Here is a 70,779-nt window from a genome sequence, read left to right on the forward strand (position 1 = left end):
GCGAAAGGGGATGTAAATGACCTAAAGAAAGCCCGACACCAGATCAAACAGGCGCACTCTGCAGATAACAGCCCAAAAACACGGGGTATAAATATTTATCACAAATGAATTCTCCAAACACTCCCTGCTCACCATCCCATTAACAATAGACGGGATTGAGGATAATAAAGGCTTTCCACGAGCTTTTTTCCCCCTTTCTTTTCCGGGGGCTTTTGTCCACGTGCAGCTGTGGGCGTGTGTGTGAGAGATAGGGATGTGCCCGAGGGCTCCAGGGGTCCCATGTCCCCTCTCTGCCGTGTCCCAGGAGCTCAGGCTGGGCTCCCTCCTCACCTCTGGGACTCTGGGGAAGAAAGAACTCACCCTGCTCTCGCTCAGAGGTCCCTGGTTGGCAACGAGAGGATGGTGGTTGGAGCAGGGTACAGGCTATAGCCCAAAATTCTGGATAATTCATGCTGCTTCATCCCAGGGAAGAGGAAAACCCACCCCACTGCTGCCCTGGGTCATTGGGCAGCAAAGAGGGGATGATGGATGTTCCAGGGAAGGGCTGGAGCCCCAAAACCTGGGCAATTCTGGCTGCTTCTCTCTCCTGAGCAGGCAGTGGGAAATCAATGGGCAGTGGGGCATGATCTGATGGAGGCACTGGGGAGCCTCTGCCCCTTTCGTGCCTGCAAAGCCCAGCGAGGATGTCGGGTGCCAGGTGTGGCTGTGACCTCAGCCCCAACAGGGAGTGATCCCCCTCCCCAAACAGGGACAGGGGTCCCCCCTGCACAGCCACCACCCCTCTCCTCCCCTCAGCCACCCTTCCCAGCTCACGCTGCTCCTCTTCCCGATTCATCCTGCTTGTTGTTATTTATTTCCCCAGAAGGAACACAAAACCTCCCGAACCTGGGCTGGCAAATTACCGAAGCCCAGGAAATGAAAACTCCAGGGCAGCATTAATTGGAAGGCTTTTTAATTAAAATCAGCTTGTTTCACAATCAAAGATAAAAGGAGGGAAGAAAGCTGAAAGGAAAAATAATAATAAAGCAATTCCCTGCCTGCCCCTCTGTGGCATTCACGAGGTGTGGGCTGAACATCCTGTGTCACCCGCTCTGCTCTCAGCCCTCTTGATTTCCTTTTTTCCTCAAAAAAAGGCATTTTTGGTCTCTTCTTTCTCCCTGACTTCATCCTCATCTGTTCCTCCTCTGCCTCCATTTGGCATTGGCCTCCCCCTTGTCCCCTGTCCCCATCCCCTCAAGTACCCATCACCCTGAGCAGAGGGTTTCTCCCAGGGAAGAAATTTTCCTCTGAATTCTTTTATTTTTGGGAATTAAATTCTGGCAGAGATGTAGCATTGCCTAAAGATTTAACTGCTGTGCTGAAGCAGCACTTGATGAGGCTAAATGAGGTTTCTTGCTAACGAAGGGGAATCTTTGTTGCTGGGGAAAGGCTGATGGCCCCGAGGCTGCTGTGGAAGAACCAGGTGGAGGATTGAGAATGAAACCAGGAAATTCTTCAATCAAAATTTATGAATCAGCCAAAAAAGCTGCTCTTTCTTAAGGCAACAGTTTTGGTCAAAATATACATATTTTTAATGATGGTCAGAGCTGAACACAAACCCCGAGCAAGAGGAAACAGCTGGCAGGATAAGTGGGGGATTGATGGTAATGGGGACAGATGGGGAGCTTTGAAGTTTGGAAAACTGGCGAGGGAAGGTGAGGGATTTCCAGGAGAAATCAGTGCCTGGCCAGGCTGGGGACGCCGAGTGGCAGAGATGAAAAAGCCACCAGCTCCCCTTCCCTCAGCCACCCAGGCATGGGGCACATCCCTGCCTTCTCCAGCAGGGAAAACCTTGGATGGGCATGGCTGGAAGTCAGGAGAGAGGGACATCCCCCAGTGAGACTGTCCTGGGAGACTTGGGGCTCTCAGACCTCGAAACAACAGAGTGGGGGTGTGGGAACCCAGAACATCCCTCTGGCTGTCCAGGATGGCCAGGATCCCTGCCAGGGGGCTCAGAGACCCTGGCACAGAGCCCAGCACACCTGTGGGTTTGATTATGACCCATGGGGCAAATTACCAACCTTATATGGAGACTAGCAAGCCACAACAGTTTAAGTAGAATATTAGTGAAGTTATCACGGGGTGGAAAAGTAGATTTTGGAGTTTCTGGAATGGGGGTTCAGGAGGCAAGATGGAGGGAATTGGGTGTGTCCAGCCTTTCTCCTTCTTCTTCTTGGCCTCCATCTTCTGCGGTGATGTTGGCACTTACAGACTGGTTTAGGGTAGAAGCTCACTGTCTACCATAGGTGATAGGTACTGGAAAGTAATTGTAAACATTGCACAGGTCGTTTTTAGTATAAAGACTGGGGGCAGGCAGAGTGCCTGGAACTGTCCTGCTGGATGGACCTCGGCAGGGCAGGAGAAAATTTTTTATAGATAAGATACAAGAAACAACCTTGAGACCGAGAACTGAAGAGCCCTGACTCCTTCTTCGAGTGCCAGGCTGGGGAAAGAGACTTTCTAACGTATCTCGGGGTCACTCTGAGCAGCGAGCGATCCTGACATGGGGGTTCATGGAATGCTGGTGTTCATGGAATAATGGTGTTCGTGGAACACTGGTGTTCATGGAATACAGAGCTCAGGGAACCCAAGTGGCCCAGAGCTCCTCTCTGGATGCCACCAGGGCAGTTCCAGGTCTCCCTGGGGGCCCTGCAGAGCCGACGTGGGCGGCAGGGAGCGGCAAAGGGAGGTGGGGAGCTGGGATTCCTTATGAACTCCTGGGAAGTGCGGCTCTTCTCCACATCGGGAACGTTATTTATGTGCAGGGGATGGCGGCTGCTGATGAGAAACACATTGATTGAGGTTTCACAGCTACTGAGCACAGGAGATCCCTATCAGTCCCAAACCTTATCAATGTGTTCCTCATCATCAGCCGGCGTCTCATTAACATAACGAGCTGTCTGCTCCCATTTGGGAGAGCGGCTCCTCCGTGCCTGCTGCCTGCACATCATCCACACGCTGTTCCTCACTGGAACAGCCTCTCTGCAGGTCTCAGTCCCGGGAAGGAGGGAGTAGTAAGACATCACTTGTTCCACCGTTGTTAGACCTCAGTAAATATGTTTCTAATCAGCAATTAGGACTTAATTAATGTGCTGAAAATATAATTTTCCATCTAAATGAAGCTTTTAAAGGAAATCTGAAAGGGGAGGTGGGAAGATGCCACAGGTGATGTTTGGGTGACAGCTGAAATCCCACTGGTGGGTTTGGGAGAATCCTCAGCCTGTGCTCAGGATGAGTTCTGGATCTGCTATCCATGAGCTCCAGGAGGATGGGGCTGCCTGGTAAATGTTCAAACCCAGCCAGGCAGCCCCTGCACCCCCATCGAGTTTGGGGAATGGAGCTGAGACAGTCCTGGGAGCTCAGCCCTGCAGGATCCCTGGGATGTCCTTGTCCATCCCAAATCCCACTGGGCTCCATGTTCAATGCAGGGGACAGAGGTCAGCCACATGCCTGAGAAAGTGCATTTATAGATTCATGGAATCACTCATGCTGGAAAAGACCTTTAAGATCCTTAAGTTCAACCATGACCCCAGCCCCACATGGTCATCACTAACCCGTGTCCTCCAGTGCTACATCCACAGGGTTTTTGGACACTTCCAGGGCTGCTGATCCCTCCACTGCCCTGGGCAGCCTGGTCCAAAGCTTCGCAGCATTTTATGTGGGGAAAAGATCCCAAATCCAGTCTAAACATCCCCTGGCTCAGCTTGAGGCCATTCAAGGTGCTCCTCAGATGCTCCACATTAAAATGACCCCTGGGAGGTGTTCCTGTCCTCCAGAGGAATGTCAGAATTCCCGCTCCCATCACTGCCTGCCCTCCAGCAGAACAGTTTTGTTAGGCCTTGTTCCCACTTTTCCTTCCCGTGCCCAAGTCCCCTTTTCTCTCTGTTCCCTGTTTTCCTGCTGGCAGATGGATCTCAGCCACAGCACCACAGGCCAGCCTGGCACTGCTGCCTCCCCACAGGTGCTGGGATTCCAGCAGGTGTCGGGATTCCAGCTCTAATCCCGGCACTGAGTGTTTGTCCTTTCATTCCTGAAGTGGCTCAAGGGAATCTTGGCTCAGCAGCCAGGTTGTTAATCCAGAGCAAACAAGGGGCTCTGTAGGTCCTTTCCAGCTAATCACCACTGATCCAGCTGACCTTTCCAGCAATCCCAAATCTGGACATGGCACTGCACTGAAGCCAACCCTGAGGGAAGGTGCCACAGGAGGGAAACTTTCACAGCTTCCCTGGAATGGGGGTGCTGGGCTGCCAGCTGTGCCATGGGGCTGCTCATCCCAGCTCCCTCGTCCCAGGAATGCTGAGCTGGGAGCAGAGATGTTGCCACCAGCCTGAGATTCCAGCCAGAGTCCTCCTCCCCCTGCAGAGGTGATGTGCGCCCACCCAGCCAATCCCAGAGGAATTTTGGGTTTGGAGAGTGTCAGATCAAGATGACAAGTTTTATTTCCCCAATACCAAATTTACCCAGAAACACGCAAGGAGAGAAATAAACCCATTTGTGAGTATGAGTTAAATTCCAGCAGTTCCTTCCCTGCTGGAAGTGACAGAAATGTTCAAATAACCCAAATGTTTTGAAACTTGATGCAACAGGGGTTGGGATTTTGTTCCCATGTTAAATCACTGCGTTTATTTGAAATAAATGGCCCAGATTTTAGAGAGAAAAAAGAAAGAAGTAATCTGAGCATAAAGAAACCCAGGTTGTCATGTAGGAACTGGGCAGTGCAGGGAGAGTTGAGGTGCTGGGCCTGGTTTTCCTGGGATAAATGGATAAAAGAACCACATGGATGAGCTGCAGGGACTGGGATGAGCATGGAGCATCCCTTCCCAGAGCTTTGGGAAGGGTTCTTCGCCAGAGCTCCCCGTTCTGAGCTGCTTGGGACACTGCTGGAACCAGGGATGTTCTCCAGCACCCACGGAAAATGGAGGACCCATGAGGGACAGGGTCCTCCAACATTCCCCAAGTGGGCCTTATGAGGAAATGACAAAATGAGCTTAATTAAAGGACCTAATTAAATTCCCAGCTGGTAGAAGCTTGATCTCAGTGGTGCTCATGGTGGTGGTGCTGTGGTGGATGTGACCAACACAGACATGGTCTTGGCCACGGTCATGGTTGTGGCCATGGTTTTCTCTGTGCTGCTCACATGGATAGAGCTCAGTTCCTGCCTTGTCCTGCTGCTGCCCCACTGGGACCTGGTCCCTCTGTGCAGGCACAAGGGGAGGTGTTACAGCAGCCCGAACCTGGGCTGCCAAAGCTCTGGCTGCTGCTGGGAGCCTCTGCCCAGGCATCCATCAGCCCTGCCAGAGCCTCTGCTCTGCACCCCCTGCTCCCCATCCTGCCTGTGCCCCTGCACACGCTGGCACCCAGAGCCCATCCACGCCCAGCCCACCCAGAGCCCACCCGCAGGCCCTGACTGAGAAAATAGCTTTTTTTTTTTTTTTTTTTTTTTGGTTTACACGGCATTTTTTGATGGCTTTTTCTTTTCCAACCTGCTCCCCACATGGCTGCCCCCCCGTTCAGCTCCGAGCTAGTGACAGCAATCTGTTCCACAGCCTTGTCAGTGGGAAAGGCTGGAATGAGTGACTGGAGCAGGCGGGATGTGCCAGCGAGTGGAGCTGGTGCTTGGCTTCCCCGGAGCGCAGGGACAGCTGCTCCCTCCACAGTATGGCTGCAGAATGAGTTTTCCTTCTCTTTTTTTCCAAACCTGGTCCCTGATGGACTCATCCCTCATTTCGCCACTTCCCGAGCTCGGCTCGGATGCTGCTTTAGCCATCAGGAGCTGAGGTTTATCCCATGGAGTTATTGTTGGCTCGGCTGTGGAGCAGGCAGTGTCAGGGTGGTGTCAGGTGAGCTGCCTTGGGGAAAGGGCTTTTCCCATCTCCGAGCCTTGGCTCTGCTGGAGCACTCTTTGCTTTTCCTATCACCAGCAGGGTTTGCTTGAATTCCTCCAGGGTGGGAATATTACAGAATGTTACAGAATCATTTAGGCTAAAAAAGACCTCGAAGCTCATTGAGTCCATCCTTTGAACAGATTCAGGGATTTCCAGGCTGGACTGGATGGGACCGTGCAGAATCACAGAATCCTGGAATCACATAAAGAGCTCTGAAATCATCAAGTGCAACCATGGATCCAGCACCACCACCCAGTTCCCCAAGGTCATTTCCTCAAGGGCCAACAAGATCAGAGGTGCAGGACTGAGTTTTGCTGATTTTGGTGGCATGGCCTGAGCCCCATCCACCTCCTTCGCAGGTCTGTGCTCCTAAAGGGACAAGAAACCTCCCTCGGAAGGAGAAATTCCTGAAACGATTAAAGCATCAGGAGAAACGTTAATTGAATGGATCAGACGGCTCCTTTGGAGCGGGAGCACTCGGGGTGTGACCCAGCTATCGACACCCAATCCACGATAAACAAACAGCAATTACTCAACTCCACAAAAGCAGCCTGGCAGAGCTAAATAAAGCTCGGGGAAACTCCAGCAGAGCGGCTCTGAAACTGCGTGGGAAGGAGCTGAGTGTGGCTGGCTCTGTGCATCCCTCTGGGATGTGTGGCCGTGGGGATGGGGGTGGCTGGGTACAGGAGAGCAAGAGAGTGGTGGCATCTGGGGACAGGCTGGGCTGGGAAACCGACCTGGCTGTGGTGAAGTGTTTTGTGTTCTCCCAAGCATAAATTCCATCGGGACCACACAAGGAACAAACTGGTCCCTGGAGGAAGCCTGAACCTGGTGAGAGCTGTGTGTCACTGGGATGCTCCCCACTCCCTGCTCTGCATCCCAAGCCACCTCTTTCCCCCAAAAGCTTCTCCTCCCCTGGCATACCCCAATTTCCATCATTGTGCAGCCAAGGCCCACGCTGGTAGTAAATAAATAAACAAGCAGGGCCAGCTCCATGCATCGATACGGAGCTTTCTGCCAGCAGCATTAACGAGAGGGATTTTTATCCGATTTTAATAACTGCTGAGAACTGCCTGGTGTGTCCCCTGCAAGAGGCTGCTGTGAGCCCAGCTGGAGCCAAACCATCCACGGCAGATGTGTCTTTCCCTTTCCAGACCCATCCTCTTGGGTCTTGCTTCCTTCCCCTTCTCTGGGAAAGGAGAGGCTTCAGGCTGCCTCCTTCCCACCCCCATTGCTGGCTGAGCAGCAGGGATGTGTCCCAGGGTGAGTGTGCTCGGTCTCCTGCAGTTACTGGGCAGCTCTCCCGTGGTTTGGCAAAGCTGTTGGCATTTGGGGTTGGATTTTGTTGGTCCTCCTTCTTTTTTTTTTGGTGGTTCAGTGGCCTCCCACACCTGGGCCAGAGGTGTCTCCTCCGCAGCATCAGGGACGGGGTGTGCCCAGGCACCCACCTCCCCTGTGAACCCTTCCAGCCTCTGGCAGCTGCCAGATCCAGGGATTTCCCAAGCCAGGGTGTTTATCAGGATCACTGTTTGCAGGAGCCCTTCTCCTGCTGTTGTTCTGGGGCCTTGTCCTCGGCATCTGGGCCCTGCGATAAAAGACTTCCTCTGATCTGATTGAAATCCGCTGCTGCGTCACTTTATGGGATGTCCTGCAGGGGGGTTGTGTTCCAAGACAATGGGAATATTTTCTCCTAATTCACCTCGTCCCGATTGTGCACGGTTTTATTGAACTCTCTCAGATTTCCTCCTCTCCCCTCCGCAGCCATGGTGCTCCTCCTGGAATAAACTGCTCCGTTCTCCAGGTCATTCTTCTCTCCTTTCATTACTTCCAGCATTTTTATAAGCCTCCTTCACAAACCCCTGGCACTTGAGTGTCTCCCACCCCTTCACCTGGGCTCCCCTCATGCTCAGGGTTGGACATTCCCTGCAATCCTCATCCAAGTGCTGAAACCTCCTCCTCTCCCAGCAGGGACCTTGCTGCCCTCCTCTGTTTCCTGCTGCTCAAGCCTGGAAGGTTCCCTGCTGATCCCACTAAATTGCTTCTTACTCCACAGGTGACTGAAAATCCGTGAGACAGTGAAACTCCTTGGAAAGAAACCTGCTTTTTTTTTTTTTTTTTTTTTCTCTCAGTGAAAACAGTAACAAATGGAAGAGGAAGAAACTCCTCTCCTATGGTGGGGGATGCCCTCCCTGAGCCTGTCTCTCCCCATGGCCATTCCCTGCCTCCAGAGCCTTGGAATGTCCCAGGTGTTGATGGGTGATGTGCAGGACATCAATCCAGCACCCCTCCCAATGTCACCACCATTTTCCTGTTGCCATGGCAACTCCCAGGCTCAAAGATGCCCATTCTGCCAAGACAAGGGAGTGAAACAGAGCAGGGAAGAGGCAGAGAACATGTGGAGGTGACAAAGAGAAGGATGTCACGCCAGAGGAAGGAAAACAGGGACAAAAAGAGAGGAGTGGGGACAAGGAGGGGACAGGGAGGATTTATCCCACCTTCACATGGCCTGGGCATCGCTGGGCTGAGCTCTGCACTGCAAGAGCTGAAACAAAGGGTGGGAGGAAGAGGAACTCGTGTCTTGATAAACACGAGGTTGAAGAGGTGACAGGGCGAGGGATTTGGGCTCCAAGCACTTTCTCAACCCATAAATTTTCAAGAGCAGCGCTGAAGCCAGGAAACCTGAGCCGGCTTTGGGAGATAAATGATCCCAGGAGCAGACAGGGTCAGTCCTTGGCCTCCTCCCCAGCCTCACCTTGGCTCTGTCACGGCCACAGCCTCAGTTTGTGCCTGTGGGACCCCGGGTGGGCTCCAGCAGAACCATGGGATGGTCTGGGCTGGTGGGGGACCCTGGAGCTCCCTTGGTTCCAGCCCCAGTTCTGTGACTCCTGGTGCCCAAAGGGAGGGATGTGCTTTGATCCATGGCCTGCAGTGATGGGGCTGGGAGATGCTGGGAGGTGCTGGGCAGGGTGACCACATGGGCTGGGCACTGCCTCAGCATGGAGCAGCTCAGCCTGATGCCTCCCCCTGTGTTTGAGGCAGTTGCTTCCCTGAGTTTCCCATCCCTGTTTGCATTCCCTTTCTGTGGCTGCTCAGCCATGAGTTCCCTGCCAGGAGCAGGCCCGGAAACAGCTCCTAGAAAATGGAATCTGGCCCCAGAGCTGGCTATTGAAATGATTTGATGAATAATTTAGGATAACAATTAAAGTCAAAAACTTCACAAATAGCTCATGAGCAATTCCTGGGCCGGAAGAGAGGACAAAGTTGAGCTGATAAAGGCTCTGCTGCCCATCACTCACAAACCCCTGGCCCTGGGCCCAGCGGGAGAGGAGGGAGGGCTGGGGCTGCTCCCACCCAGGCCCCCAGCACCCACCCAGCACCCACTGGGACCCACCCAGCCCCCAGACCACCAGGGCTGCAGGACCACCCTGCTCAGAGGGCACAGAGATGTGGGGACACGGGAGAGCACTGAGCTCACTGGGAGCTGTGGCTCTGGCGTCCTTCCTGACCTATCCCTGGGTTTGCCAAGCACAGCTCCAGCCTGGCAGGAGAGCCCAGGGGCACAGGGAGGGGCACTGCAGGTGAAGTCACCTGATCCAACACTGGAGGAGCCTGGCTGGGTCCTTCCTACCTAAGGACAAATCCTACCGAGCCCAGAAAACCCTCAAAGCTGGGCACAGGGTGCAGCTGGAACCGAGCTGTGCATCCTTCCCAGAGCAGAGCGACTCCTCACCCCATCCTGGGGTGCTCCAGGTGGGCATCCCCCCTCTCTGACTGTCCCACTGCCTCCCAACCCTGGCAGAAACCCCAGGGACAGCACTGAGTTGATTGGAGCTGCCAGGACCTGTTTGCTGGCTGCTGGAGTGACCCCTTCTCCGTCTGCCCAAGCCCATGATCCTTCAGATCAAACAAACGCTTTGCTCAAAATGAAACAAAATGTTTCAATTCCCTCTTGGGTCATTTCCAGCTGAAAAGCGGAGGAGCAGCGAGGAAGGAGCCTGATTAAAAGGTTTGGAGTTCTGCTGGCAGCTTTTTCCAGGGGTTGTGTCTCTCAGCCAGGAGGGAGGCGGGAATTGGGGTTCAGGGTCTTGGAAGGGCCAAGCTCTGCCCAGCCCAGCCCCAGCCTGGGTCCCCCGGGGCATCTCCAGTCTCTGTGGGGTGTCCAGGGAATGCTGGTGAAGATGCCACCGTGGGGACATCTGTGACATTGGAGGGTGCCTGTCTGGCGGCAGTTTTGCTGTAAAATCCCTTAATTGAAGTTCCAGAGCAGATCCCTGCCAGATGTCCTGATTAAGGAGGGACAGGGAGAGGAAGAGAATTAATGGGAGCCCAGGAGGGAGAGCAGGGAGTGAGTGTCACCCCCAGCCCCGGGGAATGTCCCACCTCAAGGCCATTCCTTCTCCTCCAGCACAGATCCCAGTATCCCTGCCCAGATCCCAGTATCCTTGGGATGGGTTCTGGCACCCCAGAAGGAGCTGATGGTGCCGTGCCTCAGTTTCCCAGCAGTGAACTGATGGTGAGGACAGGTAACATCAGCAACAGAGTTGGCAGAAAGCTGCATATGGGAATGTTCTCTGGGAATGGGAATGTTTCCCATCCCCATTCCCTGCTTTCCCATCCCCATTCCCATCCTGATACCCGGTGTTTTAACAGGACGATTCCAGAGCTATTTAAGTTGGAAACTGAAGCCTTGGGTTCAGCTGCCCCAGTGTTCTCTGCTGGTGTCTCACCCTTTTCAAGGCAAGAAACAGAAACCATTGCTGAGCATTTTATTTTCCAAACTATTTCAAGGGGGTTTCTGGTCCTGATGTGGGATTGAAAATGAAACTGAAACCAAGAGAAATGGGAAATGTTGGAATTTCCCAGCAAAGAGAAGCTCAGTTTCCAGCCCAGTATCCCTCTCTGGCATTCAGGGAGCACCATTCCATGCAGGGAAGGTGCTGAGCCTGGCAAGGAGGAGGATGCCCAGCTGGAAATGCCCTGGGACTCTTTTCCATGGTCATTCCTTCCTCTAGGCCACCACATTTTGCACTGTGGAAAAATTCTGGGATTCAGATGACGACAGCCAAGAATCACCTGCTTGTGGTGCCTCTTTTGGGGCTGAGATGCGGTTTGGGAGGCTCCCCCCATTCCCACCCCCTCCATGGGACTGTGGAGCCTGGTGGGACCTGTGGAGCATCACCCCCATCCCCAGCACCTGCTCAGAGGCAGCAGAGGCTCCGGAGCCGCCGGCACGTTCGGCACTGCCGAGGTTTTATGGAGATTTATGGTAAATTATTCCTGCGTCCTCACTCCACGTTTATTTTTATTGATTTGCAAATGCAAAGCTTTGTTCTGCACGGGGCCTGCGCCTGCCGGGGTGGCAGGAGCTGAGCAGGGAACAGTTTAATGGCTGCTTCCTCTTGGCCCCCACCCCCAACACAAACCCTCCACTCCCTTCCCCCAGGCTGCTCAGCCTGATTCCAGAGGAATGGGAGACAGTCCCCAGCTTCCCTATCCTCATTCCCTGCATCCCCATCTCCTACATTCCCACCCCCATTCCCTGCATTCCCTGAAGCTCCATCCCCATTCCCGCCTTTCCCACCCCCATTCCCAGCTCTCCCATCCCCAGCCTTCCCATTCTTTGCCCCCTTGCCTCCAGCCCCTGCATTCCCAGCCCCATTCCCTGCATCCCTCCCCAGTGCTGCCCCCCAAGCACTGTCCCTGCCCAGCCTCTCCCAGCCCAGGTCCCCTCTGTCTCCTCCTGCAGGGGGTTGAGGGTTGAGGACAGATGGAAAGGAGAGAGCAGAATTCCATCCCTTCCCCTTCCCTTGCTCCCGGCTCAGCCTCATTCCTCTGTCACTGTCCTGGATGGATTCAAAGGAAGTGCAGGAATTGCCATTCAGCACAAGGCCTGGAATAAATCTGATAAAAATGATCTAAATCCATAGGTATTCCCATGGCTCTGTCTGGGGGATGTGGGGACAGTCACAGGAAACACCAAGCACTGACGTGCTCCTGATAGAAGATAGCTGTGTCCTGCTCCAGGGTTTTCTAAAGGGCATGGAGCTGCAGGGACCTGTGGCACTGCTCTGCTGGGTGCTTAGAGATTTAAAACTAAAAAATATCAATTCAGAATGAGAAATTCTTACTCTTTGGTTTTTTATCCACCCAGTAGCTCTGTTGTTCCCAGTGAAGACTTACAGTGGTTGGAGCTGGTTGCACTTCCACACATTCTATGGAGAGGGGATTGAGGGATGTCTGCCAAGGAGGAGCAGGGAAGCAGAGCCTTTCTGAGCCTGTGATGTCCATTCACTGTCACATTTTTGAGCCTTTCACGGGGTGCTGGAGTCTCCTGCTCAGCACAGGTGACAGGAGAGTCCCAGTTCCTCCCATGGGATGGAGCCTCTGCAGCCCCACTGGGCTGGAACAGGCAGACCCAGCTGGGCCAGGACTGCCAGGGGCTTCTTCTTGTGTATCCCAAATCCAGCTTGATCCTCCTGCTGCTCCCTGGGGCTCAACTCTCTCTGCAGCCCTCGTGATGGAGACCTGATCCTTTGGAGTGTCCAGACACAAGGGGCTGTGGGAGCAGCCTCGTGGAGAGCCCAGAGACAACCAGTAACAGGATATTTTGAGGAACCAGAGCAGTTTATGACCATTAATAACATTTGCAGCTCCTGAACATTGTCCAGTTCCACAAGAACGGCCAGACCCAGCTCTGCAGGGCTGAGCTGGGCTGGGCTGGCTGGGGAGACCCCCTGGCTCCATTCCTGGGAAATGGGAGCGGCCGGGGATGCCCTGCAGGGACAAAAGTTCAGCCTCAGCTCTTCCTCACATGTCCCAGGGGAAGGGACAGGGGTGGCCTTGCAGTCACAGGTCCCTGCTCAGACCCTGACTCCTCCTCACATGCCCCAGGGGAGGCCACAGGGGTGGCTTTGCAGTCCCAGTCGTTGTGGTGCTCTCAGAGCCCTCTCCATCTGCACACCCCCAGCCATCACCCCGGCATCCCCGTGCCCTGGAGCAGCCCCGTGCAAACACTGCAGATCCTGTGTAAACACAGGCTCCAGATATTTCCCTCATTTATCCCTCGCCGACAGAAGAGCAGCCCCTTTCCCCAGGAAAAATAAACGGACACAATGGCGACGGCGGGTTCAGCAAGTGTTCCCTCAGATTTCCAGCATGTCCACGGAGGTGGCTGTAAACAGACTGACAGCACAACGCCAACCTTGGAAATTCCTCACAGCCAGCTTCCTGTCTCAAATTCACACCAGCGCTTTTCCACCGGGGCCTTAAATTAATGCCCGGCTGGGGTGCGTAATTACCAGCTCCCTAATGGGCCAAAACATCCTGAAGGGCTGAAGTTTCCTTTTTGATTTGTGGCTCCGAGTCAGAGTTGTAATTACCAAATTGATTTTAAATGCAGGCTCCGCTGACAGACTATTGGCAAACGGCATCTCCGAGTCCTCAGCCATTCATAAAAAAAAGAGGAAGCCCTTGATGGATATACCTTGATCTGCAGCTGCTGTTTATTTAATACAATTTATGGGCAATGGTTTTAGGTTTTATCAGGAGCTGCAGCTCTGGAATCGCTGCCTTGGCAGGAGAGGTTGAGCTGAAAAGTTGGGTCAGAGCCGTGAGCTGCCGGAATCACTTTTTCACATGACGCCCCCTCTGCCTGGCCCAGCCTGGCTCGGGTCCCCCCTCGCCTGCTCCCCTCCACAGCTGGGACACTCCCTGTGCTGGGAGGGGGCTCTGGGGCTGCCCCACATCACAGGAGCAGCTTCCAAACCCACAAGGCCCCAGAGGCTGCAGTTTTTGGGTGCTGATGCGGCGCTGGCTGGCAGCCCAAACATCCCTCACCACTCCAGCCCCGGGAGCTGCTGAGCAATCCCACCCCTGTGCCTGGCACCCACAGCTTCCCACTGGGAGAGGGGCCAGCCTGTGCCTGCCCACAGCTTGGCTGCACAGAGCCTCCCCTTGCCCAGGTGGGGTAGGGAAGCCCTGGTCCTTCCCTCCCCATCCCACTCCTGCGTGTAGGGTCCCCCTGGATCTCCAGTGCCCCAACCTCCCGAGGATGTTTCCTGGGATGATCTTTCCCCTCTAATGGGATTTGCTGCTCCAGCGCCCTCTCCAACTGTGTGGTCGTAATCCACAGGCAGGAGGAACCAGAACTTTCCAGGTTCAGAAGGAGAACCCTCAGGGACAGGAGGGAGAGGTAGGGCCAGCACAGCCCGTGGGGGTGTTCAGGGGAGGCAAACAGGACTGATGTCCCCAAAGCATCACTGTCACCTGTTCTGCAGCCAGGGAGGTGTCCAGCAGTGTGGGAGCTGCAGGATTCCATGGAAGAACCAGGAGGATAGTCCCAGCACTGGGAGCTTCCCAGCCTGTGCTATTGAATGGGGGCTGGCATGGCCCTCCCTTCCCTTCCAATATAAAAACTTCATCCATCCATCCATCCATCCATCCATCCATCCATCCATCCATCCCTCCATCCATCCAGTCCCCAGCCCTTTGGAACAGCTCTTCAGCACCAAGGGCATTTGGATGGAGCCCATGAGAAGCATTTTCTCCCTCCATTTAGCACCACTGTCCAAGGAAATGGTATTTCCCGGGATCCTGACACATTTCTGCCCTGGCTCCATTTCTTACTCCGAGACTCCCCTTTCCCACCTGCAGAAGGGCTGACAGAGTTTATCTCACTCTCAGTCAGCGCTGGGAGCTGCTGATTAAAGCAGAAAATATGATGGGTCTTAAACCTTCAGGTGCATCCCAGCTCTGGTCTGCTACTCCCTCTCTTGATGGATGGCTCTGACTGATCCCGCCGGCCAGAGACATTCCGGATCCCAGGGTCATTCCTGGGGCACAGCTGAGTCCTGGAACCCCAGGAAGGAGATGTTCAGGGGGGGATGAGCTGCCCCCAGAACTGAGAGAGACCAGTGGGAAGGAATGAAGGGATAACAGGACAGGGATGGCACTTTGGGAACAGGGGGTGGAAGGGCGATGTCAGGAGTGTGCAGTGCTCCCTGGGCAGGAGGAGCTCAGGGACAGGGAATGGCCAAGAGTCCCAGAGGAAGAAGAGGCAAGGTAGTCAGGGAATGGGCAGCTAAGGCAAAATGAGGGGATACCCAGGTGACATCTTGGAAGTCTGGGTTGTGTCCTGACTTTTCCATGCCCTGGGATGTCTCTGCAGGTGTCCCCAGGAGGACATCCCTGCTGAAATCCCTCCAGCAGGCAGGGCAGAGGTGTCCCTGGAGTCAGAAAGGCCCTGAGGAAGGTGTGGGAGAGGCTGGCTGAGAGGAGAGCAGAGTTTGGCTGCCTCCATGGAAAAATACCTGGTCTGTTTTGTTTCCTAGATATGTGATGAAAGATAAGGATTTAGGAAAGAGGGAGGGAGAGCTGCAGTTAATCCACTGATTAACCTGTGGAGAGATAGGCCAGGGCTCAGCCAAGGCAGCAGGGCAGAAGAGGGAAGTCAGAATCCCAGCCCAAGAGCAGCGGGACATGGGGACAGCTCAGCCCTGGCCAGGTGTGGATGCAGAGCTGGAGAACATGGAGCAGCCAAAGGGAAAGGTCAGGAATGCCACAGGAACGTGAAGGAGCTGGAGAAACAGGAGAGAGACAAGATGAAAAGGCCTGCAGTGCTGGGATGGTTGGATGATCCCTGGCCATGGGGATCCAAGCCTTCCCATGAGGATTCCGGGCTGGGTGACAATGACACCTGTGGGATTGCTGGGCTCAGAGCAATAGGGGCACCCCAGCTCCACAACTCCATCTGCTTTGGGATGGATTTGGAACAAGATCTGAACTTCCAGGACTGGGCGTGAGGAGGGAGGGGTGAGAGGCTGAACTTGCTGAGTGTCCCAGGAGCATCCTACCAAAATCCACCTTTTCCTTCCTTGTCTGTGTTTGGACAACAAAAAACACGCAAAGAATCCTCCTAAATCAACTCTTCCTCCCCGTGATTAAAGCTCTCGTTCCCCTCCTGTCGCTGTGAGCACCTTGGTGGCCCCAGATGTGCCCATGGAGCTCCTCAGTATGGGGATTTTCCAGGGATCCATCCTTGTGCTTCCATGTGGGAGCTGGTGGTGTCCCCTGTGTGCTCCCCCACACATGGTTCTGCTTTGGGAAGGATCATTCCCGTGGGTTTCCCACCGGGCAGAGCAGGATCATGCTTTGCATTAGCCCAGCCCAATTAGGACTTCAAAGTTCTCAGGTTCGGCCCCTCCCTGGCTCGGGGCTGAAAGGGTCCTCAGTGTTTTTTGGGTCGCTGGGAAGGCGAGGAACCACTTCCCATCTGGAACCGTGTGGGATTTTTTTTTTTTTTTTTTTTTGCATTCGAGAGATTTAGCCTGACTTTAATTTGAGGCGAAACGTCTGATATTTCTGATAGTAATACCATGGCGAAGGGAGGGCGGGGACCGAGGGCTCCCGCTCGCTCCAGCCGGTCCCTGTTAGCGATTCCTGGCATGCGGGAGCGGGCAGACAATCCTGGGAAGCCTAATCAGATCGGGAGCTGCGGGGACTGGGTGTCTGCGAGAAACCCAATCGCTCCCAACTCATTTTCCTCCTGGCCCCCATCCATGCCGGGCCTCCCCCGAGCGGGATCGGGATCGGGGTGGGCTCTGCTCCAGCCTCACAAAGCTCCCAACGCCTGCTTTGCCCTTTTTTTCCAAATGCCAGGGAAGTGCCTTCCCGACCCGCTGTGTAAATCAGGAGCAAACGAGGCATTTGCCATTTATACCTCACTGAGTTCATTAAAAGGCGGCGGGGTTTGTGCTGTGTGCGTGATTTACCTCAGCGCTCTCGGAAAAATGTTGGGTCTGGACCTGAGATATGTCCTTGGTCTTCCCAGGTGGGTTTTTTAAAATCCAACATCAAAAAGAGCTGGGAACTGTCTTTGGAGCCCCCCTGGCTCATCCCAGCCCTACAGTCCACGGAGGAGCTGGGCTTCAGTCTCCCAAGGGTTAAACAACAGTAGCTGGGAAAATAATTGCAAAATGTGGAATTAAAGCTTCCCTGCTGCCCGGCCCCTACTTTAAACTTCACCGATGTCTTTTAGGCAAATGTTACTTAAAGGAACATTCTATTATCGCAAATCAGATTTCCTGGTTGGGGCAGACATGGCCAATGAGGCAAGGATTGTGGGGCAGATCCCAAGATAAGGAGTGACCTTCCTCCCCCACCTATGCTCTGCAGCAGGGCTTGGATGTCACAGGGATTTAAGGAAATCTCCTTCTTTTTCCCAGAGGGAATGGCTGGGATAGGGATGTTTGGCCAGGGCACCGGATATGGATGGAGAAAGGCCAGAAGTGACACAGTGACCACTGATGGAGGAGGTGGGGACCAGACACAGGGACCAAAGGCTGGGATGGAGTTCCAGGGCTTGGGAAAAGCGTCCAGCCCATGAAGCAGGAATTCATGGAGCTGCTGCCTGGCTTGGGCATTAAACGGAGCTGGGTTGCCATAATCTGCATTAGATTTAAACGGTGCAATAAATGTTTCAGTTTATTGATGCCAGACTGCAGCCAGCTCCAGCTGAAGTCACCAATGGATTCGTGCACGAGGAGAGAGCAAAGGGCTCGGGGAGGCACCTGGGGGATGGGGACAGGGTCAGAGCCTGCGCCAGAGTCCTGCTCCTGGGTTGGAAACCTTTCCTAAGGAGAAGTCTGGTCCAGAAAAACAACCCTGGAGAGGAGTTTCAGTCCCATCTCAGCAGAAGGGTGGCCACATCCCAGGAGGAAAGTGGCATGGAGGAACCCATGTCACTGGAAAAGGCAGCCATGTGCTGGGATTAGGATGCTGGTGTCTCAGTAGAAGGGTGCCCAGACGTGCCCCTCTCCCTCGAGCACATCCTGAGGGTGCCAGAGGGTAGGAATGGGGTGGGAGAGGAGTGCTGGGGACATCCCCCTGGCTCTGCACCCCTGATTCCTTCCTGGCTGTGAAGGACCCCCTCAGCCCTTTGGCTTTGCAGGATGAACTCCAGAGCACAGGGGGGGTTTCCTGTCCCTTCCTGTCCCTTCTCTCCCCTTTCCAGCCATGCTCTGGGCTGTCCCATCCCTCCTTGCCGTGCTCTGAGCTGCATTCCTGGTGGCACTGTCCCCCTGCAGCTGCCAGGACCCGGCTGCTCTGGCCAGCAGATGTTCCTGGCAGGTGGGAGGTCCAGGGCTGGGCTGCTGCTGAGTGCAGACCACCCATCCAGGGCCGGGCAGGCTCTGCCATGAGCTGCTCCATGCCTGCCAAGGACAGGCTGTGGTGGCCGCAGGCCCAAGGAGCCACCACAGGATCGTGGCCACCCTCAGCCCCAGCGAGCTCCATGCTCAGATTGTTCCAAAATCCCTCACCCAAATCCTTGTGTGTCTGCAAGGCAAGGATGCAGCAGAGAGGGAAAGCTTCAAGGTCCAACCCCTCGTTTGAAGCTGCAGGGACATGTCCTGGTGGCATGCTCAGGGTGTGATCCCAGAATGCCAGCAGGGAGAAGCATCCAGCCAAAGCCACATCCCTGCCTGGCTCTGGGGCACTCCAGAGGGGGTCTGGGAGGCTGCACAGCCCTCAGGGATTAGTGGGAGCCCAGAAGCTCCAGCCTGTGGGCAAACTCCTCTCTGGCTGGGACAAGTGCCAGGCTCATCGCATCCCTGGGGAGTTTTCCCACTTCCCACAGTGCTGAGCTGGACCTCGGATGCCCAGGACACTGCTGAGCCTGGCAGGATGTCAGCTGGAAAATTAATTCGGTCTTAAAGCCAGAAGGATGCCAAAACACCCCCCAAAAAGTGCATTTTCAGGGCTCCTGCCATGGGAGGATTAGAGAAAAACCCACAGATTTCTCAATATTTTCCTGACCCAAAGTGCTGAGTTTGTTTTGCCTTGATTTATATGGATCCTGTTCCTCGCTCTTTGTGAAGAGCCAGACAATCCCTGGGGATTTATTAAAGCAGTCACAGGTCCCCAAACTCGGTCAGATTCTTGCATGAGTAATAATTTGCCTGAAAATTTGGAGGGAAAGGCAAGGGGCTTGTTGGTCCCTGTGTATTCCCAAGGAGGCAGGGATGCTCCAGGAGGGCACACACTCCCTGTGCCAGGAGCAGGAGCCAAAGCCAACACCCCACAAGAGCTCTTCCTCCTAGATATTCCCCACCTGTGGATAACTGTGAGGAAACCAAGCTCAGGTAATTCACCTTTTCCATCTCCTGAGGATCCATCATCCCCAGCAGATGCCTAGCTCCATCCACAGCTGATTTTCCACCACCTCCAGCTCCAAATAAACACCAAACAGCCCCACATTAAAACAACATTAAGAAACAATCCAAACCATCAGGGGAAGGAAATTCCTGGTGGTTTTTTTTTTTTTTTTTCCTTTTAATTCAGACAGAGCTTTTTTTGGTCAGAGTCCTGGCAAACAAACAGCTGAGATCAGTTCCCAATGAGGTGCTTTTGGCCTCTCCGAGGCTGAGGAATGACCGAGCTGATTGCTCCGAGCTCATTTCCTCCAGTCCTTTGCACAAAACCTCTGGCAAACCCAGAGTCTGGGGCTGGAGCTGACGTGCTGGATTTCTTTGTGCTGCCACAGCTGTCTGCCCGAGCCCCCCGAGCCCCACAGCCCTTCCCAAACTCTGGCAGCACGCCAAGGCTGGGTCCCCCGTCCCCACCAGCTGGGACCAGTGGGGCCTGAGTGGGACCAGTCTGAGCATCAAGGAATTGCCTGAGCTGCTGGGGATCCCTCTCATTAACACCAAACCAGGCTCCTCGTGCAGAGCTGGTGGTGGCAAATTGCCACTTATAGGGTTTAAAGGGACTTAAACATTTTCATCCTCCAGGAAAACGATGCTTGGAGTGTCCTCATTAAATCCTACCTGGGGTAAAAATAGCAGCCCCCAGAGAAGCCCAACTCTGCAGTTTGTGTTCTTCCTCCAATCCTGCTCCAAGATGCTTTTAAATATCTCTCATATCAGTGACTGCCTTCCTGGGATTGCTGGATCGACCCCCAGGAGGAGCTTTGGAATGGAACCAGAGGGAAGGTGTCTGGGAGATGGGGTGGAGAGGCTGTGCCCCTCCCTGGCAGGGTGGGAGCTCCTCTGCAGGGCTGCAGATCATCCCACCGTGCCAGGGAATGGTGTAAGAATCTCCCAAATTCCTATCAGGAGAACAGGCCAAGGCAAGGCTATAAAATCAATAATCCCTCTGGTCCGAGCAGCAGCAGCAGCCGCAGTAAAATCAAATGAACGCCCCCAGCCAGGCTGCTGATTCCAACAGGAATCCTGCCCCAGCTCCCAGCTCCTGCTTTCATGTTTCCCTGACTTCAGCACTACTGCGGGCAGATGCCTTGGAATATGATTTATTTGTTTGTCTTGGCACCCCAGCAAGGCATCCTGAGCCCAGCAGAGCTGATCAAGAGCCACTTCCGAGGTCTTGGGCCCTTCCAGCCGGCGCACACTGCCCTGGGTGCTTCCAGGGGGTTTTGTTCTCCAGTCAGTGGGGGAGATGCATCCAAGAGCTGCATCCAACAGCCAATCCTAAAACAATGCTCTTGGCTGGCCGGGGGCTGAGGCTTGGACTCTGCTCCTCTGACTGTCAGGGAAACGGGGCTGGATTCAGGCGAGGGAAGCGCCTGTGCCCAGATCCATCCATCCAGAACCACAGGAGGAGGGCTTGAGGAATTCCCCTCGGATCCCAGATCCCTGGGGTGAAGTCCCTGCTTGTAGGGAGCCAGGCTGGGATCAAACCTCACTGAGAGCAGGCGGGCTGGGGGCTGGTGATGTTATCACAAACCACTCCAACAGCTTCTTGGGGACTTTCCAAAAGCCTTTGTTTTTCCCAGCTCTTTGCTGTTGGATTGCAGAGGATGACTTGGAGCCAGAGCCAAGTATCTCCTAGAATGGAACAGTTTCACAAATTGCAAGGCCGAAGGGACCATTGGATTCCTCAGCCCAGCCTCCTGTACAAGCCAGCCCAGCCCAGCACTGTCTCATTAGAGCCTTAATGCTGCAACCGCTTCCTTCTGCTGGGAGCTTCTTCCCCTCCTGCTTCCAGACACCACAATTCCCATTGGCAGCCGTGTCCGGGGCTGGGGAGGAAGAAAGTCACCCTGGGCAAAAAGCACCTTCCAGATCGAGGGCTCAACAGCAGAGCAGCCTCAGGTGCTTGGGTCCCCCCATCCCACCCTCTGTGAGCTCCTCCTGCTCCGTACTAGGGGTGGGAATTGGAGTGGAGTGGGATCTGTGGGATGTATCCTGTGGGAATTTGGGAATGAGGTTTCTGTCCATGTAACCCTTGGTAGCAAGGCAGCTCCATCATCAAGTCCAAGTCATCCTGTGCCTGCTGGACTGGCTGCCAGATGCCATTCCACCTTGGAAGGTATGGTTCTGTCTGTGTCCAAGGTCCAGAGGGCCAGAAGAGTGTCCTGATATTCCTGGTGACTCTGCTGCTCTGTGGAAAGAGCTCCAAGCACAGCACAGGAGTCACCAAGGACTCCCATATCTTGTGGTTCATAGGAGACAAAGGATTCAAGGCCAGGCTGGACAGGGCTTGGAGCAACCTGGGACAGTGGAAGGTGTCCCTCCATGGCAGGGGATGGGATGGGATGGGATGGGATGGGATGGGATGATCTTTAAAGGTCTCTGCCAATCACAACCATTCCATGATTCTCTGATGGAAGCCCACAGAGTCTCTCCTACCATGCTAATTGATTTACCTTCTCAAAGGCTTTGATGGGAACCCTCTCATCCCTCCACTCCAAGAGTTCCTGAGCATTCCTTGCTGCCTGCCTGGCTCCCCCTCCTCGGCCCCCCTGAGCACAGACCTTACCAGCACCAGCTGATCCTTTCTGGAAGCCGTGGCAGTTGTTGGGAAATGTGTATTTATTTCTCTTCCTCCCTCCTGAGTGTCCCCTCTCAGCTCTGGAACGTGACGTTGGATTTTGTGCCGGGAACACGCCGCTGTGTTTGAACAGGTTTTTCTATTCCCTCATCACTCACCAGCTCTGCTGAGGGAGATTTATTGACTTTTATTTATTTATTTGGACTATGCCATTTTTCATGTGGGACACAGCCACTGCCGGGTGAGGACGGCCCGGGAAGGGCTCGGCGGGAGGCCCAGCCCGAAGCCTTTGAGCCGCTTTGTTTCCTTTGGTTTCATCTCCTGCCTGCAGTAAACACTTGCACAAAGCTCTGCTTGTTCAGGGCTGGGGCTGGGCTTGGAGCAAGGAGAGCAGAGAACTTCTGTGCCGGTGGCTCCGGCTGCTCTTCCACCATCTCCAGAAATCATCATAAAATCACGGAATCACAGAATGGGTGGCGCTGGGAGGGACCTCAAGGCCTATCCAGCCCCACGCTTGCCATGGCAGGGACACCTTCCACTATCCCAGGTGGCACCGAGCCCTGTCCAACCTGGCCCTGGACACTTCCAGGGATGGGGAGTCCACAGCCTCTCTGAGCTCACACCCTGCTCCATTTGTGGCTCTTCTGGTGCTGTTGGCCAAGTTAGGACTGGGGTCAGGGTGCTTATTCCCAGCCAATATGGAAAACAGGAATTATGGCTCCCGGATATGCAGTAGCTCTCCTGGTTGATTCCTCCAGCTCTCAGCTGTGTCCTTCCTTCCACTCTGGAGCCCCAGCAGCTGGGTCTGCTGCTGAGGAGGGCTGGGAAGGGTTCCTGGGGGCACTGGGGCTCACCAGGGCTGGGGGACTTCCCTGTCATTTCTGTTTATTGGGATCAGCTGGCTGGAGCCCAGCAGTGGGGTCTGGGCTGATCCCACAGCTCCTGGGAAGTGGGAAGGGGCTGTGGTACCTCATTGCTCCACCTCCCTCCATGCCAGCCCTGCTCCAGGGCCTCCAGCGAGGCCTTCCCTGTGCCATGGGCCCGAGCAGCTGGCACTGGGCTTTTCCCAAGCCCTTGGCTGTTGGAAAGGAAACCCCACTGGCACAGCCTCTTCCAGATGTGCACAGCTGTGCACACCACAGCCCCTCCTGCCGCCAGCCCTGCCGTGTGCCAGGCCAGGCCGGGAGCAGGGATCACATCCAAGGAATGTCAGGCCACTCTGTCAGGCCCCGGTGTCACCTCCTGCTGTGTGCCAGGCCAGGCCGGGAGCAGGGATCGCATCCAGGGAATGTCAGGCCACTCTGTCAGGCCCCGGTGTCACCTCCTGCCGTGTGCCAGGCCGGGCCGGGAGCAGGGATTGCATCCAGGGAATGTCAGGCCACTCTGTCAGGCCCTGGTGTCACCTCCCGACGTGTGGCAGAGCTGTCGGGACGGCGCTGCCGCCGGCCAGGGGTCCCTGCCAAGGCACCACATCGCCGGTGCCCCCCCGGCCTCACCCCGACGAGTTCCAAGTCCGGCGAGTTGGACTTGCAGTGTTTCCTTTGGCAGAGGCACCTCCAGCCTAATTATCCCCTCTTACGTCAGTTCTGCTGTGTAAGCTGAGATTTCCCCAACTCGTTCTCACCCTGAAGCTTCTGGATTTGCCCTGCGGCTCCGTGTGGGAATGCTCTGCCTCCTGCGGGCACCAGGGATCCCCTCTCACCCGCAGCGGTGGGGAATTGCTGCCCTTACCCAGCCCCTGACCCTGCCAGGATCATCCCACAATCCCTGCTTCAAAGCTGCTGCTTCAAACAAGCTCCAAACAAGCTTCACAAACCACAATTCCAGCAGGAAGCAGCACTCCTGGGGAGGAGCAGGAGTGGTGGCATTCCGTGGCTGTCACAGGAATTGCTCCAGAGCCTGGCTGCTGCTGGGGAACATCCCTGAGGATCGGGGGTGCTGCAGATCATCCAGGTGTCCCAGCAGATGCAGCATCCATCTGCAGGTTCCTCCAGGCCTCTGCTCTCTTCCCCCCAGCATCTTCCCAGTTCTCCAGGCAAGGATCTCATGTCCTGGACCTGCTCCTCTTACCACACACAGAAATCAGAGATCTGCATCAGAGGAACAAATGATTGAGATTTTTTTCCTCTCCTTGCTTCAAGTTGCTCCCAGTGGAAGGATCCCACTAATGAGGCATCAAAGATGCTGCCCAGGTCGGCTCCTGAAAATTGGCTGAGTGGGAGCAAAGCCAGGAGAGCAAAACCAGGAAGGAAAAGCCAGGGATCCCACCAGAGGGGTTGTGGTGATGGGGCTGTGCATGAGTGGGTATGGAGGAAGGACACAGTCACCCCATGGAAAACATGGAAAACAACAGGAATAACTGGTGGTCCTGAGCCTGCACTGAGGTGTGGGGTGGAGAGTGAGGACCAGGGCAGGCCAAGCCACTTCCTGTGGCTTTTCCTTGGCCACAGCTTTGATCTATTTTTAAGACAAACTGCTGAAACTCAGGGAATTGAGTCATGGTGCTTGGCAGTGGCTGGTGATGCCAGGGGGCTCAGCCAGGCTCCTTCAGCCACAAAAGTGGTGGGCAGGATGTGACCACTCCATGCCCTCCTGCACCCCCTGCTCCTGCCAGGAGGGAGGCAGGGGGCCAGGTGGGAAGGGAAGAAGCAGCAGAGAGCTCCAATTCCTCCCTTGGCCAGCCAGCCCTGCTGCCTCCCTGGATTGTTTTGTTTTAATGGCATTAGGGAAGGATGCGTTTGTGTTTTCATCTCCGGTTGTTGTGTCCCTCGGGGCCCCTCGCTCCAGCTCCTTTGTTTGGGAGCAGAAAACACTTCCACCACCAAAGGCTGGCTGAGAAATCCTGGAGCAGGCTGTAAATCTCCGTGGCCAGCCGAGTGACACACACCTGCTGCTCCACAGCTGGGAGAGGGGAAAGGGGAAGCTTGTTATGTTTTTTTTTTTTTTCTGCTTTTTTAATAAAACTTGCATGATTCTCATTGAGATTTTTCAAAGCAATGGTGTTATTGCAAAGCAGGAGGCAGCAGCAGCCGTTGGTGATGGATTTCCCACCTCTTCAAAGCCCAGAAGCTTGGATGGAATAATGGATTAGGGGCAATATCCTTCATGGGAATGGAGAAGGTGAGACACGGGGGCTGTAGCAGGGTTGGAACTCCCATCCTGAGGGTTGGAGGGAGCCCATGGGATGCTGCAGGGAAGGCTCAGGGTCATTGGACCAGTGAGATGTGATGGAAATACAACAGAGGAAAATAAACCCCCAGCAGGACTTTGGGTTTGGTTGGGGGTCACTTGTGGCCACCAAAAACTAAATGTAAAAGGTAAATTCGTATTTTACTTCGAGTTGTGGGAAGGTAAAACTCCAGCACAGCAATAGCTGGAGGTTTCACACAAACCATTTTTAAGGAATTGGCATCTTTGTGCCCCAGGAAAAGCAATCTGGGCCAAAGCATGGCCCCTAATCAAAGCCTTGTCTGGGAGAGGGATTCATTAACTTTACTGGGAATGCCTTGAAAAAATCATTTTAGAAAGAGGGGAGAAAATGGCCAAGATTTCCTGTGCCTGCTGTAACCTTAAACCTGCCGCAGCCACGAGGAGAGGGAGGCTGGGGATGGAATTGCACATTTCCAAAGCCTGCGCCCACTGGAATGGCAGAGGTTTCCCCAGCTGCAGATGGGGCAGGAAAGGGGAAAAATCTGGTGGGAGGGCACTTCTGTCCCTTTTGATTTTCCCAGAGTGTGCAGATTCATTCCCTTGCTCGCCTCTCCCTTTCCTGGACTGGGATTAAAGGGGAGCACAGCACGAGGTGGTCACTGGACGCACACAGAAGATGCTGATTCAGGCTGATGTTGCTGTCATGTGGCCACCCTGGAGCTCTGAGCTGGGGGTGGGAGAGCCCCCCAGATATAATGAGAGTAAAACATTTAGGTCACCTCTGATGGATGCTGTGGTCCCTGAAATGAAAGGGCTTTTCTGCTGGGGGTGTCCAGCAGAGACCTCTCCCAACATAGTGGGAGATTTTCAACAAATCAGTGAATTTTCTTCTTTTGTTGTTGAAAAATTCTGATCCACGAAAATCAGAACCTTTTGTGCAGACATAAGGATTTCAATGACAGTTGAGCTCGTGAGGATTTCCTCACTGAGGTTGGAATACCTCATCCAAAGGAGGGAGAGCAGCTCCGGAAGGCTGCTCTGCCCAGTTCCCAGCATCTCCAGCTGATGCTGTCCCTGTCATCCCAACAGTGCAGAGGGACGAGCCACGCGGCAGAATGGCTGAGCAGGAGGCTCTGGGCCAGGTCTGTGCTCATCAGCCTCAGCTGGGGGGCTCTGGAGCTGCAACAGGAGCCAGGGAAAGGCAGGGCAGGGCTGGGGCGGCTGGGCCCAGCACCCTCCGTGCTGGCTCTACATTTTCCTGCTTCCACTTGGCTGAGCGATTGAGCTCGGCAGAATCACTGGAGAGGAAGGAGAAGGCACTGACACCCTGTAGTTAGTAGTGAGGATGTTAAATATAGCTCCTACTCCGGGTTGTGAGAGACAGGGAAAGGCAGCGGGCCTGGAGCTCAGGCACTGCCATTCATCTGATTCCACCCAAAAGGATTAAAGGGATATTGTCCTGTGCTCCCCCTGCTCCTGGGATGTGTTGTGGGGGCTCATCCCACCCTGTCACCACCCCAGAACCCAAGCTGGGTCCTATTTTGGGGTCCCCTGATCCACCTGGGTTCTGTTTCAAGAGCCTTCACCTCCTGCAGCATTTCCCTGATGGGGTTGCAGGCTCAGACCCTCCTACCACTGCTCTCATCCCTAAAAAATTCCTCATTTGATATTCCCAGTCCTGGGTTCATTATTCCCTATGATCCCCTCTCCATGCTGTGTCCCCTACCTGTCCCCAAATCCCAATCCTATCCCTTCCCACACCCACTGTGAGAGGTGGGAATGATCAGAGTGAGCTCCGTGGGAAGGGTGAATCTTTTCCAGAGGCACTTCAGTCAAATTTGGGGCAGACTTCCATGGAAAAAGCAGGAGACATATCTCTGCCACCAGAGCTGCGTCTTGGAAAAGGCTGCGGATCCGTTCCACGTCACGGGAGAGCAAGGACTTCTCAGGGAGATAAACCAAATATAATTGGAAAAGGAGCTGTTTTCCTGTTTTCCAGCAGCAAAACAGGGGGTTTGTGTTTGCTGCACTCCCAGGAATGGCTGTGCCATGCAGAGGGAATTGTTCCTGCAGCTCCTGCCTCAGGGCGATACCAAACATGGGAAATTTCAGCCCAATTGATCCGAGGCTGGCAGCGCTCGGCAGAGCCTCCCGATGGGAAGCATCAGGAGAGCTCCACCAAGAGCGGTGGTGCCACAGCAGAGATTGTGCTCCCAACCCTGGAAAGTTGGCACAGCACTCACAGCTCCCTCTCCCATTTAAATGGTGCAGAATTCCTGGTTTTTCACTGCATTGTTCCACTCCTTTTTTTGTCCCTTCTCTCTTCCCCCATTCCTGGCGCTCGCGGCAGCTTGGCTGGGCTGGGATGACAAATCCTCTTGTAGCATCTGCTGGGAGCTGATAAGACAAGAGCTGATAAGGCTGATGTGCTGCTCCTGCTGGACAGGGGAGTGATGCCTTTGGCTGGGGCTGGGGCTCTTCCCTCACTGACTCCAGCAGCATCCCAGGATCCAGGCTGGGCTGCAGCCAAGTGCCCCAAATTGGAAAATCAGGCTGAGGGTTTGGGAGCTGGGGCAGGCTGGGCCTTGGAGTGTGGTGTTTTCTTTCCAAGCTGTTGACTCTTTCCCGAGGTTAAACACAGATGTGGAGGCAAACCACAGCCCCAGCCCCTCATTCTGCCCTGCCCCAGTGTCTGCAGTTTTTTGGAAAAGATAACAATGCTGTCTTTGTTTCCTCCTCTCTTCCCGCCCTCCTCCCTCCCTTTTCTCATTCCCTCTCTCCGAGCATGTAAACCATGATAGCAACACTCCTCATTCCACAAATAGTCTGGGAAATGGGCTGAGTGGGAAGGGTGAAGGGAAGGCAAGCACCACTTGGAGCCAGGGCCAGGCTGAGCCCGAGATCCCATTGCTGCCCAGGGCTGTCTCCAGAGGGTGTCAGGAGCTGGTGTGGTCTCCGTGTGTGGAGGCAGAGGGATGACCACTAAATAGCATCCTTTACTCCCGGAGGTCTTGTTTTACGGGGAATGTCACCACACTGCCTGCCAAGCTTTCATCTCTTCCCATTCTCAGCAGCAAATTCAATCTGGCACAGAATAGTGGGAGTCTGGAGGAGCAATTCCTGCTGGGTTCTGTGGGCAGAGCTCTCCTCCAGGCCTGGCTGGCTCCACAATGATGGTTGTTCCTTAGAAAGGCCTCTGTGATTCCTGAATGTGGTCCAGGTTTTCCCTGGGTGATAAACTCAGTGGTCTGCACTGTCTGTGGTGCCTCAGGAGTGGGGAGGGTCTGAGCAGCCACCACCAGCCCCAAAATTGCTGTTGGAAACAAGGATTGGGAGCACTTACAAAATAATGTCCAACAGAGAAACTCAGGCATACCTGAGCCTTCCTTTGCCTTAATTCTGGGAATTAACCCAAGATCCCACTCCTCTGGGAGTGGTGCTGTGGGGATCCAGCTGCAGGGACGTGGGGGCCTGGAAGTCAGGACCAGCTCAGACACAGGGTCACCACAAGGACCCCATCCCTCGAGCCAGGCTAGAAAGATTCCATCTGGAATTTGCCAAGTTTATGTTTAATCCAGAGCTGAATCATCCCACACCAGCAGGGTCAGAAGCTGTGTCTTGGTTTGTGTTTAAATCTCTTCCATGCAAAAGTGGGACACTTCTCCTGGCTCTGTAGGACAGCAGGGACATGGGGAGCTGAAGGGAAGGGAGTGGGGAAGGCTGGATGCTGTAACCAGAGGCACCTCGATGGCTTTTGGTCTGTTCCCTGATCCAAAACCAGATCTGACCCTAACAGAGAAGTGTCTTGGACAAATCACTGTAATCAACAAATAAAAACTGGAGCAAGCCAAGAGTTGCGCCTGGTCTGGAATCAATCCATCAGTTCCTGGAAATAACACCAATATTTCAATGTGTCCCATTTAATGTGGTTTTGGAAATGCCTCATGCCCTGTCCTTTGGGGGTCAGGCTCCATCATTAACCCCTCGCTCTGAGTCCCTGGCTGGGTACTCAGCATTGAAGCCTCTTATTCACTGAGTGCCAAGAAATTCCTCTTGGAGCCCTGCACTCTGGGGTCCACATTCCTGTGGGATCAGAGCTCAGGCTGGAGGGAGAATGCTCTGGAAGAAGCCCTGGCAGACAAGGTGGTGACAGATGAACACTGAGAGGGGCCTGGGGGACTCAGCACCCTCGGGCAGAGCGAGAACAAAACTGGGATGGAGATTTCCAAACAAACATAACGTGACACAAACCATACCCTGACCTGGAGCCAGCTGATCCTGATGGGTCCCAGGGCTGCACGGGTCACTCCCCTCGCTGCCCCACCTTCATCCTCCTTGGCATCCCCCTACCATGCCCTGGGAATCACTTTGGAGTTGTTTTCCCAGTCCATGCTCTCAGTTTGATGTGACAGAAATTGTTAATATTTGCTGTATCTCCTGTGCCCTTGTTTGATTGGTTCTCATTAGGAGGCTCTGATATCAATGGAATTAAGCTTTGCCTGTAGCGAGACCAAATCACTTTCTCTTATTAAAACAAACTTTTGGTTCTTGTTGAAAAAAGTTTATTGGATTTTTTTTTTTTTCTGGAGCTCTTAGCTGTTTATGGAAAACCAGAATAGATAATGGTATTGCTTCAAACTGAAAAAATCTGCTTTCTGGTCAGATCTGTGTGTGTCTGGTCCCAGTTTTGTCAGGAACTGGAGTGGCAGGACAAGGAGTAATGGGTTCATACTGAAAGAGGGGAAATTTGGGTGGGATATTAAGGAAGGAAAAAAAGTGGGGAGGCCCTGGCACAGGGTGCTCAGAGAAGCTGTGGGTGTCCCTGGAAGTGCCCAGGGCTGGGTTGGATGGGGCTTGGAGCAACCTGGGATAGTGGAAGGTGTCCCTGCCCATGGCAGGGGCAGGATTGGATGGGCTTTAGGTCCCTTCCTGCCCAACCCACCCTGGGATCCCATGACTCCATACAGAACAATATTCCCATGCTCCTTGACCAGCAGCACCGTGGTCAGACCTAATGCAGAAATGCCCTAAAATAGCCACATAAATACATACAAAGCAAATATGTCATGAAGTATAAACCAAAATGAGGGAGTTTATGTGGCAAATGCAGAGCACAAGGAGAAGTGGCTCCCACACTTTAACTCCAGGAAAATGATCCGTGTGGGACCATGCTGGGCTCAGCTCTGCCACGTCTTTAAATCCAGCCCCCTTCAGAGGGTCCCTTTGGTGGGGCACAAGGGTGCCCTGGCTGTGACACTGCCAGCTGGGGGGTGCTGGGACCCCCAGGAGAGGCAGAGCATCCCTGAAGGGTTGAGGAAGGGGAAAATGCTTGGAAAGGTTGGGTGGAGAAAGGGAGGAATAGGGGGATCCCACCCGAAGAGGGGGGAAGTGGACTCAGCCCAGAGCAGCAGAGCTCAGTGCTGGTGGTGCCAACACTGGGCCAGGGACATCATTCCAACACTCAGAGATGGGTCTGATATTTTATTTACTAGGAAAGAACCTTTTTCCATTCCCTGCTTCCCTGAAAAAAAAAAAAAAAAGTGAGCAAGAGAAAGAAAAAACCCTCTCAGGCTCATTAAAGGCAAATGTTCCCACTTAGGAAAAACTGAGGGGTTTTCACTCATGGCTTATGAGAAACAGCAGCCAGCTGGGTTCTCCTCATCCCTGTCCTCATTCCCTGCTCCCCCCCTGGTACCCCTCCCATTCCACATGCCAGCAGCTCCAGCAGTGGCATCCAGGGCACTTGGGCTGTTCCAGAGGGTTTGGGACACATGGAGGGGAGGCAGAGGAAGGTGCTGGGGCCCCTCAGCCTCCCCTGGCCTGGAGCTGCTCTGAGTGATGGGGGATGGAGGAGCTGATCCCCCTTCCCTCCTCTCCCAAAGCCTCGGCCCTCTGCAGGGCTGGGAGGTGGCTCTGCTTCCATCCTAGAGCAGGGAAGGGCAGAGGGATGTAAGACCCAAGGATTTGGCTGGATGTCCTCCCATTTCCAAACACTGACCCCATGGAGAGCCTGGCCCAGGCTGAAACAACCCTGAACAAAAGTCCGTGGTGTCCGTGGGACATGGCAGGAAACATGGGCTGAAATTCTGAATTACAACCCTGAACAAATGTCCATGGTGTCCGTGGGACATGGCAGGAGACATGGGCTGAAATTCTGAATTACAACCCTGAACAAATGTCCATGGTGTCTGTGGGACATGGCAGGAAACATGGGCTGAAATTCTGAGTTACAACCCTGAACAAATGTCCATGGTGTCTGTGGGACATGGCAGGAGACATGGGCTGAAATTCTGAATTACAATCCTGAACAAATGTCCATGGTGTCCGTGGGACATGGGAGGAAACATGGGCTGAAATTCTGAATTACAACCTGCCCAGCCTGGAGGAGACAGTCAGGCTCCCATTCCTGGGACTGTGCTGGAGGCTGAGCTCCAGGAACTCCAGCTCAGGAATGATCTTTGGGGACAGCAGCATTCCCTGTGCAGCCTCCAGGCACGCCCTAAAGCTCTGAATGGACACTGCTGTGGATGGAAACTGAGCTCAGGAGGAGCTTTGGGAGGGGGAATCACAGGATCCCAGCTGGCAAAGGAGAGAAGTGCTCACAGCTGAGATCTGAGCTGAGAAAAGCTTTGAGAGGGGAAAAAGCCCCTTGGGAAAGTTCCCCAGAGCATTTTGGGGGAGCAGGACACAGGCAGGGAGAGGATGGATGGGCAGAGAGAGGGGAATGCCTTCAGAGCCATTAAAAAGAAATTTCCCTCCACAGGGCAGGAAAATCAGCTTTGTTTTTGAAAGCAAACAAGCAAACACATGTTCAGCCCGGCTAAACACAACCTCTCTGAGTTATTATTTATTATTTCTACCATGGCAACATTCAGGGGCTTCTGGAAGATAGAAAGGGATCGCTGTGTTGGGCTTTGTAGTGACAGGGAGCAGGAGACAGCCCTTGAGCAGGAGATCAGACACAACAAATGGGAGCAGCCGAGAGATGAAGGGTGGGAAGAGAAGGAACAATAACAAGGCTGTGTTTGCTCTTGCCAGCTCTGTACACATCAAGGGGGGTTGAAGGCTCCATGGTTTAGCAGCTTTGAAACTTCGCTGTAAACACGGCTTTGAGCAAAAATGAAGTGGAAATAAATAAAAACATTTCAATTAACAGAGCTGCACCGCTGCCATCCAAGGGCTCTTTGGAAGTGGGAGCAGCTCTTCTGTGGGCTCTGTGCTCACATGGTTCTGCTGCAGAGCTGGGAAATCCAGAGCTCCCGGCTCACTTCCAAGTGGGATTACGGTCAGGGAAGATCCTGCAGGAGGAACAGACCCACTGACATTGGAACAGCTCCTGCCTCCATGCTGCTAACTCCTCAGCAGTTGTGGTGAGGAGTGTCCTGCTCACAGCCTGGGATGGGAATTCCCTCTCCATGCCCTGCTCAGATTGAGATAGGAATTCCTTTTCCATGCCCTGCTCTCAGCCTGGATTTTGAATTCATTCTCAAGGAAGGAATTCCCTCTCAGGAATTTCAGGGAGCTCAGGACAATGGTTGGGAGTCCAAGCAGGTCCTCACTCCCCTTCCCAGTCCATCCCACCACCAAGGGAACGAGGATCCAGGGATGATGATGTGGGCTGTGGATGATGCTCCTCTGCAGCCCCAAGACCCAGGGGAGACAAGGGGGTGTCAAGGGGGACTTTTTCACCCCAAACCCCTCTTTGCAATCCCATCATCACCTGGAAAGGCCAAGCAGCAGCTTTGGATGGACTGTCTGTGATTCACAGGGAATCTCCTGCTGACCCTGGAGACTGGGGACAGTCAGAGCAAGGGGAGGGTTGGGGACAGCCAGGACTGTGTCTTGTCCTTCCACCAGCACAACAAATCCCCCTGCCAGGTCCAGTTCTCCCAGTGCCCACACCAAATCTCCTAAGGAGCCCAAGCAGAGGTGTTTTTCCAAAAGACAGAGCTCAACCAGCCCTGTGGTTGCTATTTGTTGTTTACCCCTTGCTCCAGGGTTAACAAGTGCTGAACAAAACTCCCGGGAAGAAATCTTTCTCCAGGTAAACATCCGGCTCTGCTCAAGTCCAAACAGCTTTTACTGCAGACTTCAGAGGAGCCAGATTCTCCCTCAGTGTCTTCTCGGGCTGTTTCACAGCAGGCAGGGATCTTCAGGCCCTTTGAAGGGGTCAGGCTCCTGCTGGGACAGGTAATTTCCCAGTGGGAAGCAGCCTGAGCTGCTGGCTCTGCCTGTGGTGGTTTCCAGGGCAGAAGAAAGGAGGGAGCTTCCCTGAGGGGTGGATGGCACAGGGAAAGGTCTAAGGGGAGGAAAATCAGTACCAAGAGGGGAGCCCAGAGCACAGCTGGATGGGGAGGATGCAGGGATGGAGGAGGCTGGGACGTGCAGTGAGAACCAGGCTGGAGTCCTGAGCATGAGGAGGAAAGTGAGAGGAAATGAGAGGGTCAGGATGATGCCTGGAGCAGAGACCAGACAGAGCTAAAGAATAAAGTATGGATTTATTAAAAGGATCTCCTCAATGGATCCACTCTGGGCAGCACAAGAGTCCAGCCAGGGCTGCACCCAAGATAAATCAAAATGGTCACAAAATGCACGACCGCTCATGGGGTCTCTCACTTTATAAATTCTGCTCCATTTGCATCCTGGAATTAATTGCCCAATTACAGCTTCAGCCCATCAAGTCCCATCCTTCTTGTTTTTCTCTCTTCAGTCCATGTTGTTTGTGCTCTTGAGCCTGAGATTTGGATCATTTGTCCTTGGTCCCCAGCTAGACCAGGAATTGTTTTGTCTCCCTGCTCTGTGCAGAGAGCTCACCATCCCCTAATGTGAAGCTCAGAACTACACACCAAAGCAGCACCGAATCTGAAAATATAAAAGCTAAAACCTGAGGCATCAGACCCATTCCCATGAAGAGCTGCCATGTTCTCATGACTGAAATTCTGCCTGTGATCCTGCGTTTTCCTTCTTGCCAGTGACATCTCCCTGTCTTTCTCCTCCCAGGAGCAGGAGGTTTGTGCTGCCTCAGCCTTTTTTCCATCACTCACCCCCATCATTTGGGCATCATCTGCTCAGCCCTGGCTCGGGCTGTGCACCCAGAGCCCCTCTGTTCTCCCAGCTCCCAGGGGTGACCTTGCCTGTCCATCCACAGCTGAGTTTCCAGGCTGTTATCACTCTGTGCCTTGGTTTGACACATCCCTGTCTCGAGCCATGACTGATGGCAGCCCAGCCTGCTCAAAGCCAGCCAGGTTCTGTTACCAAGCTCATTTTTCTGGCCCTCAGCTGGGACTGCAGCCAAGCACAGCTTTCCCTTCCCTCACCCACCTTTTCCCTCCCATCCACAATGGTGTTTGTCTTCATCTCTCAGCCCCTCCTGGAGCCAACTCCCCCCATCACTCTCCCAGACAGAAGTGCAGGGTCAGCTCTGCCTCTCCCAACCTGTGATAAGCAGCTTTTATCACTCACTACCTGCAGTTTCAAACCACTCTGCATTTCTTCATCTTCCCTCAGGTGCGGGAGGGTTCCCAGGCTGCTGATGGTGCTTCTTCATGCCCCTCGTTCAAGGGCTGCTTGGACCTGGCTGCAAAACCCCCTGGGCAAGGCTCTCCTTCCCTCTCCTTGTCATTGCCCTCCTGCCCTGCACTTGGAGTGTAATAATAACAATAATTATATCAACAATATTATTATTATTATTATTATTATTATTATTATTATTAAGAAGAAGAAGGAGAAGAAGAAGAAGAAGAAGAAGAAGAAATGTAATCCCAGCATTATTAGGGTGGGAAGAAACCTTGCAGACCACCTTGTTCCAACGCCTGCCATGGGCAGGGACACCTTCCTCTATCCCAGGTCAAACCTGGCTTTGGGCAGTTCCAGGGGTGGGGCAGGCACAGCTGGGATGAGCAGCCACAGCAGGCCAGGTTGGACAGGCCTTGGAGCAGCCTGGGATAGTGGAAGGTGTCCCTGCTCAGGGCAGGGAGTGACACTGGATGGGCTTTAAGGTCCCTTCCATCCTAACCCATTCTGGGACTCTGGGATTCTCCAGGCAGCACTGAGCACATCTGGCAGATGCACAGCTGGATGCTGCTCTGCCAAGGAGCTTGGTTATCCCAATTTGGGAACTTGGTTATCCCAATTGGTTATCCCAATTTGTGAGCCTGCAAGAGCCCTCAGGACAGTTTGTTGGAAATGTGGCTCTGCACTCTTGTGTGCAGCTTTCTCCCATCCCCTTTTCCCAGTTTTAGTGTTCTGAAGGGCATCAGGAGCACTGCAGACACCCCCAGGGGGGTATCCTGTATCCTCAGGTCTAAATTGTTTCTGTTACTGAATGATTTCACTGGAACTGGTTCCACATCTGTCTATCCCTGCCCTGACCAGCATTCCCTTGTGCCCACAGAAGGACCAGCTGCCCTTGGACTCTGCCAACAGCCCCACACTCATCCTCACGAATCCAAGGAAGCCTCAATTAAACAGGATTAGTGATAACACAGGAAAATGGAGAGCAGGAAGCCTGAGGTGTAAACAGAGCCACAGAGCAGCTCAAACACACAGAGCAGCAGCTCCCCGAGATCCTGGGGCTGCAGAAATGTTCCTGTAAATCACTGGAAAACCTCTGGGAATTGGTACAACCAACCTGAGGGCAGAGCCTGCTGCTCTCCCTGCCTGGGCACACCTCGTTCTCCGAGCCAGGATTTCCCTGGAGTGAGGAATTGCTGTGGCAGGGCAGGGGTGATGGATGGCTTGGACTTCCCCACTGTGATGAGCCCCAGACAGGCTGAAATGAGAAAGGTGCTGAATTCCCTTCCTCAGCTGGAATTGAAATTTAAATGAAGCTGTTTTCCAGGTTATCCAGCTGATTTTAGGCTCATTCCTGCTGGGGCTCTGCACTCTGCACTCACCTCAGAATCTGCCTCCTGGGAAATATTCCCAATTATCTGCTCTCCCTGCCTGCCCCGTTCCTCACAAAATGACTCCCTCGGACTTGTGCAATGCTGTTCCCAGGGGAATCAGAGCATTTCCAGGGGGATGTTTCCTGAGTGAGATGTTTCCAAGCTGGTCTGCAGAGCCCCCACTTCACCCACCCCCAGCCAAAGGTGCCTCCCGATCTCCCTGGAGGAGCCAAAACTCAGTGGAACAGCTCAAAAGAAAAGGGTCAAAACCCTCTGCAATCAGCAGAGCACCAGGGGTGTGAGCAGCATCCCCGTCCCTGTGTCACCTGAGGGCCCTCAGCCACAGCCTGGCATTGTCACTGGCCCACTGAGGCTCATTGAGATCTCATAACAGGCTGGAGTTCATGAAATGATAAAGCTGAGTGACTTTAGCCTGATTGAAGCAAAATATTTAGAGAAGGCCTTCCAGTGTTTATAGTAGGGGTTTGGAATTTTTATTTCATTGGAAATTTGGAGCTGCTGACACTGTTGCTCAAATCTGGGATGAAAGAATACTGGAACAGTGGTGTTTTTGGCTGGCTGGGAATGTTGTGCTGCAGCCAGCTCTAACAGCCTTGTCTTATTCCCCTCCAAGCTGAGGATAAAAGAGAAATATTTTCACTTTCCCAAAGAAAGCCAGAACAAAATTCCTAACCTAGGTTTGCAGCAGCTGGGGAAGGAGAAGGCTCCTCAGGTGACTTCCAAAAGTTTGCAGTGATTGAAGTGTCTGAAGTGATGCTGCAGGTGAGCTACAACCTGGGAACAAAAATATTTTCCAGACTGGGCTGCTCCTTCAGAACCCCAATCTATTGCACACTGCTTTGGGAGCATTCCAAGGTGCACCTGATTGGGAATAACTTTATTTGCAGGAATGGCTTCAGATTTAAATGGGATATTGGGAAGGAATTCTTCCCTGTGAGGGTGGAGAGGCCCTGGCACAGGGTGCTCAGAGCAGCTGTGGCTGCCCCATCCCTGGAAGTGTCCAAGGCCAGCTTGGACAGGGCTTGGAGTCACCTGGAACAGTGGAAGGTGTCCCTGCCCATGGCAGGGGGTGGGATGGGATGAGCTTTAAGGTCCCTTCCAGCCCAAACTATCCTGGGACTCTGGGAACATCCCTGTTGGCTTGAGTCCTTGCATGTGCTGGAGAGATGTTTTTAGCTCTGGAAGACTTCATTCATTTTTAAATTTCCCTTCTCACGTCTCTCCTGCAATGACCTGGACTTAATAATTTAAGGAATTTCATGGAGTTGGTGCAGAATTCTGAGCTGCAGGGACAGGGAGAGCTGGGTGCTCCCTCTGGTGGGGCTGGCACAGGGGGCAGCTCCCAGGTCCCACAGCTGCTCCTCCAGATGTGACCCAGCCCTCGGGGTATCAGGAACTGGGCACCTACAAGAGGTGAAACCCCATTTCCCTCCCCTCAGCTGTGGCTCTGCTGGGAGGACTGGGAGGAGTTGGGAATGCTGTGAATGCAGGTGGAGGGAGGGAGGCAAAGCCTTACAATTTCCATTAAAAGGGAATCAGTCTTATTCCAGGTGTGGTAGAAAGATGGAAGGGCTTCTCTTCTCCCCCCAAGGAAATCCCCATCCCAATGAGCTCATGTGTGTCCTGGTTTGGAAGCTCCCACCACGTCTCTGCAAAGAGCCAAGCCCTGAGCTGAGCTCAGCTCCTGCTGCTGCTCAATCAATACTCCCTTCCCAGGTTAATGCAGCTCAATTAAGGGAAAACCCCGTGGGAATGGGGATAAGTGTGGGTTTGGATGGAGTGAGCAGCAGGTCCCTGTAACGCAGCTCCCCAAGCAATCAAACCCAGGCTGCTGTGCCTGGAGAGCTCTCCCAGAGCCAGGTGTCTGCATGGGACCCGTCAGCACCCCAGATCCCCAAGAAATTGGCTTTGGGAACAGCCTGCAGAACCTTCCCCAGCTTGGGAATGCTCTGGGTGTGGCAGCATAAGGAGCAGCAGAGGGGGACACAGGACCCCCTTTGCCAGGGAGTGATGGAGCTGGGAGAAGTCTCCAGCTGAAACACGGAGAATTTTGGCTCCCTGTGCCCACAGGGCTCTTTGTGTGCCCACACTGGGCTGACAGGATGAAACCTGCAGCAAATAAACGCAATCAAAGTGAGGAGGGGAGCTCCTGTCTCTGGCAGGGGACATGAGAGGGGAGGGAGGAGGACAGGGATGATGTACGAGAGACAGGAGCATTCCCCCCTCCTTCCTTCCTCTAATGAATTTTTCCCATTAGCTTGAGGTGATTTTGTGAAATCCGTGCTGACTCTGATGTCACAGCTCCTTCCTCCTCCTGTGAGGACAGGAGAGAGGGACAGCACTGCAGAGACCCAGGACTGAGGCTGTCACCTGGAATGCAGGACCCAGCAGTGACCTGTGTGAGAGACCCCTTTAGTGAGCCAGGTAAATAAAGTGCAGGGAGCAGCCCCCTGGTGACGTGGGGAGGGAGGAATGGGATCCATTATTCCTTTCTGTGATAAGTCCTTGGCTGGGCTGGCAGTTGGAATCAGGAAGATAATTTCTCTAATCCAGATGGTTAATAAATGTGGATGGCTTTGCTAAAACCACTTGACAAAATGCAATTACTGCTGGCTGCAGAGCTTCCAGACAAGGAGCCAGGCTGGGAGCAGGCTCTGCTCTGGCTGGAAAAGCCACAGGGCTAAGGGAGCTGCTGGAATTTCTGGGGCCATCCCAGCAAAGGACTCGAAGGTGTTTCCTACACTCACCTTTCACTGGGAACTTGAGGTGCTCTCCTGCACCTGCACCCTGGTGCTCAGCACAAAGTGCTGGTGCTGATCCCACTGTCTGCTCCTGGCATGTCCAGGCTGGGATATGGACACGGGGGCCTGGCTGAGGGAGGGATTGTCCCACTCTGCTCTGCCCTGGGGCAGCCTCTTCTCGAGCCCTGGGGCAGTTTTGGGCACTGCAATAGCAGAAAGATCTAAAGCTGTCAGAGAGTGTCCAAATTTTTCAGGTGAATTTGTCCAGCAGGGGTGATAATCATTCACGGAGGTGGCTGAAGGAGCCACTGAGGGAATTTTGATTGCCCAGCCTGGAGGAGACTGGGGGCAGAGCTGAGCAGGGACTGCAGCTCCTCCCCAAGGGCAGCTCCGGTCTCTGCTCTCTGAGAGCAGGGACAGGACAACCCAGGGAATGCATGGGGCTGTGTCAGGGACATTGAAATAGTTACTACAAAAAGGTTCTTCCCCCAGAGGGTGTCCAGTGCTAAACAGGCTCCCCAGGGAATGGGCAAAGCCCCAAGGCTGCCAGAGCTCCAGGAGCATTTGGACAGCACTGCCAGGGATGCACAGGGTGGGATTGCTGGGGTGTCTGTGCACAGCCTGGACTGGGACTCTGTGATCCTGGTGGCTCTCTTCCAACCCAGGAGATCCTCTGATTCTCTAATTCCATGTTTTATGGGTGCTCCTTGGCTCTGGGAGCAGTTGGGTTCCTCCTGGCTGGGAGCCCCTTGGGAAACACCCCCAGCACGGGGGTGAGGAGCTGTGGTGGGTGCAGGGTTGGGTTCTGGGCTGGAACCCACTCTGAGGTTTCACTGCAGCCTTGCACAAGAAGCAGTTTGGAGGTTAAAAGCAGCACACTTGTGTTTATTTCTCCACTTTGGCACATCTGCTACTCACTAAAGCTATTTTGGGGGCTCTAAAAGTGGCAGTTTTAGAGAGCTCTAAATGGGTCAGCAATTTCCGGGTTTTTTTCTCCTCTGAAAAAAAATTATAATTTGAACCACAGATGGGAGACATTCAAAAGGGTTAAGAGAAGGGTTTAGGGACACCTCTTCCATCCCCAGGTGAGACAGGTCTGGGAGTAAAATGAATGAACATTCACATTCAGGGCTCTCCCCTTTTGAATCCCGCTTACCTGTCCTTACACCTGGGGCATGGATAGATGTAATCCTATAGAATCCCATTCCTCACATAAGGGATGCGATTCCAGGTGGATTTTCCTCGACTTGCCCTGCTGGGAAGTAAACCAGAGGTGAGTCTGTGGTGAGCAGCACTTTCCAGTCTGAGCTCAAAGCAGAGATGTGCTTCTTCATGTTCACACTTTAATTCCAAATCCCATCTCCAGTCTGGGCTCCCGGAGCTTCTCCAGCCCCAGGAATGCTCCTTGGGAGCTTTCTAGGTCAAACAGTTATTTTTTTAGAGGAAACACTTAAAACTAAAATGCTGCAGAATTTCCCCTGAGGTTACAGAGTTTGTTTAGGCTTCTCCAAGCAGAGGATCTCAATCACTGGGAACTGCAAACCTCCCCCAGACGTTCACCCTGCTCCCGTGGCAGGCACAGAGCAGTTCCCAAGTCTGCACAGCAAACAACAACACCAGAGCTGCTCCCTCCACAGATCAGCTTCCAAGGGAATGGCAGAGCTGAGTGAGGAAGAGGAGCAGCAACTGAGTCGTCCAGAGCAGGGACCCCACGGCCAGGAGCAGGCACAGGTTGGATCAATGATCTGAAAGGTCTTTTCCAAGCTAAATGGTTCCATGATCCCACCAGGCCTGGGAGCTGCTCTCCAGCCCCTTGGCAAGCACAGCAACCCAGGGAGGAGGATGGGGAGGCTCCGTGGGAGGGGGTTACCAGCGGGTCAGGAGGAGGATGAGGGGCAGGGAAGAAGGAGAGGGCAGAGGGGCAGAGCAGGCCATGTCTCCCTCCCATCCTCAAATGCAAAACATTCCCTCTGACCTCCTGAATTTCCATCTAAAAATAACCTATCCTCAGTGCAGTGGTGGCTCAGAGAAACACAATTTATTGCAGCACAAAGGCAGGGTTGGGGATGTGCAGTTGAGGGTGGCAAGGGTCAGGTTTAGACCCTGATCAGTGAGTTCTAAAAGAGCTTTCTGGGGACAGAGAAACCTGAGGGTGGGATTTGAAGGTGGATTTTGGTCCCGAGGAGGTCACATCCACCTGATGGTCGAGTTTGTGCCAGCACCATTTGCACTTGGGTGTCCTCAGCTCCAGCCACACCTTGGGCCAAGTCCTCCACAAGCATCTCCTCCAAAACCCATGGAAACCAGCACTGAAGCAGCTGAGGAGCGACCCCACAGTCCCACAGACATTTTTGCTTTCCAGTGAACGTTGTCCTGCTGGAGCTGCTGCCTCTCCCAGGCTCATCCTCTCGGAGCAATTCTCCTGCTGTGGATCTGCCTCTGCAGAGCCGCCTCTCCAGTGGGGAGAGGAGCTCTGGGTGGAAGGACTGCAGGCAAGTCAGAGCTAGGAAAGCAATCAATTGTTCCTTAATGGAGTTACAGTAAAGATGTTATCCAAAACCACCGTGGCTGCCTAATTATTCATAACATCCCTCTGGAGATTCTCCTTTTGGCAAACTGTGAATCTCTGCTTTGTTGCCACAATAAAAGCAGTTTCAGGGCTGTAAATGAGAGGGTACAAATTACCATGGAGGCCCTGACAATATGGCAGCTCCCGAGCCTTGGATTACATGGTAATTTCCATGCAATATCCAGGTTATTACATGGTAAGTGCCATGTCATTACAGGCTAAATGAATGATTATCAGCCCTGCTTGACAAATTCACCTGACAAATTTTCCTCCCTCCTCAGTCTCTGGGATGTCTGCAGGCAGGATGCTGTTTCCATGAGGAACAGCATGGTTGGGATGGGCTTTTCCACCCCTGGATTTTCCCAGTCCCACCTGGGCTGTGCCCATGGGCAGCACAGGGTTGGATGGGCTGTGTAAAGCTGTGACCCAGCTCTGTGTGTGTGTGTCCCAGACACAAAATATTGATAAGAATTTTGGAATATCCATGCCAGTGGAAACAGCTTCAAAGTTCCCCCAAGGAACAGAAATGCTCCAGTGCAGCTGAAGGAGCTGTTTGAAAATCCTGAGTTAACAGGAGTAGAAAATGATTTACAGTCTTCTCTCAGCTTTATCATTCATGTCCTGAATATTCCAAAGCTCCTCTGCACACAACTGGGAAACAGCTCCAACTGGGGAGTGGAAGTTTTTCTCTTTGTACAACTTAAGGCTGCTTAAAACTGCCACAGACCTGATCCACAGTTTTGTGACACCTTTAAATTCTCTTGCATTAGGCTTGAAGAGGTCTCACAGCTGTTCAGGGAACTCAGCTCCTGTGAATGGCCATGGTTTTTCCACAGGAATATCTATGGGTGTCTGTATTTAACCTATAGATCTTTCTAGAGCATGATCAGGCCCAGCCTGGTGATGTTTGATGGGTGTTAGGGACATCCAGCCTGAATATCACCACAGGGAGGGATGTTCAGCCACAGGCAATCAGTGCCACTTCCCAGACTGGGAGCTCTGCCCTGGAGAATAAACAAACAACAAGAAAGGGAAAGATTCAGAAATGTCAAATCCTTTAAGCCCTAACACTTCCCTGGGCCTCAGAAGCTCCAGCCCCCACATTCCTGCAGGGTTTGTATTTTATTTGCACTGGTATCCGCTGGGAAGCCAAACTCTGGATGGGCCCAAAGCTCCACATCTCCTCCTGTGCCTCCTCAACGTGTTTCCTCCCTGTCCTGCTCAGGCTAAGGACTGACAACCCAGAAAAAATGGTGCAAATATTTGTCCCATGTCCCCTCCCCAGACAGACTGAGAGATGAAAAGGGATCTCTCTTTGATATTCCAAACATCCCATGTGCACACAGGGCCAGATTCCACACATGGCTCCCAGGTTCCTTGGCAGGACACCTGTACCCCAACTATTCCCACTGCTCAGAGACGTCCATGGGAAACTGCTTTGCTTTGGCCCTAAAACCACAACTACAGCAGCTTTGGAAGCCTCCTTCTGTCCTGCACCACCACAGACACCACAGCAGCACCCTGGTTATTCCTGGGTAACCAGCTCCGTGTTCTCCCTGCCCTACCCGGCCAGTTTGGAATTGGAAATCATCACCATCCTCTTGGCACAGTGATAGTTATCCTGCAGTAACTTTAAAAACAATCACAATCCACAAGGACAAGCAACATGCCTGAGCCTTCTGATGATATTTGCAAAGCTCAGAGTTGGCTTGAAATGGAAAAGGAGAAAACAGCCCAGGTAGATCAGGAGCTGCTGAAAGGGCAAAGGAGAGAATCATGGCATCATATGGGTTGGAAAAGAGCTCAAAGATCATCAGGTCCAACCATCCTGTATTGCCCACCCAGCCACATCAAGTGCCACATCCCCATGAGTTTTGCACACTTCCAGGGATGGTGAGGGGCTGGCGATGTTCCTCTGCTGTCCCTGCCCAGGAAACGAGTCCCCAGTCCCTCTGCAGAGTAAGGAGCAATGCCCATTCTGAGACTGTTCCTAAGGGACACCATGGATAAAATTGCTGCCCCATTGCTCCAGCAGCATTCCAGGGCAAGCTCTGCCAGCCCCCTGTCACCAGAGCCTGTGGGCTCATCCTGTGGGTGCCAATGCTGCTGCAGCAGCTCCGAGGGACAATTAGGCTTCATCAGGCAGCGCTGACATTTAGCATCAACCCCTCCTCCCATCTCCTGCCTGAATTTCCTTGCTCGCCTTTCAGAGCAAGAAATAAATGGTGCATTAGAGAGAAGGAGAGAGAGATGAGCTTTATTAGCTGTTTATGGAAGAAATTAAAATTGCTCATTAGAAACCACGACACCGGCAGTGCCCCCCTCCCTGGCAGAGCCCCGATGGTTCCGTGGGGAGCACTCGCCTCGTATTTATTTGGGCTGGCACCTGCCCGGCGCCTCCCTGCCCTTCTGCAGATGGGTACAGGGGGACTGCAGGGAAATGTCACCACTCCTTCCCCCTCCTGAGTTCCTCCTCGTGGTCGGCATTGGCGCTGGCAGCTCGGGATGCTCCGCAGTGCTGCAGAGCAGCCGGGGCTCGCTGCGCTTTGGTGGAGAGGATGCCAGGGGCCAGGAGGTGACCTGGTGCCATTCCTGGGTGTCCCACCCCAGCTGGAGCACTCCTGGAGCTCAGCATGGTGGAGAGGTGGCTCTTCCTCTCCATCTCTCACCTCCTGGGCAGGCAGTGGATCCACATTATCATTTTATGCCAAAAACCTCCAACACCAGAGCTCGTTCGCAAGTTTCGAGGCTGCGGCTCAACCAGCTCTGCCCATGGCCAGCTTGGCCTCCTGCTCCTCCTTTTCCTCTTCCTGCTTTCCCCTCTCCATGCCCTGCTGCCCTTCCCACCAGCCCCACGGTGCTCTGCCCACCGAGCTGCCCATCCTGGCGGTGCCGTGACCCCGCCGTGCCGGGGCCGGTGGCACCGGGGGCAGGCGGGAGGAAGCGGGGCCGGGAGCACTTCAAAGGCTCCGTATCTGCTCACGCAGCTGCCATAAAAAACAATCCAGGTTTCCGCTCCCGAGTCCCGCGTTGCCCTCGCAAGGGACATCTCTGGGGGCAAAGGGATAAATCTTTCATCTCCTCGCTCTGGGTTTTATTAAATGCCTCGCACATCCACGAAAACGCAGATTGCTGATAAATTCGGGCCGGTTACGGGAGAGGCAGATGGAGATTAAGTCGCTGGACTGACTGGAAGTTGGTTCTTTCCAGGAAGATGGAGAGCTCTGGGATGTGCTGACACCAAAAGGCACAGCCTGCCTGTGTGGCACAGCCTGGGAGAGCACCAAACTCACCTTGGGAAAGGTGCTGCCCTCCTGGAGAGGTGCTCACACCCTCCTGGCTCCAGGGCTGGTGCAGCACAGGCTTTGCAAAGCTCAGGATCATAGAAAGTGTGTTTAACCCTGGTGCAGGGACCAGCAGGGTCCTGACTGGAGCAGACACAGCTCAGGGAAGGGGAGGCCCCAGGGCTCTGCATCACCTGGCACCACTCAAGGTGGGCTTCAGCAACAGCCCTGCTCTCCATCACCTGCACACCTGTATGGATATTCCTGGGGGATCCCTGGGAATATTGCAGGGGTGTGGGTGAAAATGATGCCTCCTCAGCCAAGAATCAGGCACAGCTACAATGCCTGTCACAGCTGAGAGGGAACCAGGCACTCAGGGAACACAAGACTTGCTGCTCACATAGAAGGTTTGGGGTGTTTCATTTTCCCTGAGCTCTTTGGGGAATTTCAAGTCCCACTGAAAGGACTGAATGAATTTGTTTAACCAACAGCTCCACGGGCTCCAAAGGATCCTCAGACCTCTAAAATTGGGCCATAAGAATAGAGAAATAGCATCTTCTCTGTGTCTGGGGTGGAGGAAAGCAGGAAGTCATGGGACAAAGCTGTAGCAAAAAAAATTGTGGGTTCACAGGGAGCAATGCTTTCTCCAGCCTGGCAAGGTGACTTCAGATATGGAGGCTCTATCCTGGAGCAGTTTGGGCAGCTATGGAGGGCTCAGGTGGGGACAGCTCATCCAATCTGCTTGAGGACAGACCCAGTAAATGTAGAAAACAATTGCCCCAAGATATGAGATGAAATAAAATTAGGAACAAGAAGCTCAAGAATGAACTTCAAATGCCCTTTGGGGTAGCCAAGCACTCGGGGCTGTTCTAATCAGTAACCTCCCCATTCCCCAGCCGCTGCAGCAAGCCCTGCTAAGCAGACAGATTTTCCATTAAGCCTGGAAGAAATGGCAAAGTGCCTTAATGAATGTCAGAGTTAATACCCCGTTTGTTATAGGCTGCGACTGCAATGTGATGGGTTTATAAAGCCGGCCCCTCATTACCCTTATCAATATTATTCTTACTCGGTTCCCGTCTGCAGGCCAGATCCGCATCCAGCCCTTGGCTGCTTGACATGGGAGCTGCCTGCCTGAGGATCTGCAAGCCATCCTGCATCAGGGCATTTTCAAACCAGTAAAAAAGGGAATAAAATCCAAGCACTAAGGCAGGTTGAGCGTACAGAGCGTGTGTCTGAGCGAGCGCGCGGTGCGCGGCATCGCTGGAGCCGCTGCAGCTCTGATTGAAACCAGACTCAGGAAAGAAGGGCTGTAAACGTTTTTTCACTGCCTGTCCTAAGAAATTTATGTCTCACCCACTCCATCATCTCCTTCAGGGCTGCCTTTTTTTGCAGCTGTCTTCAGAGACCATCGGCTGAGTCCCTTTATGAAGTCCAGTCCATGATGTCACCCAGAGCCATAACTCACTCACCTCCCTGGCTGGGCTCTGCGCGGGGGTGCCCCATAAATAACGGCCCAGGCCGGGGGGAAGCCTGCCCTGCTTGAGGAAAACCTTCCTGACATCGGAAGGGAAGAGAGAGGAACATGCACACAGGGCAGGGCGACCCAGAGTGGGGTTTGATGAACACAAAACCACAACTGTGCAGAGCAAATGGGACAGAAAAATCGGTGATGTCCAGCAGAACTTGTTCAGGAGAGGCCAAGGTGAGCCCCAGCTGCCTGGACATCCATTAAACCTTCCAGGGCTCTGCCTTGTCTGGAGAAATCCAAACCATGTGCTGGAGCCCCAGCCCAGGGTGTTGTTTGCTGCCTGGGATTAAAATGACTCAGCAGCCAGGATGGGTCCATCCTTCGGAAGCACCCAATTGGTCATGACTAAAATGTGCTCTGACTTTGGGGTGTTTTTGGGCCCCACATCCTGGTGAAGTTGCTGCTCACCCATCACCCTTCTCGAGAGCAGGTGTCCACATCAGAGAGCGCCAGGCCCCCGCCAAGGCCCATCCCCACGGTGGGGAAGCCGAGGGTAATTGTTTCATTGTGTCTGATAACATGTGGTTTTGCCATATTTATAATCCAGCGCTATTAAAAGGGGAAAAAAGAGATCAACTCCAAATCCCTCCACCGCAGTTGGCTCTAATTGTCCCTGTCCCACCACTTCCCCCTTTCCCAGTCCTGCTTGTGGGCTGTTTTGGCAGCAGAGCCAAAGCAGGAATGAGCTGTTGGGATGAAGTTTATCCTTCGGTGGGATGGCCTCGCTGGGGAGGACTGAGCGCTCTCGGTTTTCCTGGGAAGTCTGGACTTCATCTGCCTGGGAGCAGAGCCTGAGGAGTGCCACGTCCCCAGGACACCTCTGTGCTGGAGCCACACTGATGGTAAGTCACGGCCTTCCCCCTGTAATTCCATCAGTTAATGCCACCACGACTCTGCTCCTGACAGCTGGGAAATGCACAGGCTGAGAAGAAAGGGCTCTTCTCACATCTCCTCTGTTTCTTCCCTTCCACTTATGGATTTGCAGGGGTTGGACCTGTGGTCCCCAGCCACTTGTTGAACCACAGAAGTCCCATCCCTGTGATGGCTGTTGCCACGAAAATTAACAAGCAGAAAAAGATTCCAACAGCATCTTCAGGACATCTCCTGGGCCATTCCAGAAAAACTTTGGAGCTTTGGAGGGCAGGAGCGCTTGGTGGTGTGGGCCATGTTCTCAGTGCCTGGAGCTGTGCCACACAGTCTGTCACACCAAAATGTCCTCAGGGACTGGGAATGCAGTGCAGCCATTCCTCAGGGCCTGGGCATCTGCTGGAGTATGGGATGCATCCAGGGATTTGATTCTGAGCTGGAATTTATTGCCCTCTCCTCTCCTTTCCTCTCCTCAGTAGATACAGAAGTGGGGGAGGGTGATGGTGTCTTTTTTTCCTTTCTTTCCTCCCAAACTGAAATTAAAACCAGCCAAAAGCCCACCATGATGGGAATGTCTGTGAGCTGGAGTGTGCTCAGGGTGGCCACACAGGTCCATGGGATGATTCGGGCAGCTGATGAATGAACCTTTCTCCTGCACCAAAGGATATTTGGAAAGGGCTCTCCCATGTGTCCCCAAACCGCCAGAGCCTTCTCAGGCTTCTATTTCTCCTTTTTTTGTATTCCAAGTTGCACTCAAAGCCCTCGAAACCACTCCAGCAGAGCTTGCCCATTATCCAAGGGATGCAGAGGAGGGCTGTTGCCATGGCACTGCAGCATCCCCTCCTTCACAGCCGTTCCTGGGGGGCCTCACCGCTCCATACCTGGACAGGGGCTCCGGATCCCTCACCAGAGACGGCCCCTCTGGCATCCCTGGGGGCTGCACCAAGGATTCCAGCATCCTGTCCCTCCAGCTGCATCCCACTGGCCTTGCCAGCCTTTGTCGCTCGGTGATGACCAGCGCCTCGTCAGCCTTTGTGTTCCCTCCCTGTGGAATGTGCGGGATGCCCAGGGAGGCGCGCGGGGCAGGGATGCCCGTGGCTGTCACCCCCCAGCCCTCTCCCTTTCCCCCCACTCCCATGCCTCCCGTGCATCCAGCTCCCCTCGGCGTGGCTGCCACCCGTGCTGGGATGATGGCTCCACCACTGCCGTGGCATTTGGGATTCCAGCATCACTTGTAGGGCTTCTCGCGGAGGGGGAAGACTCCTCAGCGCGGCTCCCCCCGCCGCACCATGGAGACAAAGGCGTTAAAAAAGCTGAGAATGGAAGGCAGGGAGGCGGCTCGTGTTTAACCTGCGGCCGGCAGGCGCTGAGCCGGGGCTGGCTCTGTCAGGGGGGACAAGGCGAGCGGAGCTCCCCGCCTGCCCACGCCGCTGCCCGCCGGAGCTGTCAGCTCCCATTACGGCTCTCAATGGTCGCAGCCGTCCCTCGGCACAAGGAGCCTTTATTCCTTTGGATGGGAACCAGGAGAAGCGGGAGAACGCGGCGCTGCGTGGGCTCAGATCCCGCAGCTGCGATGTTTCGGTGTCTGATTTTACAGGCGACCAGCGCAGGGGACAGGGACCCCCCCGTCCCCGGGGTGGGAAGGGCTCTTCCTCCCTCACCGGCCCTCCCCGGGGTGGGTGACTTTGTCACCTGGTCCCTGCTGCCGCATGAGTCACCGCGCAGGAATTGGAGCATGTAATGATCCCGTTTCCATCCCGCCATCCCGGGCTCTGAGTGTTGCTGACGGATCCGGCCCCTGTGTCCCACCTGGCCGGGACAGCACAAGGTGACACCTGCCGGGGCTGTGCCTGGAGAGCCGAGCTCGCCGCGGGGGCTTTGGCAGGGCTCGGTTTATGGGGTTTGTGGTATCGGTTGTCAGGCGGTTCGTGCCTGACGTCGGGAAAACGCTTCCTGGCAGCTGTGCCGCAGTTTGGAGGCTGCAGCCTGAACGGGGGGGACCCGTGGCCGGGCCGTGGGGACTGTCCCCGTGCGGGGGAGGAGGGACAGGAGCCGCCTGTGGATGATGCTGAAGGAACAAACACCACGTGTGAGCATAAACCCTGCGAGCAGTGGGATATTGTCAGATCCAACACCACTGGTGATCCCCGGCTGACCACGGAGTGATAGAGAACTCCTCCCAAGATATGCTTTAATTTTTCTCTTTCTGGAGGATTTGGAAGCATCTGTGCCTGCCTCTCATATTACCCTGATTTTGGTGTCGTCTTTGCCTTCTGATCCAGAGGAGTTATCATGGTTTCTTTTCCCTCGATCCAGATTGTGCTGAGTAGCCATGTCGCTGCCTTCCCGGCAACTCACACTTGATTTCTCTCTGAAATCTTGGATAAATACCATCCAGGCCGGGGGATTTACTACACTTTCTCCAGTTGCTCCCTGATTTCCTCCTTAGAGACTGCCCTGCCCGCTAAGGTCACATTCTGATTTCCTGTGCACAATGCCTTTGAAATGGAAATGTTTCCCCTCATTGTCTTCCCCAGTAAAGATCAAGAGGAAGAACGCGTTTCTCCCGGCTTTTCCACCCTCCATAATCGTCCTCTTCCCCCCAGGGACCAAACGCGTGCCACGGTCCTACACACCGCAGCCTCACAGGCAGTGTCTCGCGTGTGAATTTGTGAAATCAGCGAATTTCCAGGCTTGTCCTGGCACCTCTTGGGCTGTTTTGGGACATCCTTGCTTCTGACCCACAAAGAAGTTGCTTTCCAGTCCAGGAAGAGCTTTTCCATCTGATTTGAAAGGGGAATTTTATGTACCTCCAGTGAGCACAATCTCCATTGCCGTGGCCAGAATGGATTCCCATTTTCCCCTTTAGAATGGATTCCTATTTTCCCCTTTAGAATGGATTCCCATTTTCCCCTTTAGAATGGATTCCCATTTTTCCCTTTAGAATGGATTCCTGTTTTCCCCTTTAGAATGGATTCCCATTTTCCCCTTTAGAATGGATTCCCATTTTCCCCTTTAGAATGGATTCCCACTTTATTCCTGACTCACCTCCCTGCAGGAGCCAGGTGCGTTCAGCATGATTGTGTCCTGGACTGTCGCCAGGAGCTTGTCCCGTGTCCCTCCTGCTTCAAAGGACCTGTCAGGAGAGGAGAGTCTGCCTGAGAGGCTCAGCACCCCCAGCACTGCTGGGCTGGATCTGGGCCAGGTGCCTCAGCCCCCAGCCCTTCATCTGCAGCTCGGCTCCCGTCTCGTGCCGGGGCCGTGCCAGCAGAGCTCCATGGAATGCCATTTCCCGATGTTCTGCTTGTTAACAGTTGCCCACAAAGATTTAAAAGTCTCAGATGTGTGTCCAATCTGTTGGCTTTGGTAGAGTGATCAGAAGGGACCCAAAGGACTTGTGACTATCTTGAAATGTTATTAGAAGTTTGCCTGAATTGCTGATTTTTAGAACAATAACCTTCCCAAAGACTTCAAGCCATTCCTCTGCAAATTGGATTTAAAATAAAATTAAAATATGATGGAGGGAATTTTCTATATGCTGGGGGGAGGATTTTTGCTGCAGCTCAGCAAGCAGAGGGTGTGGTGTAAAATGTATGGAATTATTTTAGCTGAAGCATACTTTCCTCTGTGCCCTTTTTCCCAGTCTCTCCTGGAACAGGAACTCCATAACATTTGATCCTTTAGACAAACTTTCAAACCCATAATGTTCAAGTGGGTTTGAAATTAGGCGTAAAGAGTTTGTTCATCCTGAGGAATCTCTGAAATGGATTACAGTGAGAGCTGTTTGTCTTACACTGGGAGTCCAAGGAAACAACCAAGAATCATCCAGAGCTGAAAGAAATGAAAATTATTTGGTGTAGTGATGCGCTTTTACACACTCAAATTGAGCATCTCATCCCAGGGCAGCATCTGGTTGAGGACAGTCCCCAGGTCTCATTAAATTTGTCCCTCTCATTGCCCATCCGTGGTGTTCCCACCAGGAGATGATCCCAGAGAGCCACTGGCTATCGCTGTTATTAGGGATGGAACAGGGAGAAAACTGGCACAAATCATTCAGAGTGTCTGATAATTCTCCAGGTGAAAGCCCAGCTGGGTTCAGCAGCTTTCCCAGATCCATTTCCCTGATTTACAGTAGTCATTATCCTGGGAATCCTCCACCCCTGCTGTGCCGTGAGCCCTGGAGCCTCCTTTCCTCATCCTCCAGCTACAGGAGCCTGAAGTCAGCCCTGCTTCCACATTCCCACCCCGTGAGGTCTCCAGGTGGAAGAGACAGGCAGTGTTTTCCTCTGGTGGCCAAATGCTGGGCTTGGTGGTCACAGGAAAAGGACTCTGCTCCTGCTCTTCAGCTGTGTTTGAGTGGCAAACCCATGCAGGACTGGAGTTCCTGTGTAGGATGGCTTCCAGGTCCTGCCCAGGACACAGCAAATGCTGCTGAGCACAGAGCTGAGGGGCACCTGAGCTCTCAGGGAGGAATGGCCCAGTTCCCATGTTCACTGCTCCCAGATAATGGGGATCTATGCCCCATTCCTGCTTTCACTTTCCCCAGATAATGGCATTATCGTTGGCTCATTCTCACGTTCACTTTTCCCAGATAATAGGGATCCTATTCATTACAGGATGATGAGGTGGCAGAGCACTCCCAACCCCTGCAATGGCTCCTGGACGATTTTGCTCCTCCCCAGCCCTGAGGGTGTTTCTTGAGCCTGAGCTGACAGGAATGATCCTCACCTCTGGATCCTCATCTCCGGATGGCAGAGCCAGGTCACAGCAGGGACAGAGATGCCACCGCACCATCAGCCACCTTCCCCTCCCCAGCCTGCGCTGGGACTGCTCTCAACATTTCCTCTCTGGAAGTTCTCCACATCTGCGTTCTGGATTTCTTTGCCAGCCTGCCCAAGGGAAGGATGCTTGGCAGGTCCTCGCCATTTGGGAGAGTTTCCCCATAAAGCAGGAAGGAACACCCAGCAGCACTGAGGGAATATTTCCATATTGTTCATTCAGGCACCTGAGCCTGGACTTGGTTTGTGAGCCCTGAGCTGAGCCAGGTGTGGGGACAGAGCAAGGGGAGACCAGAAAACCACTCTGCACAGAGCTCCTGGGGCTCAGCTTGCCAAAATAATGTCAATTTATGGAGCTTTCAGGTGACACCAGGAGAGAAATGCCTGCCAGGGCTGCCCCTGCTGCTTGTGGCCCCACAGCCACAGGGCTTTAGGCAGAGCAGGGAGATTTTCAAGTCCTTCCTCAAAACACAAATTTAGACGAACATGATTGTAAAGTGAAAATCATTTTATATTCAAAAGTCAAAGACTTCCCCTTGCAGGAAATATACAAATGTCTTAATTCAGCCTAATTTGCTTTTCCTTTAGGAGCAAGGGAGACAAAATAAAGAACCAAATGCAGAACGTGCCAGGGATTTTTGTTGCTGTTGTTTTGGGGTTTTTTGTTGTTTTTTTTTTTCAAATCTGGATTTTTCACCTCTCATAAACTGCTGATAGATGCATTTATCCAACTTCAACTTCTACAATATCCATTTATCAGCTGTGGCCAAGTCTCTAAAGCAGCACTTCCCTGCTGCATGGCTCCTACCAGGGAAGCAACAACCACAATGCTTCCAGCATTGGGAAAACAAGAAAAAACCACGGAGACAAGGGGCTTCTACCCTGCCTCATGCACCCATGGGTGCCCTTGAGCAGGTTTTGTGTTCTCGGTGTTTTCTGTGTTTCAATCCACCCCCAGCCTGGCTGCAGCCATGCTTTGTTCTCCGGGATGGTTTTTCCATTGTCATTCACGCAGGGCCGAAGGCAGAATGCATTAGAGGGCAGGGGCAGCAATATTTGTGTCTCTTGGAGTTAATTCTCCCAATCGCTTCACATTCTCTCCCTTCTCATTCTTTTGGGGCACTTCCGTGGATGTTCCCGGGGGCACGGGGGGAGGTTTGACCCTCAGCTCGTCGGGTTCACCGCGGGAGCTTTGCCAGTAGAGCAGCTGGGATGGGGAGGATGTGCCAGGGTGCCCAGGGATGTGGGGAAAGCCGGCTCTGGGATGGACTTGGGGAGAGCAGAGGGAAACCTGGCCCGGGGCAGAGCTGCTCCCAGAGCTCAGGCTGTCTCCTTTCTGCTGGCAGAAACTTTCCTCTTTGTTCCAGAGCACAAACCTTGGCTGCATCAAGGCCTTGCCATGCCTGTGCTGGTGCTGGAGCCAGGTGGGATCTGGGGCAGCCCCTGCCAGGGTTAGGGGCAGGATTCAAAGGAAGACAGTTTGTACTAGTACGGTCATGAGGATTGTGTATTCTGCAGTGAATGATGAGGCTAGCAGGGTCAAGAGAGGAGCTCAGGTGTTTAGATAGGATGTATTTAGGTTTTCGATAATTTGGTCTTTTGAGTAGAACCCTGCTAGGAATGGTGCTCCTGTTAAGAGCGAGGTTGCCGATGGTAAGGCAATGATGAAATTGTTGTGGGTTGTGTTTTCTGGAGTCCACCTATTTGTCAGATGTCTTATTTGCCATTTAGATTGTGAATAATGGAGCCTGAGCACAGGAAAAGTATGGCTTTGAAGGATGTGTGAGCTGAGATGTGGAGGAAGGGTAGTTCAGGGAGGTTTAGTCTGATTGTCACTATTATTAGTCCTATCTCAGGGTCACTGCAGCCTCCAGAGAGGAGACAGGGCTCCTGCACTCACCAAAGGACGAGGGGACACCAGGGACAGCAGAGCCCAAGGCAGCTCAGTCCCCTCCTTTGTCCCCCCAGCTCTCCAGCACGGAGCTGATGGCTGTGGCTGCCTCTCTGCTCTGTTCCTGCCCAAAATGTCAGCATCCGGAGGCAGTGGGATATTTATTCCTGCCTTTTGCCCCTCGGCTCTCCCTGGAGTGATGATATATGAACAGCCCTGGGTTTCCATCCCCTGAAGCTGCTCCGCCAGCCTGATCCACACCCCCTCTCCTGGGGGTACCCCAGGGCTTTCTCCGGGTCACGGGGCTACCCCTGGATTTCCTGGATTGTCTGAATTCCTGCTGCAAAGTTGTACATTTCTGAAATTCTATTTTTGGATTAATGAACATTTGGCAACAATACGAAGCCTGTTTGTAGCCAGTGGGGTGACCCTCCTAATGTATTCCCCATGCCTCCTCTTCCCCCTGGCCAAATTCCCCCCCAGGAAAGCCCTGGAGCCTTTCCCAAGTTTACCCCAGGAATGAAATCAGCTCCACGTCTGCCACAGTGAATTTTTTCTCTGTCCACAGGCACTTTCTCTTTTCCCCACCTGCCCAAGAGGGAGAAAGGAAGGAGGGGAAGCAGATGGAGGCAGAGCTGCAGACGTGAAGTGTGAGAAAGGCAGCGGGGAAGAGGAAATTTGAGCATCAGGAAATTCTTCCGAGCACACCGAGGTGTCAGACAGAGCGATTGCCTTCCCGGGAATGGGGAGCAGCCCCACGTCTTGGGAGAAGGAGGGAGATTCAGCCCAGAACAGACCAAAATCTGCAAGGCCCTGCACTGGCCAGGCTGGGATCACATCCACTTGTTTCTCTCCCTGGAGTAAGGGAGGATCCATGGGAGGAGGATCCATGGGCTCAAGTCATTTTCCACCTGAATTCCCTCTGCTCTGGAACCAGGCTGGGAGAGCTGGGGGTGTTCAGCCTGAAGAAAAGGCTCCAGGGAGAGCTCAGAGCCCCTTCAGTGCTTAAAGGGGCTCCAGGAAAGCTGGAGAGGGCCTTAGGACAAGGAATGGAGTGACAGGACACAGGGAATGGCTTCCCACTGCCAGAGGGCAGGGATGGATGGAATATTGGGAATTGGGAATTCCTGGCTGTGAGGGTGGGGAGGCCCTGGCACAGGGTGCCCAGAGAAGCTGTGGCTGCTCCTGGATCCCTGGAAGTGTCCAAGGCCAGGCTGGACGGGGCTTGGAGCAGCCTGGGATAGGGGAAGGTGTCTCAGGAGGAGCTGGGATGGGATGAACTGCAAAGCCCCTGTGAACAAAAACTGGTCAGAGATTCCATGATTCCCACAGTGTGGAGCCACAGCTGGACTCTGTCCACCTCCAATCACCTGGTCCCACGTGTCCCCCAAGCCCTGGGAGTGGAAGGCTCCTCACAGCTCCTGGCCAGACCCACCTCAGCTCTCAGTGGGAGTTTTCATGCTGTGGGAGTGGGAATTCCATAAAACATCCCAAGCTCTCCCTGCACCAGCGCTTCCCAAGGGGGTCCCTCTGTGTGGGCTGAGCTCTGGTGACACTTCCAGCCCGACACCAGACAGGAGGAGTAGCTCATGCACCGATATAAAACAGGGGATGAAGGGTCCCCCGTGACTTTTTTTGCCTATTTCATCCCCAAATAATTCTGCGAGGGAATTTCTGTGTAATTGGATTAAGTGTGGGGAACTTGTCCTTGCTGACAGATTGCACAGGCACCAAACCAACATCAGGGGGGTTGCCACTAAATCTTCTTTCACTGGAAAAAAAAAAAAAAAAAAGCAAATAGTAATTCAAGTTTGCAGCCAAATCAGATTTACCCAGCCCCAATGCAGAGGATGAATTGTTCCCCATCAGTCCCACAAAAGCCACTGAGACCCCTTTTTTCCTCTAGCTTCATTTTATGGGCACAAGCAACTTCCACACAGGTTTTTCTGTGAAAAGGGACCATTTTTTAAGAGCAGCCCATGTTTGAGGGACACGATGCTGCTCAGATCTGCTGATATCTCTGCTCTCCAAAGGAAGGGCTATTAAGGAGATAAGGGACTGGGAGAACACTCTCTCTGCTGCGCTTAAGAGCGGAGGAGGGAGATAACTCAGGAGCTCTGCTAAAGCCACCAAACATTCTGTGAATAAAACTGTTGGAGGAATCAGTTTTCCTCACTGCAGCCATTGTGTTTTCCTGAGGGTGATGATGTTTATCCCTTGGCTCCGTTCCCGCAGCTCAGACACATCCAAGGCTCCCCAGGGGCCCGGTACAGGTTTAAAACCCACTGTCCTACACACCAGGGACCTTCAGCTTGGACAGCAGCAGGAATTTCTTCCTGGAAAGGGTGCCCAGGCATTGGAAGGGGCTGCCCTGGGGGGTGATGGAGTGCCCATCCTTGGAGGTGTCCGAGCACTGAGGTGGCCCTCAGAGCTCTGGGCTGGTGACAAGGTGGGGTCGGGACACAGCTTGGACTCGACGGCCTTGGAGGACTTTCCCAACCTTAATGATTCTGTGATTCCATTAAGTTCATCCCGCCCAGTGGCTGCAGCACCCACAAAGGCACCACCAGCTCATCCCAGGGATCAGCCAGTGCCACAGCGCTGGTGTTGTCTGCCCAAGCTGAGCCCTCTCCTGCTTTTCCCTTTCCAGGGAGTCCCACAGCAAAGCCCAGAGCGTGTGGAGCACGTGGAGAACTCCAGGACACCCCGAGCTCTCTGTGCCCCCACAGCTTCCAGCCCTGAGCGTGGAGCCAGCTCCACTGCCAGTTATTTACAGAGCTCCGTGGGCCACATCCAGCACGCCTGCATCAGCCCCCAAGCTCTTAATGAGATTACAAAGTTTATTTTAGTTGGGAAAGACACCAATAAAAAGGATTTAAAAATCCCTCGGAGTCTCGCCATACCCCAGAGTGCTCGGCCAGTGGGAGAGCTCCTCCAGATCCCGCGTTTGTTTTCCTTTCAGAGCAGCTGAGGCTGCTGCCTCTTGCATTCCCGTGCATTAGCAGCCTCTTCCCAGGTTGACCCCATGTATTATGGATGTGCTAAAATCTTCATGTTCTGAATAGGAGCTGCATTATTCATGGCTCTGCTTAGAGTTTGTCTTTAAAAGCCCCGCAGCCTTTTAATGAAATGCTCTGATTTTAACAGCAGCCAAGACCAGATATTTTGCTTTAAATTTTTTAAAAGTCATCTCTGTGGATTTTTCCCCCTGTTCTCCCCCTCTCTTTGAAGTGGCTCAAGGCCACTCAGAAGATGGGATGGTGGTGGGGGACAGAGGTGGATGAGGGGGTGTGAGGGCTCAGGGAGGAGAATATGGGGTGTGCTGATGGCCCCAAGCCTGTTCCAGCCCCAGAGGTGAGGTCAGGGGTGTTGGGTATCCCCAGGCCCCCAAGGAGAGTGGGGGCTCCATGGCACATCAGGGATGCACAGAGTGTGTGGCACTGAGCCTCTCCCAGCCCCGGGCAGTGGTGTTGCTCCTGATTTGAGTGACATCAAGGTTTCCTTGGAACTGCAAGGAGGGAAAAGAGGAAGATGGAGGGGACAGCACCACCTGGGCCCTCTGGGCTGAGATCACGGTTCAGTGTGGAAGGTGCAGGCAAAACTGGTGGATGGGATGGAGGCTGTGGGGAACTCCACCGAGAAATTCCAGAGGCTGGCAGGAGCTGGAGCAGAGCCAGCACGCCCTGCCTGCTCTGGGAGCAGGGAAGGAGCTCCAGAGGCTCTGCCTGGGAGCAGGAGCACAGAGCAAATGCAGCCCCTGCATGGGCACAACCCCAGCCCAGTCCCGGGGCTGCCTCTGCCTCCACCTGCAGTGAATTTGGCCTAATGACTTAAACACAGATCCCGTTTCCAGGCAAACATCCCAAGTGTTCTGTCCCTGGTGGCAGGGAAACTCCTTAAATCAAAGCAGAGCAATCCGATAGCCAGGGCTGCAGCTTGGGGCTTTATTGATCACATCTGGGCTGGGGCTGGGCTGGGCTGGCATGGGATGGGACTGGGAAAGGACTGGGAGTGGGATGGGATTGGGAAGGGACTGGGATGGGACTGGGACTGGGATTGGGATGGGGCTGGAATGGGACTGGGATGGGGCTGGGAAGGGACAGGGAAGGGACTGGAATTGGGATGGAGCTGGGAATGGGACTGGGATGGGACTTTGGGGCGCTGAGCACTGGTTCCCTGGGTGCACCCTGCTCTCCTGCCCTGTTGGAGCCCTGGCCCTGCAGCCCCTCATGCAGAGCACGGGAAGGAGAGAGAAGAAATGCTGGAATTTCTGACAGCTCCAGCCTTTCCGAGCCCAATGCCACGGATTCCTTTTGTCTCTGCAGTTCCCAGGAGTTTCAGAGCACACTGAATGCCGTTGTTATTGTTTTGTAGGGTTTTGTTCTAATTCCTCGTTACCTCTGAGACTTGGGTAGAGAAAAGTTGGGAAAAAGCAAAGTGATTGGAGGAATTTCCCTTCCTCTGCTCTCCAAATGCAATTAAACACCAAGGTCCCCTCGGCGAGGGGCTGTGACTTGTGGTGCTGGCAGTGCAGTGCTGGGGTGGCTGCCTCCCACCCAGGCTCATTCCTGAGCTGCTCCTGGTAACTCCTGGGAGTCAGTGGCGTGGGACACACCAGCAGTGGCCGGGTCCCACTGCGCTCTCTGCCCTGCCTCAGTCACTCTCTGGGGTCAGATCCCTCTTTGCCAGGGTTTAATCTCTGTGAGAGGAGGTTTTTGAGGCCATCACTGGTTATGGACACCCTGCCAGCACCTTGGGAGGAGCAGGGAAAGGTGGGATGGGGCACTTGGAGGGGGAAGCAGTGCCAGGCTGCCTGGCTGAGCTGGCCCTGATGGCTGAGCCCAAAAGCAGGTACCACAGCAGCTCCAGCATGGCAGGACAATACCACTGTGCCCCAGACATGTGCCTGGGTGCAGAGCAGCCCTGGTCGGGTGCCAATCCCCTGTATCTCAGCAGGATTACAGCCCCATCCCTGCTCCTGGGACCTCCACGCTCCTCATCCTCCCTCTGCTCACTCAGGAGGCTCCGAGAGCTGCGGGGGCACATCCCCCATGTCCCCTTTGGGAGGGTGGGCTTCTCCCATGTCCCATTTGGGAGGCAGGGCTCCTCTGTGTCCCCTTTGGGAGGGTGGGCTTCTCCCATGTCCCCTTTGGGAGGCAGGGCTCCTCTGTGTCCCATTTGGGAGGGTGGGCTCCTCTGTGTCCCCTTTGGGAGGGTGGGCTTCTCCCATGTCCCCTTTGGGAGGCAGGGCTCCTCTGTGTCCCCTTTGGGAGGCAGGGCTCCTCTGTGTCCCCTTTGGGAGGCAGGGCTCCTCCCGTGTCCCATTGTTGTGTCTGGAAGCAGGTCAGCCCTGGTTTCCATCAGATCACATTTCCAGGCCAGCGCTGCCCGCAGCCCTGCCATTCATGCTCCATTGGAGAGCTGCTGCTGCCTGCACAGGGATGAAGTGATGTCTTAATTCATTGCACATTCTTAAATAAAGGAGAGGGAGAGAAAGGGAGCGGCTCAAGGTCAGCACTCGTTGCTGAGTGAGATTCCTTCAGCAGATTGTCTAAAATAGCCTGGAAAAAATAAATAAAAGCAAATTGATGGACACGCTATATTGAGGCGATGGGAAGTGAAGATGAAAAGAGAAGTGCCAGCTTGACTGCCAGCTTGGTGTGAGAATAAAACCTGCAAAAATATTCTCAATTGGTATTTTAATGGCTGACCTGAATGCTTAAAAAAACCCAGGATTGCTGACTTGAGCCAGGCAGATGCTGAAGCCATTTGTGCATGGATAACACTGGGAGAATCCTTCAAAAAATATTTAATGATCAATCTCTCCAATTCTGACTGGAGCTGACCAAATTAATTTGGAATCAAAAGAAAGGCTCTCCATTACTTCCTTGGATCAGGACCCTGAAGGCATTTAAGAGGCTTTGTTTTGTTTTGTTTTCCACAGATATTCCTGTGAATACTTTGAGGGGATGGTAATTGGAATTGGTGGTGGAAGCTGGAATTTGCAGACTGTTGGTTTGATACCTTTGACCTTAAAGTCCCTTGACCTTAAATCCCACCCCGTGCCAAAGGCAGGGGCACCTTCCCCTATCCCAGGCTGCTCCAAGCCCCATCCAGCCTGGCCTTGGACACTTCCAGGGATCCAGGGGCAGCCACAGCTTCTCTGGGCACCCTGTGCCAGGGCCTCAGCACCCTCCCAGCCAGGAATTCCCAATTCCCAATATCCCATCCAACCCTGCCCTCTGGCAGTGGGAGCCACTCCCTGTGTCCTGTCCCTCCATCCCTTGTCCCCAGTCCCTCTCCAGCTCTCCTGGAGCCCCTTTAGGCACTGGAAAGGGCTCTGAGCTCTCCTTGGAGCCTTTTCTTCAGGCTGAACACCCCCAGCTCTCCCAGCCTGATTCCAGAGCAGAGGGGTTTGTGCTTTGTGTTTTAATGAGTTGCAATTATTATTTTGTCCCTTTAAAATAAGCATTCAAAAAAAAAACCTAAAAAAAAATGGAAAAACATTGTTGGGACGGGATGGAATTATTCCAGTAGGAATTACAGCTGACCACCCTGGAAATGAGGGTGGAATCAAAAGAATGATTTTGGAATCAAAAGCTGACTGGAACAGAGGCTGGACGGGGTCAGATTCCCCCTCCCAAAGCCCAGGGTCTGTTTTTTCCAGGTGTGAGCAGAGCAGCCCCAGGGGGATGAAGAAGGTACCAGACATCCCTCGCACATCCTCCGAGGTGAATTCCCAGCTGGACATTGACCCCTGTCCCCTCTTTGGAACTGCTCTGGGGCTTGTTCCAGTGCAGGTCCTGCCCCTGCTGTGCTCAGGTGTCACAAACAGTGTCAGCAAGCATCCCCAGAGCACCTGTGTGACAAACATTAAACATTCCCTGGCTGTTCATGCTGGGATGTGACACAGCAGGGAGCTGGAGCTGCCTGCAGAGAGGGAGAACCAGACTGCCAGGAGAGGCAGGCAGAGCAACTGCTGCCTTTTTGTCCAAAACAGGAATTTCTGGTTAAAAACAAAATGTGGCTGAGATAAATAAAGATGAGTTAAAATGTAGGCAGCTGCCTCAGAGATCTGTCCTGCAGGCAGATCCTGAGCCTGCTGACAGCTCCCTGGCACGGAGAGGCTCCAAAGCAACAACCCCCCTCCAGTGGCTGGGAATGAGAGATCCTGGGATGTGCCCAGGAGTTCCTGACCCCTCAGCACCTCGGGGAGCAGGGGTTGAGGTGTGACAGCAGGAGCCCAGCAGTGTGGGCTGGGGGCACTGCTGAATCATGGAATCCCTGAATCCCAGAACCACTGGGGTTGGAAATGTTCTCCAAAACCACTGAGTCCAACCTGTGCCCCATCCCCACCTCATCACCAGCCCAGGGCACTGAGTGTCACATCCAGTTCTCCCTTGGACATCTCCAGGGATGGGGACTCCAAACCTCCCTGGGCAGCCCCTTCCAGTGCCTGACCCTTTCCCTGAAGAAATTCCTCGTGATCCCTGGGATGGTGGGTGTCTCATGGCACTGCCCAACCACCATTCCCACTTTGGCTCATCATTTTTCATGGAAGGACCTTTATCCATTCCAGCAACACAACAGCTCACACTAAACCAGGGCTGGAGCTGCTCAGTCTCTCCTCCCAGGCTTGCCTCTGGATCCTGCTCCTGCCCTACCACAGCCTCTGCTTGCCTGGAGCAGGATTATTCCCCCATGGATGTGAGTTCCTGCCAGCTCTGCCACTTGCTGACTGAGTGCTGCCACACAGATATCCTGGGATTAAAATAATTGGCAATTTTGGGTGCCCAGTTTGAGGCAGGAGATGTTTATGTTTGAGGCTCAGCACATGGCCCTTTCTCTAACAGCCTGGCTGCTCCTGGTGGCTTTCCCTGGAGCCAGGGATGTTCAGCACTTCTGAAGTCAGCTCCCAGGATCTTGGATTTGGATATTTAAGGCACAAGGCTCACAGGAGATGTTCTGTTCACCAGTGAAAATCATGGCTGGGGACACCAGCAGACATCACAGCCTGAGCTGGGGACTGCACCCCAGAAGGGTGCTGGCATGCCTGAACCCCAAATCCATCTCCCATCCTTCCTTTTCCTGCTTCAGAGCCCCCATCCTGGTCAGGATTTTAATGGCACAGGTACAGCAAAGTTTGATGAGCTGTCCTTGCTCATGGCTCAGCACGTGGCCAAGCCCAGCCGTGTTTTCCAGGCAGGAGGACACAAAGGGCTTGTCCAGGCACAAAAACATCCTCCCAGTTTGGGAGCTCCTGCTGTAAAGAGACTGGGGGAAGAGCAAGAGCATCATAAAGAAATGTTTGCCAGAATTCAGCATATTTTTTCATTCCTGGGAGCAGATTTCAGCATTTTGGCTGAAACTTTGCAGAGTGATTTCGCTCCAGGCAGACACCGGCCCGGAAAATTTCATCTCCAGCCATTCCAGTTTGGCAAAGCTGAGAGCAACTGCAAACACAGACCTGTAATGTGTGGAGTGGGAGCAGCCCAGGAACCAGCCCTGCACCCTGCACCCCATTCACTCCTCTCCTTCTGTAATTATTTGCTTAATCACAGCACACTTTTAATCCTGTGCCCTAATTAATGTGCTATTAAGAGCCGTGCAGGCCATAAAACCTCCCCTTGTCATGATCAGCATCATTTGCATTTGAGCTCGTTTTTTTCAGCCCAGGATCTTGAAGCACTTTGTGAAGTAGAGATCATTAACCCCAGGTTCCAGCTGGTGAGGCCCAGACAGAGGGGATGTGACACCCATTGTCTCTCTGAGCACGATGCCCTTGTCTGGCAGATCACTGGGATATCCACGGGAATGCACAGCCTGGGAGTGCTGCTGTGCTGGGGGATCCCTGGAGTGCTCGGCTCAAGCACCACCTCTCTGTGGATGCTCTCCCTGTGCTCCTGCCCGTGGTTGTTGTCACCACTGGAGGGATGCTGGCATTGTCCTGCCCATGGAGAACAAGGGTGGCACTGGGACGGCAGGGGAAGAGCAGAGGTGTCGTGTCTGGAGCTGGGAACAGGGACAGCAGGACAGCAGGACAGCAGGACAATGGTCCAACATCCCTCCTGAGCCTGGGCTGCAGGAAATGCTGGCCCTGCTCAGGGATGGGCTCTGGGTGCTCGCCAGAGGCTCCTGGTGGATGTGCTCGCTCCAGGGCTGTTTACACAGGTGCTGCTTTGAAAAGCAAATGTTGCTGTTTATAAAATACTTTGCATCCATTTCCTGAGGAGCAGCAGAGCTGAGCAAGGTGGCCGAGCCCTGGCAGTGCCCATGTCCTGCGGCCAGCAGCTCCCAGGGTCCCAAGGCCACGGCCTTGGCACATCACCCCTGCAAACCCTGCTGTCCCTGATGGGCTGGGGATGGATCCAGGTGAAAACAGGGATCAGCAAAACTCTCCCAGGCCCTGCCTTAAAAAACTCTACTGGAGACAAGGACAGTTTCCCTTTTTTGGTCTGTCTGGGTAGAGACTGCCAGAACTGTTTGGAATCAGCAAGAGGAATCTTCACTTCCTCTGGGTGTGCCCTCCATGACCCCTCATGAGCTTTGGGGTGCACACGGATTTCAGGCTATTCCCCTAAATACTTAATGCAATCACAGAATTCCAAAATGGTTGGGTTGGAGGGGAAATTAAAGCTCATCTGGTTCAAATCCCCAGAGCAGTGACCCCTTCCACTATCCCAGGTTGCTCCAAGCCTGTCCAGCCTAGCCTTGGACACTTCCAAGGATGGGGCAGGCACAGCTTCTCTGGGCAACCTGTTCCAAATTTCTGCAGAGGGGAGGGGAGGCTGCTCAGCCTCGCTGCAGCCCAGGGCCTGGCTCTCCTTGCTGAGCTGGCTCAGGGTCGTTTGTCTCCCCCAATGTGTCTGGGTTTGATCAGCCCCTCCGTCCTGGAGCTCAGAGACTTCCCCCGATGACAGTCTCGTCAAAACCATTCCATTTCCACACAGCTCCTCGGCTTTGACAGCTCCACATTTTCTGACAAAACCCAAACCAAAACAAGGCGCTCTTGGAAATCTCTCAAGCAGCTGCAGGGGAATGCTGATGAGATTGGACATATTTGGGTGAGAAAAGGCATGGGCAACAACCCTCAGCTTTCCTTCTTTGGTTCCCGAGGATTTGATTTCAAAGCATGGACAGAACCGCCTCACCCTGGGTGACACAGAGCCACCTTCACACCATGTGGGGACCACCTTGGGCACAGAGAATGACAGTGGTGACAATTTAGAGAGGAAAATCAGAGGCTCTGGGCACCAGAGTGTGTGGAGGAGGTTCACTGTGGGAAGAGTGACACGGCTGCAGAGTGTTCCCATCCTCTCTCCAGTGCCATCACCTCACACCCATCATTCTCCCAGTAACTGGCCAAGAAATGTCCGTTTCAACCCCTCCTGCTTTGTGATATTTTTCCTGTGTAACAGCAATTTTCTTGCCCAAAATCTGAAGGTCATTCAGGGCTGAGCTGTGTTGACTCCATTTTTCCAACAGTCAGGAACTTCCTCTGGTCTTTTCTCGGCAGCTTCTTCACTTCTCCTGCATCCTTGGTCTGGAAAATGAGATTTCACTGAAAAACCTCCGGCCCTGCTCATGTATGAGGGACGCAGGTGTTTCTCTGTTTCACAGGTTGCTATGCAAAAAGAAAGAAACAAAAACCCTGATTTTCAGAATGTAATTTTGGTTAAATCCCACTAAGCGTTGTATTTATAAAACAAACAATCCTAGGGCTTATTTGTCTTAAATGAACCCCAAAATATTTATCATCTGCCTGCTTGCCCAGTCAGCCACTGAGATGAGGAAAGGCGGAACTGGGAGGATGGAAAGGGACCACCAGCAATGGGAATTGAGTCCAGCAGCAGGACTCTGCTCCAAGAACCTCCTCTGGTGCTCCTGTGAATGCTCAGGGCCAATGCAATAAACTGAATTATGGAATGATTTGGGGTGGTTTGGGTCGGAAGGGACCTTAGAGTCCCTCTCATTCCACACCATGCCATGGGCTGGGACACCTTCCACTGTCCCAGTTTGCTCAAATCCCTGTCCAGCCTAGCCTGGAACACCTCCAGGGATGGCACAGGCACAGCTCCATGACCTGGGATTTGTTCAGGGCATTCATCCTGGCACCCACAGCAGCCCAGATGCGGCTTCTCCAATTCTCCACTGGGAGCTGCCCCAGGAGCTCTGTGCTCCTCCAGCTGATGCCAGAAACGCCTCTTCAGCACTCTGCTGATTCCTGCATCCCATCCCTGCCACTGCTTGTGGAGCTGTCGGTGCCAGCAGGAAGGCAGAATTCCTGTGTGGAGCTCCTCAGCCTCGCTGGGAATCCTGCTGCAGGCATGGCACGGGCACGGGCACGGCACAGCTCTCATGCAGCAGGGCAGCTGCCGGCGGACACAAAGGAATGCACCAAAATTAGTGGATCCGCCACCTCTGGAGGGGTTCAAGTGTGCAGCAATTATCTCCTGAGCCACCCGTCCCACCTTCCCCTGGGAATGCCCCCGGGCGCCGCCCCGCAGCGAGGGCTAATGAGTGGATTATTGCAGCATTTTAAAACTCAGCTGTTTTGTAAATTGGGATTATCCACTGAAACCAAGAAGACTTTCAAGAAGGAGCAGCCCTTCACCCCCTCCTCGCTCTCTGCAGTGCCTGTAACAGCAGCACGGCCACGGGGAAGGGCTCATTTTTTAAATTCTCCATCTCAAACGCTTCCTTCTCAATCAACATCAAGCCTCTCCCTCCTGCTCCACTTCTCCAGTGCCAGGGAGCTGCACTTCTCCCTGTCCCCATCTCCCACTGAAAACACGGCAAATCCAGGCAGTTCTGAATTGCCAGAGATCTGTGAGCTTTAAGATTCCTTCCAACCCAGAGCATCCTGGGACTCCATAATTCTGTGGGGGGCTCCCAGACAGCCCCTTAGCCCCTGGTCCTGGTGTCAGAGCAGTGTGGGACACCCAGGGAGCCACCCCAGAGCCTGGGCAGGGTCATCCAGGCAAAAGCAGCCCAGCTGGGAGATGTGGTTGGGAGTCTACTGGCAGCATCTTCCCAGACCCAAAATATGTTAATGAAATATTTCAGTTTCGATGAACTGGCATTTTCTTTCCAAGCAAATTTCCCCCAGCTTTAGCTGGGAGCAAGTCCAGATCCCACAGCCCTCCCTTCCCCACACTGCTCCAATCACCATCAGAGCTTGGCTGAGCCAGGTCCTGCATCCACGGCTGTCACCTGCACCCCTGGCCAGGCTGGGATGTGTGAATGACAGATTTGAACCTGTGCTGGAGTCAAGCTTTGGAGAAAATCTTCTGTCTGGTCCCAGAATCACCCCAAACAATTTGCTTTCCCAAGCCCTTTAAACTGAGATATTCTAACTTGGGGGAGAATTTCACGCACACAAAAGGTACTGGTGGCACTGCTTGCCCCTTAATTCTTCCAGGAATTCCTTTTCTGACGGATTTTTCCTTTTTTTTTTTTTTTTTTTTTCTGAGCAGCATGGAGAGCTGTGATCATCCTGTGGGGCTGAGGCACAGGGTGACCACCAGCCCAAAGATTCTGATCCCAAACCCAACACAGCCTGACCAGTGGGGTGAAACTGATCCCCCTCCCCAGAGCCCTGGCAGAGCAGCGCAACAAAGGCGGAAACCCAAGGAGGTTCTTTGGAAAGCTGTTTCCATTTTCTGGAGCATTGTTCTGTGGGTATGAAGTGGAGCTATTTCCCTGGGGTTCATCCCAGCTGAAGCCCAGGAACAGCAGATTTTACCATAATGGGATGTGCCTCCAGACCCTCCCGGCACAGAGCAGCCCCAGCCCAGGAAATCTGGGATTTCCTAAAGGGAATGGATTGTCTTTGTCTGGGATGGTCCCTAATTTGCTTTGGGCGGTGAGCTAGGAGGTCCCAGGGGACACTGTGCCCTGAGGGCTCCTCAACTTGCAAAGGTTTATTTTAAGCAAAGATTTAAAGGCCACCAAAATTATTCAGCATTTTTCCGGCTGGGTGTGATGCCAGCCCCGGTCCCGACCAGCACATTCTCTCCTGCTTTTCCAAAGCCCAGTGCCTCCATGGGTGACACTGTCTACAGGTCCTTGCAAATGTCACAGTTCTGCCGCCTCTCATTTGCTTCTCTTCTTTCTTCCAGCTGCTTCCCAGCGAGGAGGAGGGAAAACCCCTCAGGTTGCCCCTGAAAACCCCTCCTTGATGTGTCCGTGCTCCCATTAGCTCGGTCCCCCCCCTCGATGCCGTCGGGAGCAGGGTCGCCTTTGGCTCCCTTTCATCCCCTCTGTGACATTCAGGCTCTGCCGTGAGGGGCAGGCAGGATTTCCATTTGGAAGGATTTCCATTCTCAAGGATGCCGCCGAGCCCCCGGGGGCCTGCCATTAAAAAGAAGAGAAAAAGGCGAGCCCAGCCTTCCTGGCTCTTTCTTTTCCCTTTTTTCCCCCCAGTCAGAGGTCCCTAATTGGTCTGAACTCTGTGGGTGTCACGGGGGGCCCTCCTGGACCACCGAGCCCAAACAAGAGCCCGGCTCATCAGCTGTGGAAGGAGAGGCGGGAGCTGCTCATCCTCCCTCCCTGCTCCCACCAGAAACGCTGATTCCTGCAAAGCTGTGACAGAAAAAATGTGGAATAAATAATTGCAAAGATCTGAAAAATGCTATTTTTGTGGTGGGGAATGCATTTGGGGAAAGGGTGAAAAATAAATAAGAGGGAAAGGTTTTGAACTGATGAAGAAAACAGGGTCTGGTCAGAGCGTCCCAGAGAGATCCCACTTGCCATTAATGGGGAAAGCAAATTGGAGGCTAATTGCTGGATTTAGAGGAGGTTTAGCAATGTAGGGAACAGGATCTAGGTCATGATTGCTGTGTTCTGGGGACAGGTGAGCACTGGAGAGAAGCTGCTTTAGCCATCAGGTGTCCATTAGGGGTTGGGAGCGATGGGGATTTTGGGATGTGGCATCACCTTGGCAGCAGTGGTGGGACAGGGCAGCTCCTCCTCCCTCCTCTGGACAGGGACCACATCCCACAGTGGCAGCTGTGACCCCACTCCATGCCAGGCTGGAGCACCTGAGGGTCCTGCAGCTTCCCCCAGCACCTCCAGCTCCTCATTCCAGTTTTCCCAGCACTGCTCCCTGCCCTTTCTGCGGTGATGGGATGCTCAGGACTCTTCTCACCCAAAGCTGACCAAAACTCTTCACCACTGGAGATGCTCTGGCCTGGGGGGAGTGCCAGGGGTGGAATCATCTTCCCTACCATTGCCTTGTGGGAGGCATCTCCATGGGAATGGCGATGGAGAAGGGAGGGGACAGTGGGACACAGGGACACGGGACACAGAGACACAGGACACAGGGACCCAGGGACCAAGGGACACAGGACACAGGGACCCAGGGACCCAGGGACCCAGGGACCAAGGGACACAGGACACAGGGACACAGGGACACAGGGACACAGGGACACAGGGACACAGGGACACAGGGACACGGGACACAGGGACCCAGGGAGCAAGGGACACAGGGCCCAGGGACCCAGGGACCCAGGGACCCAGGGACCAAGGGACACAGGACACAAGGACACAGGGACACAGGGACACAGGGACACAGGGACCAAGGGACACAGGGACACAGGGTGGTGGGAGCAGCACAATTCAAAGAGAGGATGCACAAACTCTTTCCTGCTCTTCCTGCTTGAAGGCAGAGAGAGGGAGATAAAGGACAGAGAGCAGGAAATAAAAGAAGATGAAGGACAGAAAGGGAAGAAGATAGAACAGGTGTTTTCCACTGAGTTATTTTTGGGAGGCTCTGGGGCATCTCAAAAAGGAACAGTCCATGACATGCAGAACCTGGTGGCTCTTGGAGGATGTTGTTTGAATGCAAATGGTCCCCAGCTCTTGGTGGGGATGGATCATCATGGTGGGGAAAGAATTCCAGAGGCTGAATTCACTCACTGCCCAAACCAGTGATGAGAAATTCCAAGGCTCCTGAAAGCCAGCCCCAGCTGAGCACCCCCAAGAGGTGTCCTGAAGGCTCCCCCCACCAACCCACCCGGATTTCATTCCCAACAAGCAATTCCCACCCCCAACCCAGCCACCAGGAGCACTGGGATGAGGCACACACGGTGCTGGAGCTGAACACCCCCACAGGCAGCCAGGAAAAGGAGCAGTGTCACCCTTGGAGGCTGGCACCGTGCTGTGTTTCATAGTAACGAGGAAATAGTTTATGCATCAAAAGTAATATTTTGGCAAGATCCTTCCCAGGCACTTGTAAGTGCTTATCACGGTGTGGGAGCCTGGATGCTCCAGGCCCTTGGACTCAGATGCTCTTTGTTCTTGTACAACTTGATGTAGGTGCTGCTGCAGAGAGAAAAATAAACACTAAAATCGGAATAAACACCCCGTTGTCTGCTGCCCCCACCAACTGTGTCTGTTCCTAAAATAATTGCGTCTGTGGTAAACGCTGACTAATTAATGTGCACATATTTAGAAGAGGATTAACATCAATAATAATCAATGCAGATCTATTATGGTTAATTACGGATGTGGATCTATTGCATAGCTCCTAATCTTCTATAAATATGGTTTTTATAATCACTTTGTTAGCAGGTATCTAAAGCAATGCAAAGAATTTGCAATACAAGTTTAGAGCCTGGCTCTGTTCCAGCTCAGGTAATTACACCCTGGCTCGGTCTATCCCTCTGCTGCTCCTCCTGGGAATATATTTATTTTTAACTTCTTACCCAGAACTGTCTCATGTCACTGAGGGCCGTGTGCTGTGTGACACCACAAAGGGCTCAGAGCTCATAGGGGGGATGTGGGATCTCTCTGGGTGAACCTCAGAACAAGCTGGGTATGTTTAGCCCATTACAGCTTGGGATTAGGTCGTTATTAGTCCCTACAGAACATCAGGAACAGCTCTTTAGTCTGGGGGAAGAGGCTGTTCAATAACAAGGAGGATCTGAGAGCTCTGTTGGATGAAACCCTTCTCTCTGTGTGTCTGGGCTCCTCACTGCTCCACAGCCACTGCTCTCCTCGGGCACCGATGCTCAAATCCTGCTGGTGCTGCAGCTCACGTGGGGCTGATCCACCCCAGCACCCCAGCAGGGCTCGGTGCCCATGGATGCCAAGGAGCCCCCAGCTCTGGGGGATGCTCATGGAGCTGTGGGAAGGGGCAGTGGGAGCTCTGCAGAGCCAGTGGGATGTGGGATCTGGGCTGGAGGAGGAAAACCCCAATCCAGCAGCAGGAAGCCTGGGAGCTGGGTGGGCAGTGGTTCCCTGCACGTCAGCCCAGGCTGCTGAGCTGCTCCTGGAGGTTGGAAGCACCAGCCTCTGTGGGTTTCTCTTTTTTTTTCCCTTTTTTTTTTTTGAGCAGTGACCTTGGGAAAAGTGATCTGGGGTGGGAGCTGTCACAGTGTGAAAGGGAAAGAGGTGACAGCTGCACAAACCTCAGGCTGTCCGGGAGGCTCAGGAAGCAAAAAACAACATCCATGTTTCCCCACAGCCCCAATTATAACAGGGTTAAGTTTGGAAGTTTGGCACTTCAGCAGTCAAAACATCTTCCCAAAGTCTCCTCAGGCTGGAATCCCCCTCCAAGAGCCATGGGAAGGAGGACTGGTAACCCAATCTGCTGCCCCAGATTATACAGTGTCCAACCATTTAATTGAGATTAATCACTTCTTCCCCCATGCCCAGAAATACCTTTCATGTCTGGAACACTCTTCCCCGTCCTGAACCACTTGAACTTTGAGACTTGTGGGCGATGGAGATGGAGGGGGAAAGGGCAGGGTGGGATCCATCAGCCAGGCAGCCCTTCCTGAGTGTCCCATGCTGGTCTAGAGGGTGAAACACCACCAGGAGCCTCGAGGGAGCAGCTTCTCTGCCTCCCTGCCACCACACTGCGCCTCACCCCCCAGAGCCCTGGTGTGACACTGAGCAATGATTTGATCATTGGCAAACCCAGCTCGTGTGACCTTCTCAGGTGCTGTGGGAGCAGCAGGACAGGTGGAGAGAGTGACCTGAAATCTGGCAGTGTTTTATTTAAACCTAAACCTGAAATCTGGCAGTGTTTTATTTAAACCTAAACCTGGGCTCAGCAGTGCTGAATTAACAGCTGCACTCCATGATCTTAAAGGTCTTTTCCTGCCTGAACTATTCCATGGTTCTCTGAACCATCCCTGCCTGCTCCCACACAGGAACAGCACAATTCCACCAGGCAGCTCTGGGGAGGTGAGGAACCCTCTCAGCTGCCAGGGGGGATAATTCTCCTTCCTTCAGCAGTGGGAGTGAGGCAGATGCGGGGTTTCTTGTAATTCTCCAGGATTTGGTAATGTTTGGTGATGTGCAATAGCCTGAAGCACTGGGGTGCTTTCCCAGCCTGGAAGAGGTGG

Source organism: Agelaius tricolor, unplaced genomic scaffold, assembly GCF_023055355.1.
Source record: "Agelaius tricolor isolate 1412-34295 unplaced genomic scaffold, bAgeTri1.0.p SCAF_17, whole genome shotgun sequence".
NCBI classification, from domain to species: Eukaryota; Metazoa; Chordata; class Aves; order Passeriformes; family Icteridae; genus Agelaius; species Agelaius tricolor.